The sequence below is a fragment of the Cenococcum geophilum genome (genome assembly GCF_001692895.1).
Source record: "Cenococcum geophilum 1.58 unplaced genomic scaffold K441scaffold_8, whole genome shotgun sequence".
In the NCBI taxonomy this organism is placed as follows: Eukaryota; Fungi; Ascomycota; class Dothideomycetes; order Gloniales; family Gloniaceae; genus Cenococcum; species Cenococcum geophilum.
In genome coordinates, this window is record NW_027137566.1 from 3,176,942 (window position 1) to 3,246,378 (window position 69,437).

Genomic DNA, 69,437 nt, shown 5'->3' on the forward strand with positions numbered 1-69,437 from the left:
TAGCTTACCAATTCATTCCTTAACTTAAAAGGGACCTAGGTATCTTATATTAAGCTTCTTTAATAGTCAATAGGTCTTAATATTCGTTAAATATAATAGAACCTCATCGCCTACTCTGAAATGCTTATCCTAGTACTTATAGTTATACTAAAGTCTCTGCTACTCTTAGGCATTTTATAGGCTCTACTTTGTATACTTCTATTACTCCTCCCATTTCTAGAGGTATCCTTATACTCTCTAATAGATGTCCTTGGACTTCCTAGTAGGATCCTATAACTAATTATGCGGCCTTAGCTAGTGATTATTAGGTATACTATTAAACCCAAATAGTTAAACGCTATAGGTAATCTAGATTAGTATATACTTATATAATATATATTACTTTAAATTATAAGCGTACTCTACGTATAGAAGTAGCTTATACTAGTTATCTTACTAGTAGTTTAAATATATCCATAGGTAAGACTCTAGTTCCTAGTTCTAGCGTTCCATTTACCCATCTATCTGCGGGTAGAAAGCCATACTATACTAATAGTCTATCTTTAAATGGAAGCATAGATCTGACTAGTACTAACTTATAAAGACGCTGCCCCTATTAGTAATAATAGAGTACAGCTAATCTACTTTAAGAAAGCATTTCTCCTTAATTAGGTTAGCGAGCTCTTATATATTAATCGTCTTATTAACGGGAAGGTATTAGATATACTTTAAAAACCTATTAATAAGTATAAGGACTAAATTGTATATTCATCCTTAGCTATCTTTAAATAGTAGGAGATCCGTAATAAAGTCTATAGCATAATATCACCATAGCTTACTAGCGGGGGGAACTAATTTAAGTAGACCCTATAGCTTATGCCTGCGGATCTTATATACTTAACACTTTTCGCAATAGCTAATATACTCCTTTGCTTCCTAATTAAGCCTTAGCCAATAGTATTTGCGCTAAAGTAATTCTACTATTTTTGCTTAACTATAGTGGCCGCCTAGAGGATTATTATAATTCTTTATAAGAATCTTCTATCGTAGATTTACTTCTTATAGCACCTAAACCTTACTACCTCTACATAGTAGGCCTATTGGGTCTAGTTCCTAATAGTAGCGCCTAGTAGCTTCCTTTCTATTACATTTCTAATCTACTTCTATATTAAAAATAGCATAGGAAGCGTCCCTCTATTATACCTTACGGATAAGATCCGTTAACCCTTCGGATAGTTCCTAAGTAAAAGCTGTTTTGTCCTATACTACTCTAAGTATAAGACTAGATAGTACTATAGATCTTATAACTCTTTAATACGCGTATATCAGGAAGGCCGCTATAAGGTTAAAGTCCTTTAGTTATTATAGGGCTCCAAGTTCCAATTGCTCTATAGCTTCGCTATTTATTTAAGGGGATAGCTTAGTAATTAGAGATGGTGTATTACTAGGTTCCAAGAATATATTAGGGACGTCCTATCTAGGTATATTTAGATCCTTATTAGTAACGGACCAGGTACTAGCTAAAATGTTAGTAAAAACCAATAGGGCTTATACCGCCTAAGACTTAGTGTATAAAGCTATAGGTACTTAAGCATCCTATACCCGGAGCTTGTTCTACAATATAGGGAGTAAGATATCTATTATCTATTTTCCTTCTCCCGTTTTAAAGCCTTTAGTATAGTCTAGCCGTCATAACAGTCCATTAGTAGGGTTGTTTTCTCCTAGCTTATATTTAATCTTAAAATTAAATCGCGCAAGCTCTTCTGCCTATTTAGCTTATTAAGGTATAAGCTTTTTTATAGTTATAAAGTAGCGTAGATTATAGTAATCTAAGAGTATATAAGTAGTATGGCTCACATACTTAAGGTAATATTGCCACTATTTAAAGTAGTTAACTATAGCTAGCAGTTCCTTATTATAGGTATAATACCTAACTTTAGGTCCCTAGAATTTTCTACTATAAAATACTATTGGTCTTTAATAGAGCTAGGTAGTATCCAGATGCCTATTAGGTTGCAGCAGGATACTAATAAAGGCAAAATTTAATACATTAGTTATTATTATTAATAGCTAATCTAGGTTAAAATGCCGCAGTAATAAAGCTTTTATAAACTTTGTGCAAAGTTTTTAGAAGGCCTTTTAAACCTTTCTAGGCTATAACCATAGCTTGTACTATTTAGTTAGTCCCTTCTTAGTTTTCTTCCTTACCGCCTTTAAGCTTTTTACTCCTTAGGTTAGGTCTTAAAAAGCTTCCGTAATATAGTTGGATAGGTATTAGGTAATATCTAAATAGTTATAGATAAAGCGCCTATAGAAATTAGTAAAGCCTAGAAACACTTAAACATCCTAGTAGCTCTCTAGCTCCGGCCACTCCTAGATTGTCTACACCCATACTAGGTCTATAACTATACTTATAGGCGTCACAATATAACCTAGAAACTTAACCTACTTGGTGTTAAAGACACACTTTAACGCTTTAGCATAGAGGCCCTAATTATCTAAACATTCTAGCACTTCGCGGATATATTACTTATATTAATCCTTATCTTCTAAGTAGATTAAGATATTATCTAAATAAATAACGCATATGCGGTTAACTAGTCCCCCTAAGGCTTTATAAATATACAATTGGAATATCACAGGCATATTAGCTAGCCTAAAAGGCATCACTAGATACTTAAAGTGGCCGTATTAAGTCTTAAAAGCGGTCTTCTACTTATCCCCTTCTTTAATACGGAGCCTATAATAGGCGTCTTATAGATCTAACTTTGTAAAGATCTTCGCCCTAAATAGTCGATCCAGCATTTCACTAACTAATAGTAGTGGGTAACAGTTCTTAATTATAATCTTATTAAGACCGCGATAGTTTATATATAGCCTTATAGTTCTATCTAGTTTTAGGACAAAAAAAATCAGCGTGCCTAACGGCGACTTACTAGGCTAGATCCATCCCTTTTTTAATAAGCCATTAAGGTACTCCCATAGGATCTTAAGCTCTTTACGCAAGAGGTTGTAAATAGAAAGGTTTAGCAGTTATTTACCTTCTTCCAGATTAATTATATAATCATACTCCAAGTTCTATAGTAGGACTTTAGCTCTCCTACCCGAAAATACCCTTAGTAAGTCCCTTAGGCCTACTAGAATATTTAATAAATTAGGGTTGTGTTTGTCCTCCGCGTTATCATTAGGTAAGTCCTAGAGCTCCCTCAGGATACTCATAGGCAGCGTCGTGCGTTATGGTGGTTACTTATATATAGTTACTACTATACATTAAACCGTTTCATACGGTAGCTAATAAAGGGTAGGGAACTCCTTAACGCAGCGTTTAAGGTGCTATAGTATACTTTCTATATATTACTTAAGCCAGAGTAACCCGTGGCGGTTAAAGTATCTTATAAGATCCTTAAGATCGCCGCCTCCCTATAATATCTCCGCGACCTATTTAACAGTTCCCTATAGGGTCTCCGTTATAGAGGGGTTATTACCTATACTAAGCTTTATACCCATCTTGCTATTAAATAGGGGTTAGATCCAATACTCCTTTAGGTATAGAGCGTACACTATTTTACCTAGGGCTATATTCTCTAGGATGTCCTTTAGGCTTATTAGTAATATACGCCCTTCTAAATCTTCATCGTTCTACTATTTAAAGGCTCCTATCTTAAAGCGTATCTTAAAATCTACTTCCGCAAGCTAAGGGTATTTAAAAATAAGGTTATAACCTATAAAGTTAGCCGCCTAGAAGGGTTGCGGGCTAACCGCCTTAGTACGGTTATATATATCGGCTACTAATACTATAAGCTTATAGGCACTATATAGCTTAATCTAATACTTATTTAGAAAGCCTGCGATAGGTTTCCGCTACCTTTATAATAGAATAAGTTTATACTCTTTTACTAAATTATATTATATAAGATTGATTTCGGCGCCGCTATTATATAGTGCTTAGAACTATTATACCTTACCTATAGGGAGTGTTATTTCTAGCTTAATAGCAATATAAAGAGTTTTTCCTTCCATATCTTACCCTAGTTACAGCTAGGAGAGGTCCGCGACTAGGGCTTTTCTTTTTTTAGATCGTTAGTGCGGTTATTACCCTACTTATTTTTCTAATAAAATCTGCCTTTAGAGTTTTCTCTTAACTTCTTAGAGTGTTCCCGTAAAGGTGCTAGATAGGTATTAGGTTGGCCCTAGGAGTCTTTCCTATTATTTAAGGTTCCTAACTTTAACCCTTTTAAAGTTCTCTTTAAGAACGGCTTCTTTAAAGGTTAGGTCTACCCTACATTACTACTAGAGTGCCCGCGCTTCTAGTAACCCCCTAGCTTCCTACTAGAAGAGGTCTAGTTCCTTACCGCGTCTTTAGCGTTTAGAACTACTTATTTAAAATCCGTATATATAATAATCCGCAATAGGGCTCCCACGCGCTTCATTTTGTTATAAATTGCTAGCTTAATTCTAGCCCAGATAAACCTAATCTTCTCCTTCTTATAGATACTACCGTCTTTATTTTTAAAGGGCTTTAGATCTATCTATTAAGCATAAGTTTCCACAAAGTTTATAAACTGGCAGAAGTTATAGCGGTCTAGCTATGTCCTATTCTAGAATAGCTCTGTATTATTATATTATACAACATACAGATCTTAAGTCCATTTCTTTAGAAAGGTTTACAGCTATGGCTATATAGTAATTTGCTCTTTATTAAGCTAATTAAGTGCGATCTGGTTTAGCGATTAGTCTTTAATCTTACTAATAATCTAGCGTATACGCTCTTTAGTATTATCTCGTATTATTAGCATCTTAAAGAAGTTATCTACCTTACAAACCCAATCGTCTAACTATTAGGCGTTGGGTTTGTGGCGGAGTTTTAGACTACCAGAGGCCTTAGCCAGTTAGTCTATATCCTTTTTCTATTTATAGCGTAGATAACTCTCTAAGTCTTCTATACCTCCTTAGGTAGGTACTAAGTAGCTCCTAGGAAGCCCTTAGCCTTAACTAGGTTATAAAAAAATTTGCCTAGCTTAAATTAGACCCTACTAGATCTAGATTTGCCCTTAGAGGGTTCTAATATATTTATTAGTAGCTTCCTCCCACATGACTTTTAAGAGCCTTACAATAGCTTCCCAATATCCATCTTAAAGAAGATTAGTGTGGGGCTCTTAACCTTCCAAACTTGGGCTTAGGGAGGCTCCTACTATAGAGGTAGTATTAGTACTAGTAGCTAGTATAGGCTTCCCAACGAGGCTTAGGTCCTAAGTTAGTAATTAGCTTAAATTACCTAAAGGGGTAGGCCTACTTAGCTTATAAGCAGTCTATATACCACTACTATACCGATTATAGGCTAGTAGTCTTCCAGGAGGGTTCCGGTTGGTTCCCTGGTTAGACATATTAGTATATTCCTCTAGCATTTCTAGCTTAGGGGAAGATCTTAGAGTTGCCTCTAGCGCTTAATCTTCTAATTAGCTTAGATAGGGCCAGAGGGGTTCCGGTTGCTTTCCGGCAGCGTTATAACCGTTATAGAGGGTGTCTACGTTTTCCTTAGCGGTAACCGTAGGTGTACAAGAGTCTTCAAGCTCCTAGAGTATCTAAATATTAAGGCTCGTTCGGCCGTCTTGCCTAAAAGGTTGTATTGTCGTAATCTCTTACTATCGGAGGGACCTTCCTGCCTTTACGCGACGGCTTTCTATAAGGTATCCGTGGAGTTTCCATTTAGGTTGTCGCGAGATTTTAAGGGAGAATAGTAGTTATAAATAAATGATATAAATAAACAATCTGGTCCTTAAAGCCGACTGCCCTTTTAAAAAAGAGTAGGAAGGATTTAAATATAAGGGGATCTTGTAAATAGGGGGCTATAAAAACACGATTAGAATAGGATAGATTAGTAAGAGAGACGAATCTTTAAGGAGGTAAGGCCTTTAGGATTGTAGAGACTATATACTACAGGCACGTGCCTTCGGTACGTAACTAGCGACTATCTAAGGGGCGTCCGGGGGTTGTCCTAAGGGCAACCCGAGGTGTCCGCAATAATATCCCTTATAGTTATAACCGCGCTAGAGAAGAAGGACTTTTAAGCTCTTTACTTTACTATTACTACTACTTTAGTATATTTGTATACTACTAGTAATAGTAACTAAAGAAAAGGCAAGTAATTAAGAAGCCGCTTAATATCCGTATAGCAGACATACCGCCAATAGTTTAATTAACTTTAGCTAATTCTAAAGACAATTATCTTCTTTAATTCTAAGGAGTGGATAGCTGCCTATTATAATACTATTCGCAGCTAGTTAATTTATTGCGGCTATAATACTACTATTACTAGAGAAGTGGTGTAGAGCTACTATATAATACTTACGTATATTAATAAAGACCGCTTATACGCCAAATACGCGCGCCTAACATCTTAAATTTAATTTTTTGTTATATTAGATGCAGTAGTATACAGTATAGATGTCTTAAATATCTACTATTTAATCTAATATAGAATGCCTCGCTATAAATCCTATAATATACTAGCATAGTAGTTTAGCTAAGCAGGCCAAGGAAAAGGCCTCTTAGGTAAAGCAATCTTTATAGTTAAGAGCCGCTGGCGGGGTCCTTATAATAAATTAGGTGGTTTTAAGTATACACAACCTTAGTATATAAGCGATTTTCGCGTAAGCGCGCTACGTAATAATATCCGCGGGCGATAAAATATAGAGACTGTGGATATTACGGGCAATGCTTTATCTATAGCGTTAGTTAGTACTAAGTAGTTAGTAGATATAAGAAGCGAGTATAGGTTAAGCCCTAGTGGTTCTATAGTACGCCTACCTAAAGAGCTTATTATACCGACCCTACGCCTAAAGAAGCGGTTAACTAATACGCAGTTACGTAGTAAACTGCCGTTTACCCTATAGCGGCTAGTTAATAAGGATTAGGTATGCTTATAAGTAATATAACTTATACACTATAGAGACCTACAGTCTACTATTAGTAAAGACTTATATTATAGTAACTATAACCTAGTAATATTTATAGATTATAAGTATAATATCTATACTAGCTATAGTGCGGATATTACAAAAACCCACTAGGAGCCTATATTAAGCAATATATAAAAGTAGTTTACGTAATAGGCGGAGGCTAGGTATTAGGATATATTATAAACGCCTATAGTTAATTATATTATACCAAATAAGTAGCTTTATTACCTCTATAATATAGGGTAGGTTCTAAATACGGTATTATTAAGGTAAGTAATACCTAAGTAGGATCCTAATATTCTTAGTAAGGAGCTTCCATCCCTTATTAAGCTTTTAGTAAATAAGGAATAAAAATAGAAACAGAAAAAAATAGGGCAACTCTTAGGTTCTTCTAGGTTAATTATGCAGATATTAGAGCGGTTTTCCTAAGCGTTAAAGCAGCACGCTATTGTGGATAAGCGCTTATTATAGGCTCTTATATAGGCTTCGCAGGTTTTAGATAAAAGATTTAAAATATTAGCGCCATAGCAATTAGCGCCTTACTATAGCGCTAATATATTATAGGCTAGTTAATAGTTAGCCATAAACCTCTTACTAATAACTTAAGAAGAGGATATACCTATACCTTTACTAACTCTTAGGTCTCCAGCTCCTACTCCTCTATTATTACCCTTATACTAGCCGTTAGATATATCTATACCGCCAGTAACCTACCAGTTAGATATATCTTTATTAATACCACAAAGGCGGTTAGCGTAATTAAATAGAGGCAAACATATATAAAGAGCACTATAGGAAATTAATGGCAATATTAATTAGTATATAGCGGGCTAATATTAGGCGAGGTTAGTTAATATTAGGCGGGGTTAGCTAATACTAGGTAAGTTTACCTTATATCCGCTAAGCGGATATTATAACTATAGTAGCTAATATCTATTAGGATAACGCCCCCCCTTCCCCTTATACCCTATACCCCTAGTAAGCGCGGCCTAGAAACTAAATAGATTAATTAATTAATAATATTAATTACTTAGGAATATATACTAGTGCTACTAACTATAGCGGATATTAAACGGTTATAGTAATAGCTTATAGCTAATATCTTATATTACTTATTAAGCAACTTATACACAGGTTAAAGCTAGGTTTAAGTAAAGTTAGTAGGGAGTATAAAGCTATCTAGCTTATTATTATTATTATGGAGATTAAGCTCATTAAATATGGTGGAAAGATTACCGCCTAGCCGTAAATTAAACTTATTAAGGGCAGATTAATTAAGTCGTTTAATACCTAGTTATAGTAGAGGCGGCGCTTTTATCTTTACTCGCTATACCTAATAGCAGATAATAAAACCTTTGGTAATCGTATTAGTAAGCAATTAAATATCCACTATAGGAGATTTAATAGTATATTAAGTAAACATCCGTTCACCAAATATAATCTTAAACTTTATATATAGTAGCCCTATATAATTAGTTATATAAATACTTCAGCGGAAGAGTAAGTCTAGGTTAAATATTAAATTACCACAAGTATACATAAGCTGCTTTAGCTCCCTATTAAGTAGCTCGTTATTAAGATCTATAGGGTAGTAACTATCCTATTTACCACAGATATTTACTAGACTATTTACTAGGATAGCTTGCTAGAGCTTAGGGGAACAAGCATCTATTAAAGTTAACTAAAAGAAACGTAATATCTCTAGTAGATAGTTCTTATTTTAACTACTTACGAAATAGATATAAATACGGGGGAGTACGTGGCTAAGTAGGCCAATATCCGCAAGCTTAATAGCGTGTTTAAGGACCTTATATATCTCTACTAGTTATAAAAAGCGGACATGCGTTAGAAACTCTATATTAGTAGGCTTAGGAAGTATTTATAAGGATATAGCACTACTAGCCTACTTAAGGTAACCCTTTTACCGTAGTTCTATAGGCTAGCTAGCATAGTTAGCCGCCTAAGAGACTTTTTAACCGAAAACCACTGTGTAAATATCCTTAACTACTACTAATAGATGTTGCGGAGATAGGCTTTTAAGGTACCGCTTAATATTTATAGGCAACTTAGTATTATAAGACTCCTTAATCTAAGTATAGAGTAACGCTATAATATAAGCGTCAAAGCTATAGAGAATTAGCTCCTCTATATAATGAAACAGTATACACTCGGCTAGGATATTTCTTTAACTTAGGTAGTTTATATAGGTATACAGCGTAGAGTACTCTTAGGCTAATTACTTACTACTATAGTAATACCGTATAACCATATATAGGTAGTTTAGCTTTAGGTACTAAAGAGCTAGAATAGGTAGAGCTTAACATAGGCTATTATAGGCGGATATTAACTTAGTATATTCTCCCTAATATAACCAAATAAGCTTTATAGTCTTTTAATTACTATAGATTAGAAACAGTTGCTCCTTAAATACTTTATTAGTACATTATAGATTTATTTAATAGAGAAAAATATTATCTAGTACCTTATAGGTTTTAGATATAAAAGCCTTTTTAGTTATAATAGGTCCTAGGTTAAACCTAGACGTCTATATAGCGGGTATTACATTAATAGAAGGCATACATAGATATTTAAACCATGGGTTTTTACTAAGTAATATATTAAGGCCTAGGTACGCCTCTATAATAGCTTTATAGATTAAAGCTATTAAAATCTACTTTTATATCTTATCTTATAAATTACCTAAAGCCTCTATAATATTTAAGAACTTAATTAGAATATCCGCACAAAGCATGCTCTATTAAAGCCTACTATTAGGTATACTTACACTAAAGATAAGCTTACTAGTTATGCATAAATAGAACGTCCTAGTATCCCTAAGTGTTTAATACTAAACTTATTAGAGGTAGTTAAAGTTATTATAGACAATAATAGTATTAGAAGCTGTACCTATTAAGCGGATTTTCACCTATATATAGGTTAGTATATACCTATACCGCGGAGATTATAGGCTAAACCTTAATTCCTAGGCTATCCGCTCCTTCTACCAGTTTAAAGTAGTATAACTATTAATTAATCTAAGCCTATAGAGCACAGAAAGCACGCGGCGCTTAACACTATTAGCTTAAAGATATATCCCTAGTAGCCGTAGGATATAGTTTACGGAGTTTTATAAAAGGCTAAATATAAGCGTAAAAGCTATTAGAACCGCATAGCCTTTATATAAAGAATATTTGCATTAACCCTTTTAATATTCTATAATTATATGCTCTAGTATAGGTACGTAAGTCTTTACGGCTTAATAGCACTGCCTAAGGTTAAGCTGCTTAATATCCGTATATTAGTTAAAACTGCTAAATAGTAACTCTTTCTCCCTTAGCTCTTTAAGCTCTCCCTAGATAGTAAGAGTAATACTAGCACCTACTATACCGCGCTTCTCTATCTCTTTAGTATAGATATCTAGGATATTAGTATCCTCTAGGAGTTTGTTAAGGAGCTCCCTTACTCTTTTTTTCTTTAGTGCCTTATATAAACCTTTAGCCATTATAATCTATTTAAGCGCTAGGTCTCCTATAGACATCCGCTATAGCCTAAGACGGTTAATAATTACCCAAACCTTCTCTATAGCGGATATCTTCTTAGCAGATATTACGGATATTGCGGGTATTTTATTAACTCCTACTTCTTTATCCTCTTGGGGATCTATATAGTTTAGTAATAGTAAGTAGGCTATTAAGGACCGCTATTAAGCTATAGATAGCGATGGGGGAGACGACGGGGGAGACGATAGGGGAGACGATAAGGGTAGAATAAGACGGCTGATGCCCTTAGGTACTATATCCGCTATATCTTTTAATCCTCTAGCGGTATTAGTTAATAGAGAGGGTAGTTTATTATTAAAAGCTTAAGAAGACTGGCTCCTGCTAGACGAAATAGAGGGGTTTCTTTAACGCCTTTTAGATGCGCCTATAGCTGGTAGTTAGTTCTAGAAAATCCATTAATTAGAGAGCTAATTAAGGCAATTCTAATGTAGGTATTAATAGGATAATAGACGTGGCGGTTGCTTACATTAATTTTGTTAAAGTTAATGGTTTACCTTATATAAATAGACCAGCTTGGCTTCTAAAAGCTTGCTAAAGTGGCTTAGACTAAGAAACAGATAGATCGATCGAATAGGTTAGCTTGCAGATATTTGATTATCCGCGCAGCGGATATTCATCGGTTTCTTAGTCTGAGCATGCTGAGTCAAACAATATAGCCTATGTAATGTCACGTCACGTGCACACCGCTGAGCTTAAAGAGACTGCCTAAGTCGTACCAACAAGTTTTATTCTATTAATAGTAAAAGTTTTTTAATAATTGGTATTAAAACTTAGTAGGTATAGATACTAGGGGCTAAAGTTTATCTAGTGTAAGTTCATCAAACGTGGCGTATTTGAACACTAGCCGGGCTTTCGCCCACTCTCGAAAGTTCGGACTCGGAGCAAGAGATGTCGGTTTGAAACTGCCACACCAGCCACTTCAACGGAACAGCACAGGCAGCACGTTACGGCACTCCAACAACACCACCGAATCACATGAATCCCTAGATCGAGCTACAAGGTATCTATTTCTCACCCCCCCGTCCTCCTCACACCAAACCACATGTCCAAAAACATTCACGAAAAGAACACCTCCTCGCCTCTCCCATCTGCTCCCCCGCCTAATTTACCAAAAGAATGTCCCACGCACCACCTCAAAAACTCCTGCCAAACAAAAAGCATCGCTCGAAAAGTCACAATCGTAAAAAGGAGCCCGCCTCGCCCGCCATCCCACCTCTCCTCCAGTAGTAGTGGGGAGGGAAGGCAAGGGGTGGGGGCTGGGGGTCGCCGTTGATGCACCAGATCTATGCTACGCCGGCTGCTGGCTAAAACAGGAGGTGGGGATGTTATGGTGTATGATGATGAAGGGGTAGTGTAGTGTAGTGCAGCGCAGTATAATCGTTTGCTCGCTCGCTCGCTCGTGATTTCGTGTATGTTTCGCTCGCTAAAAAAAAAACAAAGAAAAGAAAAGCAAAAGTAGAAGACCAGAAGCAAGAACAAGAATGAAAGGGGATCTAACCAACCCACCCCCAGCACCACCCAACTCCCCGAACAGCCCTTCATCCCTCCCGCACTGCACTCTGCACCACCCTCCAAGCTCCGCTCAGCTGACATAAAAAAGCTTCATAGCGCTCAGCACCCTCTTCCTACAAACCGGACACACATCCACGCGGCGCGCACACCCAAGACACGCAACCACATGGCCACAATCATAGAACGCAGCCTCCGCCCCCTCCTCCCAGCAAATCCTGCACAGCCTCTCCGTCTCCTGCGCAACCTTCCAATGCGTAACCCCCTCCCCAAACCGCTTATCCTGCTTCCAACCCCCAACATACGTATTCCCCGTGCTCGCCTCCACAAACGTGCCCGTGCCATGCTGCTGGCCCGCCACCCACTCGCCATCGTACGTGTCGCCGTTCTGGTACGTGTACAGCCCGTGGCCGTGGCGCAAGCTGAGGCGGAACTGGCCCGCATACGTGGCGCCGGTGTGGTAGATGCGGGTGCCGTGGCCGTGCTTGTGCCCGTGCTGCATCTCGCCCTTGTAGTACTGCGCGCTGAAGTAGTTGCTGGTGAAGTGGCCGGAGGTGAGGGCGGGGAAGTTGCGCGCGTGCGCGCGGAACGCGAGGTAGGGCTGCGGGTCGGCGAAGGCGGCGCGCGCGGCGAGCGCGCTGCGCTGCTCTTCTGTCAGCGGCCTTGTCGCGATGATCACGGTTGTGTTGTGCAGGTCGTTTTGCGAGAAGGAGCGCCGCAGCCGGACCGGGTGTGTTGTTGTTAGGTCTTCCTCTTCGTGCAGCTCGAGCGCTGTGTCTGGGGGGAGGGACAGCAGGGCGCAGACGGTGGTGTCGACGCGCGCGGATTTCGGCGCGATGTGCGAGCCGCGCGATGTGAGCGTCTGGGCTTCGGCGTCGAAGAATTTGAGGAAGAAGTAGATTTCGTCGGGGATAACAGGGGTAGCTGCTGGAGGCGGCGGTGGCGGGACGGCTTGGATTTCCGCCGCAGGGGGTGGAGGTGGGAGGTCGGCCGTCCCGCTCATCTCAGTGTCCGCTGGCGGTGGTGGGACGGGGATCACAACCTCGACGGCTGGTGGATTAACCGGGGGTACTTCTGTTACCACTTCCGCTTCAACCATGACTTGGTCCGACTGGTCTGGAGTTGGTTCTTGTACTATAGGCCTGAGCTCGGGTTCGTCAGGTTCGCTCATGGGGGTATCTTCAGAGGCGGGAACATTCTCTGGCACTGGCGGTTCAGGAGCAGGAACATTTTCGATGACAGGTGGCGGAACAGTCTGTGATGCTGGTGGAGAAGCAGCCTCTAGATTCTGGGGTGCAGGCGCAGGCGCAGGCTCTGGTTCTGGCTCTTTTGGCACTTCTTTCGGCAACTCAGGTAGGTCTGCGAAATCAATCACATGAACCCAGATGCGATAATATGGCCAGTGTTCCTCAATCTCGCTGAGAGACCACGAATCGCTCTGATCTTCGTAATTGTCGATGCTGCCGGAAGAATATTCGATCTTGCCGGTCGAGAGTAGGTTGGGACGGAACGCAGTTCCTCTAAGGGCGTCTAGGAACCAGAATTTAATCTGCCTCGGGTCCTTGATATCCTTCACAACTTTGGCTAGCTTGTTCCTGACTTCTTTGCAGCCGTCGCATGACGTAAGCTTAACGCTGTAGACGAGGCCTGAGTTTCCAGGAGCCCATTTTGGATCGTAGGCATCGATTGTTCCTGGGCCTTCATGCTGGAGGAATGCCCTCGAGTCAATGACTTGGAATTCATAAGACCTGGCATTGGCAATCTTCTCCTTCTCTTCGGCCTCCTTCTCGGCATCCGTCTTCGGTGGTGCTGGGGACTCAACCTGGAAAGGCGATGGAGGCGTACGTGCTGCTTGGGATTTTCTCATTTCATCGAGAAGCCACTCCGGAACCTCCCATGTCTCAGTCTCAGGCTGGTGACTGAACGCGGGGCCGGCGACATCGCTCCGCACATACATGGCAATGTATGCTACTGGATCCCTGCCTGCCACTTTATCAGACCCTGCCTTTCCTTCATGCGCCTCCACAGCTTGCCGCTTTGTCAGACAGACAACTTTGTTTTCGTCTTTGCTGTCCGTATAGCTATACCACTTGCCGCTGGGACCCTCTGGCCGAAGAACCGGGTGATAAAGGTATGATTGTAAGTTCTCTTTATGGACAACGAAGCCGAAAAGAGTGTAATCTACGTCCTTAACTTTGATGTTGTCGTCCAAGGTGACTTTGTTGATTAACTTAATCCAAGTGCGGGTTGTGGTGTCGAATTCTTGACGATCAAGCTCCACAGTTAATAATTGCGGCAGGGACTGTGTTGGATGCAGCAGATCTGTCGGTTTCTTTACCGCTTCCTGCATAGACGATACTCCCTTTACTGATGCCCGATAGCTTGGAGTGCCAGTCATGTAGTTCTTCTTTACTCCGAAAAGCTCGTCAAGAATCGAAGCATATGGGGTTCCCTGCAGTTCGTCCTCTATCTTATATCTCAGGGTTTCCCAAACCTCAATAACGTCCATCTTGTCAAAGTTCTCTTGAATACCATACCACTCAAGAGCGTCAATAACATCTTCCAAGCCAACTGAGCTAGCCCCGGTTTTTACTTGAGTCCGCAGCATATACAGGACTTTCTGGAGTGCGGCGATGAGAGGCTTTGGTCGTGCGAAAGGCTCTTTTAGGAAATCTGGGACTTTAAACTCATATAAAAATTGCCTAAAGGGTTTGAAAAGCATCCAGGATGCAATCGCTGAGATGACATTGCCTCCCGGACTGCTCTGGCCTTCGCCTAATGTTAATGATTGCAGACCAGTCATTGCAAAGCTGTCCCACGGATTATCCCGACTGTGATGTTCCCATAGGCAGCTAGTCTCATCATCCACTATTCGAATATATCCTGTGAAAGCAAGGCTATCATTCCGCAAAAGCGCTTGCCGTTGACCGCGGTGCCTGTGTTGAATCTCGTAGTATGGACCGTGATATCGGGTCCACCCCCAATCGGGGGAGCCAGAGCAAAAGCGATGTAGACATGTTCGCACATAATTTACTCGTGGCTCTCCAGGGTTGTAGAGGACTACGGAAACTTGCGCAGCGACGCTTCGACGCTTAGGCATCTGCTTATTACCAAGAAGTGGGAGAGGTGCATGTTGTGATTCTGTGGCAATTTCTGGAGCAGTTTGTGGTGTATTCTCTCGCACCTTCTGTACAATATTCTCAGGAGCATTCTCAGTACGCATAGCATCCTCCGCGATAGCCATCGCATCATCTGGCTTTGGCGCATTCTCATCAGCCGGGGCAGCATCCTTCTTCTCTTCTTTTGTAGTGACGCTAAGACACTCGACATAGATACTTAGATAGTCAGAGTCGTTGCCTTTGGGGTAGAACTTAATCTGCCAGTCATAACCCCCAATGTTCACAATCTGAGACTTCATGACAAGCTCCTTGTTCGGCTTTTCCTTCGTGCCATTGTAGTTATTGATGATCCATTCAATACGCCCGCTCGCTCCAGCAACATACTCGGCCTCGTCGAGAGGTAAGAAAGTCTTCTGTTCCCAATGTTCATCTAAGCGATTTGTAAGCGCTGCTCCTCTCACCGTGCTAGTTAAAACTTACGATCAAGAGCACTGGTTTCCCCGGCCTCTTCAATTTCCTTAAGCTCCCGCTCGTCAGGTGCTGAAGTGTCTTCTTGGATTGGATTCCAAGGGTGGCCGGAATCATCGTCGTCGGAAGAATCAGAATCAGACCTTGGAGGTTCCGTTGGGGCTGGTGGCTGCTCTGCGGCTGGAGAGGCAGGCACGGCTGGAGCTGGAGTCTCCGCTGGGGGTTCGCCAACTGGTGGTGGTTGGGGAGGATCACTCATAGTGTTAACGGGGCTGCCATTCGAATCCAGCCGTACAAGGTTCTCATTAGCGACAGGAGGAGACGATTCGCGATTCTGAGCAGCTGGCACATCCTGGCCGCTCTCATTCGGTGCAGGTGTTGGAGTAGATGCCGGAGTTTCGAGCGTGCCATTAGGCAGAGCCTCAACCTGGCTGGAATCAGGCGTAGTGTCCATAGCATCCGCATCTTCACCACTAGGCTCCACAGCGATATCCGGGGCTGGAGTACCACTATGAGTTATTTCGTTCTCAATATGCCCATTTGGCAAAACCTCGGCGTCGTCCATCATGGCATCGTCCCGGTCGTGATTTTGGCCTCCCGGCGGCTGTAAGGTTGTAGAGGTGCTCATGTCGACGTCTTCATTGATTTGCGGAGGAGGAGAAGCCACAGGAGTCTGCGGATGATGTACATGATTCGGGGAGTGAGGCGGTGAGGAGAAAGAAGGTGGCGAGGGTGATCGTTGGCCGAAGAGGAGAGGCGGTGGTTCGACGCTGGCTGAGCTAGTCGTGACACTCATGGTGGCTAGTGAGTCAATGTAGGGTGGAGATTCACATGTATGAGTCAGGAGAGAAGGCAAGCAGGTGATGAATGAAGTGCCGAATTGGGACAGTAGAAGGTAGGGTGGAATAGAAATGAATATGTCGGTGAGTTGTTGGCGTGGGGCTGCAGATGACGGGATGTTGCGGCTTATCGTTCGGCTAGAGCTCAGCTCCGATTATTGTAGCTTCTGGGGTAGCTTGGTGGAGGAGAACGATCGGTTTGGATTTACAGTAGAATACAGACCGTATAGAGGACGGGTGGAGGAAGCGAGTTGCGTGCAGACAGCAGCTACTGCGGCCAGGACGTGGCGCCGTTTAAGAAGCTTGGAGAGCTGCTGTGGCCTAATCCAAAGGTCCCACGTTCAAACCTGTCCAGCCTCATTTTGGCTACGCTTGTCAAGGCACCAAACTCCGCTGGTCGCGCTAACACCGATCCCCACACTGCACCGTTACGTGCCTAACCAAGAGGGGATGCGACGATTGAAACAATGCGCAAGGCTGGCCTTAGCATAACAGTCCGCCCAATGGCAGCCAGTCAGTGTCCGTCATAAATTCAACAATACAGGAGCTCGGGCGCTGTGTCTCGGCTTCTCGTGCTCGGTTAGCGTCCTTCCAGCCGCATTTCACATATATTCCTCTGATATCGAGACGCAGGAGAGCGTACCGGGTCTCCGGGAGCCACACCGAGACGGGTAAAGTGGATGGGGTCGAAAACGCAGGTAGACTTCAAACAAGACGCTGGCAAAAAGCAAATTCATCACATGTGTTGAGATAAGATGGCCACTCCAGCATTCCTGTATACGCACAGCGCTATTCTCTGCAGAATACGGCGTTTTCTTTTTCTACTCTCCATTCCCGATGATGCAGTACAGTACCTTGAGTAGCTTCATGAAGCCGAGACAATTATTGAATAGGCATTACCTTGCATTTCCATCATCGTTTAGATTCTTTCGTGCTTTGGCGAAAGTCGCCGCTACAATCAGTGGAAACACTACTGTGGCCTCCGCATACACCTTTACACTGTCCCCGTCCGCCTTGATTTTCCCCCAGCTCACCGCCTCATCCGGCCTCGCTCCCGCATCGCTCCCATCGAACTCCTGCGCTGTGTTGATGTAAACCGCGCTCTCCGCTCCGTTGCGCATCAAACACGCATTGGCGATGTGATGCTTGACCACCCCACCCCCCAGAATGATCATCCCTGCCCTCTTTGCCCTCACAGCAATCGTATTGATTTTCCGGATATCCTCGACGATGTCAATTCTAAGCTGCTCCGGCGACGACTTGAATGTGTGGAAATAGAGCATGTCGCCCAGACTCCCGTCGGTCAGCGCAGGACTGAAGACGGGGATGTCGTTTTTCCACGCCCAGTAGTATACCGAGCGTTCATCGTTGATTTCTTTCCCGAGTCGGTTGATGACTTTGCTTGGAGTCCAGTGAAGCGGCACGTCGGTTTTCTTGCTGGCTTCTTGCTCCTCCAGCATTTTGTCAAGAATCGGTACAACCCAGTCTTCAAAGGCGCAGTAGTTGCTATTCGGCACGACGAGGTTACCGATGCGGTTCATGCCTTTGGCGCGCAGTGATGCGCCTGGAGAGGAGAAGGAACCGAGGTAGGTTGGTGCAAGACATTTGATGAAGTCTTCTTCGACGCCACCTGCTGTGGTGACAATGGCGGAGACGTGTTGGTGCTGGACGAGGTAACGCAGGGTTTCTCGCAAGCCAGAGGAGATCAAGTTCGAGGTGTATCCTAGGAATATCGTCGTCTTTTCTGACGTCTCAGGGTCCTTCCATGATCGCTAATAAATGATTAGCGCTCAATAATAGCATTAGAATAAGATAGCAGATTCAGTGCACGGAAGAATTCGCCAACGCGGCATTCAGCCTTAATTAAATATGCCCTTGAGGCTAGAAGGTGAGCTGAAGAGCTTTCCAAGAGATGCACCAGAAAGCAAAGTCCCAAACCGTCTTGGTGTTTTATCAGAAGCCTTTGATGGTAGGAAGTCTTAACCCACCATTCCTTCGATGATGCGCACAGCCTCTCCAACGGAAGTTGCCTGGAAACCCATGCTGGCCATGCCAGCCACTAGCTCGTCGACAGTGATGCTGCGATCGGCGAAATTATCGAAATCTATGCCTTGCACCTCCGTCGCACCGTCCGGAACGGGCTCGGAGGGCTTGAGTACGGCATCAGTGGCACCAGATGGCGCTTTCAACTCACGAGCTCCATTGGTAATGGACGACATGATTGCGACTTCGGTAACGGACCCAGAAGGAGATTTTGGATCAGCAACTTCTCTTCGAGCGGGGATCCTTGTCACATTCCAAGGCAGAGAGCTGTAATGATCAGCACTATGGGCGGAGATATTTCATATCAAAGCTGCCTGTCACGAGACTTGGCAGTTTTGAACTTTCTCTCACCCCATGCGTTCGGTGGGACTGGTTGGAAGAGTTTCTGGCTGCCTCGACTCAAATTTGACACTGCAGCCGGTATTTACTCGGGCTACCGTAGTTAAGCGAACGCACAACTGCAGGTAAGCGTGAGAAAGTGGCGGCCAAGAGCGCCACTGCCAGGGTCGAGCGGTCAAAGTCTGGGACTGGGAGGATCTTGAGTGGCTTGCAGCCTGGAGAGGTTGGCCCATGGGCTGAGGGCGAGATTGGGGGTTTATTTCCGAGGCACGCAATCATGCCAGGCGTTGGTCGGCGGAGAACGCGGCCACCAGCGCCATGACGATGAAGTTCATCAGATGAAAGGACGATGCAGACGATGCAGCTTGCAGGTGTCTTTGATGAAGAGTCCAGTCGGCGGCATTCAGTCCAGGCAAATCTGACACAGGCGCAACGTTTCAGCGGCAGGTGTGGGCCCGCGGGCTATGCATGGAAGCGCCTCGCCGAGGGGTCCGCTTCTGACGGGGATGGGCGACATATGGGCGGACATGGGAGACATGGGGGGTCGGGACATGGGCTTGCAACCCCTGTCGAGAAAACCATGTTGAACACAAGGCCCATCTTGAAACGCCAGCCAATGAGAAATTGACTGTCAGCGACGGAATGGGAACAATCTGCGGGTCAGTCCTCCATCTAAACCGCATGCAGCGGGCAAGGCACCCAGGCCGACGCACCGCGTAGCCGTTGCTGGAATTCCCGGCTAGAGAGGGGCGTGAAATGGGACTGTGCGTTGCCGACCACTTTCGTTCTCGTGTCCTTCTCTCCCTCTTCAACAACTTGCGACAACGACGAAAACATGACGCGAACGGGCTCACACCACGGCCGGCACTGAACCAGCGACATCCGTCAGTCTTTTCCACCTCGCCGCAGCGCCGCCTCACGTGCAGCCGGCTTTCGGAAAGTAACGGCAGCGCTACATCAACCAGGGCCGGAGAATCGAGTTCCCTGAACCGGTTTGGCTCCGCACGACACGGCAGTCAAGCACGTCAGGTACCGTCACAGAGCATCGACGCGGGGACGTCGCAGCAGTAACTGGTTGCTGGCTGCTGGCTGCTTGGAGAAGTCGGGCGGGAGCTGGGCGGGAGTATTTGCGACCGGTCGTCTCTTGCGGGCTTTTGAGAGTGTGGGCAGTCTTCAGTCAGCAATCGTAGTGAATCTCAGCTGGCGGGCCTCGGCGGCTAGTTCCACCAAAAGGATCGGAGTGGTTTGATGCGGCTGCACCCCAAGGCTACTCCCCTCGCTCGTTAGTCCCCTCATCCAACTTCTGCCGGGCTAGCTCGTGCTTGTGCTCGCCCCACGCTAAAGATTAAGATCCATGCTAAGCCCAACCAATCCTTGGCGCGATCTCGAACCTTAAACTTGTTGCGCCAGAAATCACAATCTGTCCCATCACCACGTTCAGTCGCGTCCATCACCGCCAGGACCAACACCACCTTTTCAATCCCTCGCTCTTTAGCTACGCACGCCAGGCACGAGTCTTGTATGCCTTGCGCCCGTCACTCCTTTCGCTTCAGTTGCGCTGTAACCAACACGAACGCCGCGCCAAGACTCGACAATCCCATTCTTTGATCCTCCAGGACAAGCCACAATTGCCCTCAACGACACACGACCCTCACAGTTTCGTTACCATTTCCCCGCTTCTCAATCCATCTCCTTCATCTCCTCCCATGTACATCTTAGTCTCGTCTTCTGCACGCCCACTCACTCCCACACGCAGCAATGGCTTCCAGATTTCCTGACAGCAGAGACCCCCGGTTTTCACGTGATCGCTCGCCGCCTCGATACGCGGAAAGGCGACCCTCCGGACCCTATGGAGGTGGCTACCCGCCAAGGAACAGTGATTCTGGAGGAAGGCCCCATGTTGACCCTGGAGGTGGCTTCCAACCTTCGCCTAGAGATGTTCCCCGTGGTCCCAAAGCACTAGTTGAACAGCCTCGTGGGCCCAGCGCTGGCAGTCCGTCAATTGTGCCCTCTGGCCCCCGTGAAAGCCGTGGAAGGGGATTTCCCGGCCGTGGAGAAGGGAGAGAAGGGAGAGAATTGAGAGATCAACCGCCACTGTCGGATGGCCGTGAGCGATGGCGTGCCGATCGCGAACGCGAATTCGATCGGAGAGACAGGAGACCGTCGCCACGTGGCCGCTCGCCTGTGAGGGACTTGAGAGACTCGAGGGATTACGTGCCGAGAGACATAGACATCAATCGAGCTAGGAGAAATTCCAGAGACGGCCCTCCTTCAGCAGGTTCTAACTACTCCGACCCACCGCCCGGGAGTGCCACATCCTATCGCGGTGGTTATGGCAGAGGGCGCGGACGGCCTGAGTGGGGGGACTTTCGCGGCCGCGGACGAGGCCATTTTCATGATGAGCGCGATCAGAGAGATTTTAGGCCAAGGAGTAGATCGCGTGGACCGCCGCTACGGAGAGATCGAGATCCGATACGCGATGAACGAGAACCCGACCGTCGAGATGATCGAAGATTTGAACGACGAGAGGAGGAGAGACGGCCTTACGATAGCTATAAAGGCCAAGCGAGGCCTTTGGACTCGAGAAACTCGGACCCGCGCCACGCTAGCGGAGCTACCGACCCCAGACACTCTTCGACAGGCGGAACATCAACTGGGCCGTCCACGCCGCATGTCTACTCAGGGCCGTCAACTCATCCATCCGTTAGCGAACGCCTGGCACCAGAACCCGTCCGAGAAGATTCCTACTCCCGAAGATCCTCAATCGCGACAGACTCAATCGGCTCAAAAGACATCAGACGCGAACCGGACAAACCTGACTTTCTTGCAAACCGCGCCGAATCCTCTCGAGACCGCTATGCTGCTCGTCCCGCTTCTCCGCCACCACAGGCACCACAAGTCCCTGCTTTTGGATCTGTTTCAGCGAGGCCCGCGACCTTCACTAGCCCAGCATCGAATGTCTGGAAGAATCCTCATCTTGACACGAAACCTACTGCGCAGCCGCCAATCTCCAAGCCCGCTCCATCAATCCCAACCGCTCCATCAGCCACATTAACTTCATCAGTTCCATCAGTCCCACCGGCTCAATCGGCTCAATCGGCTCCATTACCTCCATCAGCTCCATCAGCTTCCGTCACCGTCACCATCCCCGTTCCGCCGACCGCGCCAAAAGCTCAACCCACAGTGCCGACGGGGCTCTCTACACTTCCCCCGACAGGCCCCAAGGCGACTCGCACACTAGAGAGGGCAGTCGCAGAAACCCAAGATGTTAGATCTTCTCTTATTGAACAGCCGAGGAACGATGCTCCTCCTTCAAGGCCTGCTGCTGCTCCAATAAGCCACCCCAGTCTGCAAGTTGCTGAGAGCATCGAGCAGAAACCTCCTATGCTTCCGACTGCAGCTTCACCACCTCTGGGTCCTTCGCCAAAACCTCGTGCTCCTCCTACGGGCCCGCAGGCAAGTCTGAGGCCGAATATGTCCCCGTCCCAGGTCTTTGGACGAACTCCTCAAGTCCCTTTTCCTGCAAGAGACGTTTCCCCGAATGCAATTCCGATTGGACCGAGAGCATCCACATCAATTATTACGTCACCCAAAAGTGTGGGCACAAATATTCCGACGGGACCAAAAGCTGAGAGAGGTCAGACGATGGGAGCCAGACCGTCAATGTTTGGCGGACCTGATCGCTCCCCATTCCCTGCCCCTAGAGCACCCATGGCCGGAGGACCTCCGAAAAACCCACAGTGGATACGGCCTGGCGCAACACCGTCATACCGACCACCTGTGATACCTACCAAGCGCGAATTTATCAGCGATGATAAGGATCGTATAATCGGCAGCGCTCCTAAAGCTCCTAAAATCGAAGTGGCGGCTGGAAATACTGAGGTCCGGCTGTGGGATGTTCCCAGGCCTGAACCAGCTCCAATGGATCAGCTCAAGCGGGACGTAGAGCGACATAATGAAAATGCGCCAGGTACACGGTCGACACAATCTTCGCCAAGAATAGCAAAACTCGACACCAGACGCTTCTCGGATGTGTCAATGGCTGAAGCCTCTCCGCAGATTGAGAAGCCACCAATCTCAGCTACATCTTCCGCTCCTGAAGTGATGGAAGACTCTGACGAAGATCTTGATTTGGATGAAACTGACTTTGCCGAATCGGAAGCTAAATTCAAAAGGGAGAAGACTATTTTGGAAGCTAAATTAGTGGATCTAAGTGCACGAAACTTACGTGCCACTACGCCGCTCGTAGAAATAATTCTACTGGCTAGCATCACAACCGAAGATTTAGATCTCCCAGAAACCGAGGATGTAGAAGAGAAAACAGTTTCCCCAAGCACTCATCAACGCCCGGCTGATCTGCTTCCTGCGGAGCTACTTACGCCAAAAGCAGAGGAGCCGGAAGATGTCGTCATGGAAGACGCGCAAATCCTTCGGACAAAGCGTGAAGTCTCCGTCGATAGAGAGTCTACGCCGGACCTTAGCTCTCTGCCTTACCTAGGGAAAGGCCCACCGACCCCACTTTCTGATCCCGACCAGGAACGCTCAACACCACCCGAGGACACCATACATGCTGTACGCGAAGCTCTGCTCAAAGAGCGTGCAGCTGAGGAAGAGTCTCAAGATATGCTGGAGGAGAAATATTATTTCGCCTACAAAGAATGGAGGCTGCATGTGCAAGAGCTAGATGATAAGAGGGAGCAAGAAGAGAAGGAACTGAGGCAATTGTCCGCAGAGCCCGGACCTAAAGCTACTACACCAGACATCACCACCGCTGCTATGCCAACAATCCCTGAACTCGGCAGACGTGCTCATAAATTCAGCAGCGAGTATGAAATTCAATTGGTCCTCAAGGAATCGATGAAGGATGCAGAGGAAGCTCAGGCCAGAAAAGAGCGCGAGGCAAAGAGATCGAATGCAGATCCAGAGAGAGAAGCACGTATTCTGGAAGAAATAACTGAGTATGAGGCCCAGCGGCGGAGATTTATTGACACAAACTTCCAGCGACAGCCCGGACAAGGCATCTTCGTCTTCCACTACGAGCCTCCCGAGGACGACTTCACCCCTGAAGAACACAAAATTATGGTGCAACACTACAAGGATCAGTACGCAAAGAAGTGGGGCAAGTTAGCAGAGGCCTTATCGGAAAAGCTGCAGTCGAACCGGACGTACAAGGATTGTATCAATCACTACTATGCAACTAAATGGGCGAAAGAATACAAGGGTAGGGCAAGAAAGCTCAAAGGGGTTAGGAGACCTAGAGGAGGCGGAGGAGCAGGTCGCGGTCGTGCGTCCGCTACAGCTACCGAGCGGCCCGATCTTTATGATAACGATATGCCAACTCCCCTTTCTTCAAGTGTCACTGACAGTGGGCGGCCCCGCCGTGCCGCCGCGCCGACCTTTGGGGCTGAATCTGAGATCGAGGCTGTGACTCCTGCACCAACGCCTGGAAGGCTTCGTGGTCGGCAAGAGAATGTTGCAGATGGCGCTGCAGAAAAGGCTGGTAAGCGGCAGAAAATGCAGAAGGAAAAGGTGGGGAGGAAACCGAGGAATCAACCTCTTGCAGCCGCATCTGTTGGTTCTCCTGTTAAGATTGATAAGAAAGAAAAGTTACCGGGAGTCAAGACAGAAGAAGCCTACGGTAGAGCACGATCAATGGAAGAGGCCCGACCGCTTTCTAACCTACAACCAGGCCAGTGCTTAGAAGAATCAAAGGCATATTCTGAAGATATACTTGCACAGACTGGCACCAACGTTGCCATGGCTGAAAGACCTAAATCGCAAGCACCGCAAAGAGTAGGTCCGTCGAGCTATTGGTCCGTGACGGAACAAACCGACTTCCGAAGATATATTGCCCACTTTGGTACCGATTTTACCGCGATTGCTAACCATATGAGAACTAAGACGCAGACGATGGTAAATCACGACTTTCTATTTAGTTATCCACGCCCAGACCCGTTCTATATACCCTCCCCTAACACTACATCTCCAGGTTAAAAATCAGTATCAGCGCCTGGTCGAGAATACTCCCGAACTCCTTCAGGCAGCTCAGGAAGCAGATACTCGGAGGAATGCGAGGGAGGATCTTGGCGAACCTCCAACTCCTACGCCTATTTCTAAGAAACGATATGATGCCTCTCAAACGACCGTTCCTAGGAATATTGCGCCCACTCCTGAGGTTGTAGACCTAAGTAATTCTCCAGTTTCGCAGCCGGCTATGCCCACTCAAGCCTCTCCGCCTAGTCTCCACACTAATAGATATCCCACCATTGCTCAAGCAGCTCCGGCGCAGACAAAACAAATCGCTACTACTCAGCCTCCTGTCTCGGCAGTTCCGGAACAGGCCGCCCAGCCCGTCTCATCTTTATCACATCAGCCTCATGCCCCACCTCAGGCCCAACCTCAGGCCCAACCTCAGGCCCAATCTCCACCGCAGCCACCAACGCAACCGCCAAGTCAGCCAAGTCAGACTCCGACTCAGCACCAGCATCATCATCATCATCACCATCAGCACCAAAAGCCGAATCTTCAGGGTCCTCGTGCTGGGTATTTCTCTGGCCGTACCGACAGTCGGCCGACATCGCAACCTTCATCTATCCAACAGCCCACACGGCCGACGCAACAGCTTCAAACACAAATGCACGGGCCGCAGCAAGTTCAAGAATCCCTATTTCGACAAACTCATGCTCAGGATCGGGAAATGCAAGACAGATATGAGCAACCACCAGAGCGCGAGGCTCAGTCGAGGTATCAGCAGCAGCAACAGCAGCAGCAACAGCAGCAGCAACAGCAGCAACCATCGCAACAAACACGACGAATCTCACAAGAACGCGCTCAACGCCCATACCAAGCGAACCATATACCTCAAATGATCTCGCAGATGCAGAAAAGTGCACCTAGCGCTGGCTCTCCCGAAACACTCCAGAAGCCCCCCATGCATCCACCTCAACCACAACCAGTCTTGCAACACCAGACTGAACCCCCGAGCCAAACTGGAAATTCTATGGCTACTCAACACGCTGCCGCAAGGCCATCAGTGCTGACCCCTCCCCCGAGAGAAGACACCCGCCAACTTTCGACGCCACCACAACAGCCCCCGCGCCAACCTCCAAGTCAACCACCCAGCCAGCCACCCAACCAGCCATCCAGCCAGCCACCCAGTCAACCTCCAAGCCAACCTCCCAATCAACCGCAGCCAGCCGTCTCAAGGCCTCCGCCTGAGCCTCGAAAATCAAATCTGCTGTCGTTGTTGAATCCAGAACAATCTGAACCTGAGGAGCCCCGACCACGCAAGAGAATTAGCGAGCAAGGCGTTCCATCCCACACACCTACCCCACAACAACACACTCCGATCGCACCACCTCCGCCTATTTCCCAAGTACCCAGACGAGATGTATACAATGACAGTCCAGGACCGCAACCTTCCTATCCACGCCCTCCATATGCCCAACAGCAGCAGCAGCAGCAGCAGCAACAGCAGCATCAACAGCAACAGCAACCACCTCAATCCCAAATACCTCCTAATAGCCAAGTCATCGATCTTACTAGCCGCGATCCTACCCCTAACGCTCACTCCAACGACAGCTGGCCTCCCCACAAATCTTACCGTCCTCCCCATCAATCACACACACAATCCCAACTACCACCTCAAGCCAGCTCCCCGCACCCAACCCATGCACAACCTATTCTCACAGACCCGAGAGCCCTCTACGGCATCGGCGGCGCCTTCGGGCTGCACAGCATCGTACGACACGCCCCGCCCCCACCACCTCACGCGCCATTCTCCCACGCGCACCCGCCGCACTCGCGCGCCCCGAGCTTCACGCACCAACCCCAACAACCCCGCCACCAACTCACACCCACGCCTCTCCAACAAACCCAACCTCCAGCCACCGCCGCCCAGATCCTGCAGCCGAACCCCTACACACTGGTCGATCCCCCAGGCTCCACGTCCCAACCCCATGGCCCTGGCGGCATGCGCCCCAGCCCGCATACCAAGACTCAACCCGCCGGCTCCCAGCAACAGCAGCAGCAACAAGCTCGCGCCGATCCCCCGCCACAACAGCCGCCGCCACAGCCACAACAGCCACACGCCGCTGCTGCTCTTGGTTACACGTCATCGACGCCCCAGACGCCCAGCGGGATGCATCCGCATCCGCACCCGCACCCGCAGCTGCGCGACATGCGCGAGCGCGAGCGCGAGTTCGCGCGCGACAGGGCAGACGTGCTGATGCACGATCGGAGCGCGCCGAGGGAGATTAGGTACTCACAGCCGCCGCCGTCGTCACAACAACAGCAGCAGCAGCAGGATGGGCTGACACAACGCGGAGGTGTGAGCGTGGGAGTCGGGGGGTTCCCACCACAGAGAACGCACACGCCGCTCGGGAGGCGCGAGCACGCGCTCAGCGCGCCGCAGCATCCACACGGGATCGAGGGCATGCAGGTCCTAAGACATGCGCCGGCACAGAGCCATCATGGACACACGCACGGGAATGGACAGAGTCGTGGACATGGGCTGCCGCATAGCCAAGCTCACCATGCCCACGCCCACGTCTTCCAGGGCCAGCGCGGCGTCGAGGAGCAGCGTATGCGCGAGGAGCAGCACGCGCAGGCGCAGCAACGGCTGCGGGATGAGAGCCGCCGCGGGCGGGACGACGCGCGCGAGCAGGAGCGTCGCTTGCGTGACGAGCAGCTGTCGCGCGAGGATAAGATTCGCCGAGAGCGTGAGCGCGATCCGCGGTTCCGTGATGGGATAATTAGGGCTGGGGAGAGGGAGAGGGGGGCGCCGCCGCCGCCGGGGGGTCCAGGACAGGGACAGCAGGGAGGGCAGGGAGGCCAGGGAGGCCAGGGCCAGGGCCAGGGCCAGAGCCAGGGTGGGGTGATGGATTGGACGAGGCGTTGAGGGAGAGGTGATGGTAAATTTGACGATGGTGGTGGCGGATGGCGCAGGGAGATGGGATACCACTACACATGGCTATCGACATGACCCGCGCTTGTACATCTTTTCCGCACGCACACTCCCTCGCTCGCTCCCCTCTCCTCGACTCGGTTTCCCGCTCATATCTTCTTTCGCAGCGCGATTCTGTTCCTCGTATATTTTGGGAGCGTCTGGCGTTTGGCGTTTTTCTTTTTTTCTTTTTTTTCCACAGCGCAGGATGGATTCTACGGTCCAGGCGTTTTCGTCCCACCCACCTAATTTTTATTTCTTTTCTATTTCCAGGATCTGATGTTCAAGATATATATGATATCCAAGGGGAATGCTAGCAGGAGCATGTGGTGTTGAGGATATGGCGGTGTTTGCGGATGGGCATGATGTTGTCTTTTTTTTTTCATAACGCGCACGCATATTAGAGACGCTCATGTCTGCAGGATGCATCCGGCGTTTTTCCTTTTTATTATTACTCGTGCAAATGTTTACTTTTTTCTTTTGTATTTTCGTATCTTTTTTTATTCTTTGGTCTGTCCCTGGAGGAAAGGCTTTTTGGAAAATAGGCTGCTGGGTGGGGGAAGGCTTTTTGAAAGGTGGGGATTTCTGAACTGTCGGTATGAAGAGGGGGTTGGGGGTTTTGTACATGTTGTGGGTTCTGTAGGTACGATGGGTGAGGTGATTATGTGTACAAATGTAAGATGAATTTTCTGACGTCCTGGGTGAAGGTGGGTGAAAAGAAGGGTGAAGGTGTTTCGGTGAACTTTAGATATGTTTGTCACGACCTGGCAGCATGCTGGTGACATGTAGGTGAGTTACAATTGCTTCAAGTCCTCCTGACGGCCGTATCGTCCTTACACTTGCGGGTGCTAACTCCAATAGAGCCACTCGCTTCGGAAATACGCTGCGAGGCTGTCCCGGCTGCGCAGAGTCGGCCCTCCAAGCCCGGCTGTTAATAAAGCAATAAGCTCGTGTGAGCTGTGGCGCTGCGTCCCAATACTGCTCAAGTGCCAGAAAATACCGCAATGAAAGAAAGAGAGCACCAACCCAGACGCTTAAGCCCCTGCTCCCATATCCCCTAGACCCGTCATGCCAGTCATGCCACCCACAACCCATCCATCACAAACCCCAGCTAACAATCTCCCCCCGCCGCACCCGGCCGGCTACCCAGACCCACTATACCACCTCTCCACCCAGCACTCCCCTCTAAACCACCTCCCTCGCCCCATCGTACTCCAACAGCGCCCGGTCCTCCTCGTCATCATACAAGCCCTCAAACTCCGCCGACGGCTCGCGCTTAACCCACTTCCGCTCCTCCCGCTCCTCCGCCCCGCTCCCGTACAGCTGATCATACCTCAACCCGTCCTCGTACGCAGCGAGCGTCTCCTCAACCGGCGTGCTGCTCCGGCGCGCGCGCTTGGCGGCGCCGCTAGCATTGGCGTTGGCATTGGCATTGGCACCAGCACTTCCGTTCGCAGCGCGCTTCCTAGATCCCTTGGGCGTGATGGGAGCGGCTTCGTCGTCGTCGGGGGGGCTGCGGGTGCTGGCTGCGGGCGCTGCGGTGCTGGAGCGGGGCTTGCGGCTTCGGGGGCTGGGTTTGGGTTTGGGTGCTGCTGCGGCGGCGGCGGTGGTGCCTTTGGTGGGGGAGGTGGAGGTAGGGTTTGAGGATTTTGGAGCGCGCTTTTTGACGCTGTCGATGCGGTGGCGGATCGCTTTGGGAGTGCATTCTAGGTGGGGTGTTAGATGGAGTCAGGTGGATGGGGAGGGAGGGAGAGGAGGGGAGTGGGTGATGGAGGAGAGGGGGGGAGGTTGGAGAGCGGATGTGGACGGCTGGAGGAGTTGGGGAGGCTGGATGGGGGATGCGTACCGGGACCCATGACTTTGGCGAGTCGGTCGAGTAGGTCTTGGGAGAACTTGATGTCTGCGGCTTCGATGATTGCGGCGAAGAGCTGGAGTGGTGTTAGTTGAGGTGCATGAAGATATGAATGTTGGATTGAGGGAGGGTAGATCCAGTCATAATGACTGAGTAACAAGTTGGAGAAATACACAAGGAGGCCGCATCGGGCAGGAGTATAGTTCCATGCGAGTCGCGCATTGCGAAGAGAGAATAGTCATACCTTGGCCTCAGCCTCAGCAGTCCAGTTCATCGGCATGATGACTGATGGCGGTTTGAAGGTCCTTCGTTAGAGGACGTTAGCAAAAGAAAGAGGCTATGAGGTGACGTCGAGGGTGATGTCAGCGGCAGATTGAGCAAGGAGGCTCCGACTGGACGAAGAGAGTTCCTGGTGAAGAAATGCTGGATTGGGAGTGGAGTACGCAATATACTGGACATACTATCAAAACCCTATTGAACTAAAGGGAAGGACGTAAAGACACAATACAAAGTAGCATTGACCAACCGTCAATGTCAGGACAAGAGGAAGCAAAATTAGTATCGCCGGACTCACCTTGAATAGAGATTAAATGTGCGGATAGAATTAGCGCAAGTATGCGAGCTGCTCAGGGCGAAGCGGTCGCAGAAAGATGGCGGACGGGCTGGAAAGTAGTCAAGAAGAGGAGTGGTGAATCAAGCGGATACAAGACGTGAAGAGTTGACGGGTTAATGCCAGTCCGAAATGAGAGGTCCACGAGGTATCCTTTTATGGGACGGCGGCGTCACGAGGCTTGGATTGGGATTTGATTACGTAGCTTGACTTGAAGTAAACAGAGATACCGAAGGGCCCAATTCAGACACGGCTAATTTTACGAAGAAATTCTCAAGCTGTAGGAGAGCTAATGTGATTTTATATTCACACAAAAGCCATTCCTAAGGATAAATCAGCGTTTCAAGCAATATTTCATGGAAAGACGGAACAATTCTGAAGTAGCACATGGCATTTTAATTACTGGGACACACAATCTGATTAGCAGACTGCTCCACGACCTCAAAATTAAACATGCGGGATGACATTGGATTTGCGAGATTCTTTCAAAACATACCGAAAGACACTTTCAAACATATCGTCAGATTCAACTCATACCCGGTATGACAACGGTAGAGATGCGGAGTTAAGAAAGCCATTCTTCAAAGAGGGCGACGGCTATTATGTACGAAATACGTAAGGTACGCCTGAGAAGCACAAATCTAGGATCAATATTCACTGCAAATAGAATCCTAAAATTATATATAAAAAAAGAATCTTGTTGGATTCAGCGCCAGTATCTAGAAACCCCAAAAAAGGTTTGGCCAGGCTTGAAGATGAGCCACGCTACACTTAGCGATAGATATTTCTTCCCTTGCAGGATACGGCGCCACACATTGCTAGACCTGGATGACCATCTCTGCTATCTACCTTTCACGAAATACTATTAACTTTAAGTAGTATCTATAGGAATATAATTGATCTGGAGGCTTGGCGGTGTGTATTCCAATGAATAACTGAAATGGATTCTGGCTTTCGGGCGGAAGGCTTTTCTTCAGTACTCACTGCTCTCAAAAACGCCCTAACGGCGCCGTCTTTCAAGAGACAATCCGATGGTATTACCACAGTAACTCTATGCGTAGGAATCACTGCGCCCACACTCCGACGGTCATGCCTCTATTTTGCTAATGCGGGGTGTTTGGGCTTATCGAAACTCGCGTGTAACTAAATGAACATTCAGGTAGCCAGCGACTAGCTCACACTCCGCTTTACTTCAACAGACCGTTGCCTCCGCCTCTTATATGGGCCTGATTGAGTAAACGCTGTTGCGTAGGTTTGGGCTTCTGCGGCCAAGTTTTAGGATGAAGTTAGGGAACTTGCGAGGAAAGCGGAAAGTACCAAAAGCGGTCGCCATGTTGCAGTCACTCGGATAGAGAGATGGCATATGCGGATTTAAGTAGCCCGGGTGGCGTAAGAGAAAATCCATTAGTATTCGTGGGCTGCTTGATCTTGACGATATACTGCCCGTTGGTATAAAATTACGAACGAACAAACCAAGCAAGCCTGAGATAATGCAGATATATGTACATATATGTATAACCGAGGACTCCGAAGCAGGGGTTTCAAAGCAGGTGATTTCAAAGCAGAGGATTTCAAAGCAGAGGATTTCAGAGCATATATAATAAACCCGACGAGAGTGGAGGTGGCTGGGGAGGTGGCTGAAAGCTATAAGTTTCCTCTCTTAAAACACAAAACTGATATAGAACCAGACTCGTGCCCTAATAAAAGTAAATTATTCCAGAAAGCCACACATGTAACTCGATAATCATGAGGAAGCCAAAGTAGTGTTTCCTTGTTTCGAATCAACCGATCTCCGAATGAAACCGTCACAAGCTTACAGTCCGACGAAAATGCTACGGCGCAGATCTGATCCGAATGGCCCTCGACTTTGCCGCGCTTCGCTCCCGTCGCAGCGTCCCAGAGCCTGGCCGTCATATCGTCCGATCCCGACGCCACCAGCTTGCCGTCCGGCGAGAATGCTACGGCCCTGACCCAATCTAAATGGCCCTCGAGCGTGCCGCGATTTACTCCCGTTACAGCGTCCCAAAGCTTAATCGTCTTATCGCCCGATCCCGACGCCACTAGCTTGCCGTCCGGTGAGAATGCTACGGCACAGACCGAATCTGAATGGCCCTTGAGCGTGCCGCGCTCCGCTCCCGTCGCAGCGTCCCAGAGCATGACCGTCTTGTCGTCCGATCCTGACGCCACTAGCTTGCCGTCCGGCGAGAATGCTACGGCTGTGACCCAATACGAATGGCCCTTGAGCGTGCCGCGCTTTGCTCCCGTCGCAGCGTCCCAGAGCCTAACCGTCATATCGAACGATCCCGACGCCACCAGCTTGCCGTCCGGCGAGAATGCTAGGGCGCGGACCGAATCCGAACGGCCCTTAAGCGTACCGCGCTTCGCTCCCGTCGCAGCGTCCCAGAGCCTAACCGTCCTTTCGGCCGATCCCGACGCCACCAGCTTGCCGTCCGGCGAGAATGCTACGGCGCGGACCGAATATGAACGGTCCTCGAGCGTGCCGCGCTTCGCTCCCGCCGCAGCGTCCCAGAGCCTGACGTCTTGTCCGCCGATCCCGACGCACCCAGCTTGCCGTCCGCGAGAATGCTACGGCTGTGACCCAATACGAATGGCCTTGAGCGTGCCGCGCTTTGCTCCCGTCGCAGCGTCCCAGAGCCTGACCGTCTTGTCGCCCGATCCCGACGCCACCAGCTTGCCGTCCGGCGAGAATGCTACGGCTGTGACCCAATACGAATGGCCCTTGAGCGTGCCGCGATTTACTCCCGTTACAGCGTCCCAGAGCCTAACTGTTTTATCGCCCGATCCCGACGCCACCAGCTTACCGTCCGGCGAGAATGCTACGGCGCCGACCGAATTTAAATGGCCCTCGAGCGTGCCGCGATTTACTCCCGTTACAGCGTCCCAGAGTCTAACCGTCGTGTCGCCCGATCCCGACACCACCAGCTTGCCGTCCGGCGAGAATGCTACGGCATAGACCCAATCTAAATGGCCCTCAAGCATGCCGCGCTTCGCTCCCGTCGCAGCGTCCCAGAGTCTAACCGTCATGTCGCCCGATCCCGACACCACCAGCTTGCCGTCCGGCGAGAATGCTACGGCATGGACCCGGCCTAAATGGCCCTCGAGCATGCCGCGCTTCGCTCCCGTCGCAGCGTCCCAGAGCATGACCGTCATGTCGTCCGATCCTGACGCCACCAGCTTGCCGTCCGGTGAGAATGCTACGGCCCTGACCCAATCTAAATGGCCACTAAGTGATTGTAAATAAGGATTCCAGTCTCTCTGGACGTTTGGACTGAACTTGACCCACTCTGGGACCTGATCCCAAAAGATATCCCTAATAATGCTTGCCCTAGGACTGAATATTAAGGCTGAACAGTATGCTTGCAGAGGTGCCTCTTCAATAATTGATCCATTGCTGAAGATAAAACGCTTTGCGTCGTGAACAAACGCATCCAAGGTTGAAGAATGTACTTTAGCTTTAGGCATTCTTTGCCAAGGTGAACTTTCCTTTGATATAAGACTTGGCAGGAAAGCTGATTTTACGGTAGATGTAAGCTTAGATAGTAAAGTGGGTTGTACTCTGCGCTTAGCCTTTTGTTGTTTAGTTATAAATACTACTCTATACAGTCCCACAAGACCACTTACTGTGAATATAGAATCTAATATATCAACCATAATAATCCCGTCTGACATACACCCCATTAATGCAAGCGCTTCAAGCCAAAAGAGAAAATATTTTTGGAGGAACATATGGACGTCGATATGGTCAGAAGGGTTAATATTGCTTTGACGAAGATGATGGACCCAGTATCGGCAGGCGTACTGAACGTGAAAAGGAATGTATTTGTCCACTTCACACCTTTTAACCTCAGTGGCAAGCGCCCCTAAAACTTGAAGATGACACATATCCCGCTGCAGGTGACCCGACAGGACACTAAGACATTGTATGAATAAGTTGTGATGTACCTGTCTCTCGTCAATTAGGAACAATGGATTTGAGCATCTTTCTGTGCTGAGGAGGAAATCGCGGAAGGAGGGGTGAAGAAGCCGGATAGAGCCATCTTCGCTCTCTGGAACATCTAAAACAGAGTGTAGGTTCCTTAATGTCTGAAGGATTTTCTCTTTTGGTGTTTCGAGCAGCCCAGCTAGACTGGTAGTAGACAGTGTGTCAAATAGGACGACTATAGATCCTACAATTTGGCTGAATAAGTTGTGTAGGTCCTTGCTCTCCCGCTCATCGTACAGTCCGCGGAGTGAATGGGTTAAAACAGTGGTATAAATCTCATCGAGATCTCTCTCTGGTGACGAAGTAGAGTTGCCATGCTGAAGAATAAGAGACAGCCGACTTTCAACAAGTTGCCCTTCCTGACGAATAAAACGACATACAGTCGCAGCGTAAATAAAGAGCCCTCCAGCCTTTTGAATAAGAAGCTTAATAGTATTCTCATCAAGAAAGCCTGTAGCTAGACCATGCTCTTGCCTAATAAGCTCTAGGTTATGCTTCAAGAAAATAGAAATATCATGCTCAATAGCAGACACCGATATCCTGTGGAGGATGAAATCTTGATGTGCAGCTTCCGGGATATCATTAATCCCATGTCGGATTGGTATTTCAGGTCTGCTCGTGATGAAGATTCGAAGCCGGACGCTTTGTAGAGACCTAGCTGTGGCAAGGAGTTGAAGCATCAATTGAACATCATTTTCACCCTTACACTCGTCCAAGGCGTCTATTACCAGAACTAACGGTAACGGAATTGAACTCTTCCCTAGTCGGGAGAGTGGCTTGAGGATAAGCGTTTCCCACTGATTATATAGGCCCAGGCTACTAATATTGGTGTTCTCAGCGACAGTCTCGCATATAAAGTGTTTAAGAGCAGGTGACTTATTCGCTAGCTGCCTGGCAAGCGTTGTGAAGATCTTGCTGGCATTTCCCAGATCTCCTCCGCCTCTGGAGAAGAAAAAACTTGCTGCAAGCCGTCTGTCACCTGCAAGGTCGTGAGCAACTGTGCGAGCAATTGTCGACTTGCCGGTACCGGCCATGCCATTCAACCAGAAGATACAAGCCGCGCCAGGGTCTTTGCTCCACGCCACAATCTGCTTACGAAGTTCGACTCGGGTATCTGGCAGGCATCGATCTTTATGCTCCCAAATTCGAGAGTTATAAGAAGCGCCTTCAGCATAAGGGAGTTTATCTAGTAATCGATCCTGCTCTAGATTTATTTACCTCAGCACTGTTTGCCTCCCGCGCAGCTACTGCGGATACGTGTAGGCATTATATAAGTGTGTAGGTATCTCTAGGCGTGGCTAGCGATATTAGGGTATTTTAGGTGACGTGCAATGACATTGGGATCTGAGCTGGTTTGTAGGAAAATGTACTGCCTGGAAATCATAGCAAAAGAGCCAATACTAAGCACTAGACGCACCTCTCGAGATTTGAAAAGCCTCCAATGCTTCTTTTGTCGCATCTATTTCCTGTGTTGGAATGATGGAGAGCAGTTCCTTAGCATATGCAGCGGCCGTAGCAGCTGCGTACGGCTGCCATCGCTTGTTCTTGTGTGAGTCTGCATAGTCACAGATCCCTCGTATAACAAGGCATGGGAAATTGTCCATAAGGCCAGCCGCCTCCATTTCGAAGCAAATGACGCCAAGCTCCTTTCTAAGGCGATCCCTGGTAACACCATGTTTTATCACTTGATTACCAGACGCAATGATACCGTAGTGAATGAACGGATCACTAGTGTTTCTGTCAGGTCGACGCGTGACCTTGTTGACGTCACATGATTCACACATGTCGTCGTCCTTGTCTTCGTGTTCATAGTCGGCTTCATATAAACGGTCATTCGATACACCCTGATGTGAATAGTCGGCTTGCATCTTTTTATGCTTGAGCAACATCTCCGAGAGGAACTGGGGAATCTTGCTGTCTTCTACCTCATGTTCTGCTTGAAGTTTAGCAATAGCATTAAGTAATACCAAGGGCGGCTTGTTCAGTGACCCGGTGCGTGTAAATTGGCCCTCTGCGCCTGTTTTCCCGAAATCGTATTGCGCTACCCCTCCAAAGGCTTTATCTGGCTTGCTAACCACGACATCACCAAGTCGAATATCACAATCTTTACTAGGAATCCCGCCACCGATACCGACCATTAAACCGATTCTTATTGATTTGAAACTCGAGAGCATATGGGCCGCCACAGTGGCCGCGGAGGTCGTACCGTAGATGCCGGCTGGGAGACAAGCGATGACAATACTGTGTGGCCCAATACTGCCTAAAAGGTAGTTGTTCTGATCGGAAGGATGCTGCTCTACCGGCTTCCCGTGAATTTCATCTAACATAACGCGCGCGGCAGCCATTTCTGCAGGAAGCGCGCAGATCCATCCGACCGTGTATTCTTGGTTTCTAAGAGGCGGCATAGCGTTATAGAAGTGGTAGTATGCTACTGTTAAACTCGATGCGAGAGGCTATTAGCAGAGTCTCATGGCTATTGGACTTGAGACGTACTTTTAATTAACTGATATATTGCGAAACCTAGGGACCGAAAGGACAATGCAGGGGGGTATACAGTCGCGGCTACGCCGAACAGATCGACGCTGAGGGCGGCGATGGGCAGATCTAAGACGCAAAGTTTATGCGAGAAGGTGGTGATAGAAGCTCTAAAAGCGTCATCGGCTCTTAGCTTCACGTTGAATCAGCTGGAGTGTTCAGTCGTTACCTACAGACGCCCTTCTCAATTCGCAAGGGGAGCTGCGATGACTTGAACATATATGAATGCTGATTTCCCTTTCAGGGAGGTGTGGGTGACTGAACACCTTCCAAGAGCCTCGTCGGCACATAAGTTGCTTATGAGGCAGGGTAACGTAATGTTACTGTTAACGAGTTTTAGCGTTGAGAGCGTCCTGCACAGCCCTTATTCTCCTTGGCAAGCCCATTGCAATAACTTTACTGGCCAAAAATACAGTCACAGGTCACGTGGATGGCATGGACATATGTTGAGCACAGCCACATTTTGCTCCTGTCGAAGTCGTGAACACGTGGCCCCACCATTGACTCCCAACGCAAGCCATAGTTGAAATAGAGAGGAATAAGATAATATCCTGGGAGCGGAGCAAATCACGTCGTGCTGCGAGGCAGCAAGGTTCAGCGCTATGCGGCTGAAGACAAAAGGCCACGAGTTTAATTATTCTCAGACATAAAGCTTTTAAAAAGGACAGCAAGGCCGATTCAGGTGCCATAATTGGGCACCCGACGCTTAACCAAATTTGGTTTAGCAGAAAGAAGAACTCCAGTCGAGAAGCGAGGGAAAGCTTCCAACTGCTGCGCGCGAGGCGGAAGTTGTTTTGCATTGATCTTTTTAACCACTCCGTTAGTTCTGGCCTACTACGTCACTAGCGATTCTCGCATACAATTGAAAGGAATGTAATTTAGCCACTTCAACTTTGGAAGGATTACCTGGTATAAGGTGAGGTCTGAACAAGAACGCAAGGTAGGATATCCCAAAGCATGAACTGAGTTCGACATAATTGTGAAGGGTGAGTGCTTTGGGGAACGCTGGTGAACCTGTGAGGAACGTGCGACAACGAAAGATAAAATGCCCCCAGACTGCTAAGAAAACTTCTGATAAGAGGCGGTGAGAAAAAATAGCCACAGATGAGACTTATATCCATGGTTCAATTCCGTTTTTTGGAAGTAGAGGTAGCTGTGAGGGTTGCGGGGCGTCACTTGGTACAAGTTGAGGGGTATCAATATTCACTTACTTTTCCTTTTTGGGCTGAGCACTTAGCCAGAAGCCACCAAGTTGCAACGTGATTGCTGTACCTCGGAATATTTTCAAGTACCTCATAAGGATGTAGCGACATAAGAATGTTGGCAGCTCTCGCATTGGATGTCTAGCTCGCTGTTTAGCGTCGCCCCTACAGTCTAAGGCAGAATATCGAATCCTGAAGTGTATGCGCATACAAATCCACAGTCATGGGTCTCCGGGGGATTCACAGTTCCATGGTTTAAGGACACAGGGAAATTTCTAAAAAGGACAAGTTCTAGTTCATTAAGACAGGCCCAGATTCCGCACCACAAAAACCCCGGTGCAAAATTCAAGTAGTCAACGGTGTTTTATACGGTATAAACGCTCTTAGCGTGCTGCAGTATATTGATGAGAGTGAGAACATTTCTGCTGAGGTTTATGGATGGGCCGGAGGGCCTGCTTGTGAAATGGGACTGCCAGGCTGCAGCTTGGAGGCTTGAAGATTACGAGCCCGGCGAGTTAATTGGGGAAACCAGCTGATCAATATTGGGTTTCCATCCATCCGGAGTTGCATATGACTAGGTTCGATAGGTGGTTGCAGTTAATGGCCTGTTTTGATGAAGAGACTGGCTTGTTCAGGGTTATTTCGAGTAGGGAGGAGCTTAGGTCGGCCTAGGGGCGATTTAAATAGCTGTGCGGCGACCCAGAAAAGTTGAAAAACCTCGAAGCCCTCTAGTCATTAGAGGACCATTGCCCCCTGGCGATTAAGTTTTGTAAAAGCATATCCGGATAGTTGTGTTCCGATGATACTACGACATTTCTGTGGTTACCTAAAATGTTAGACGAAGATAAGACGGATCTCACTGAAGATGTGATAGAGGTAGCAAGGAATGAAGGACGTGCAAAGGAACGGAGGAGGTGGTGGATTCATCTAGTAAGGAGGCTTAGGAGGTGAAGAAACGGGAAGAAGCCGCCGGAGAGGATGCTCTGTGATGTGCTGCTGATGGCTGTAACATACCAAGTTGTTGTGTTGGAATTTCTAGGTCTGGGTATCTTTATGTTACGGCGAAGACGTAAACCAAAGCATCTTCCCTTATGAACTCCATGTCTAACCCAATCACCTCTATCCAACATGCATGATATTCGCATTCCCATTGCCTCTGATTCCCCAAACCAAAGTCATGTACTCAAAATTCCTCGTTTCTGGGTTCATGGTGACGGTTCTTTCGCTCATATATTCCAAAGCCTTCAACTCCTCAACTCCTCATCACCTACTTTTTCCTTCATCTTTCTCCTTAAAATACTTCTCCATTTGATCTTGCATCTCATACCACCTCTTCCTCAACTCTCCAACCCCTCCTGCATCGCCCAAATCCTCATTCCACAACTTCTCATGCAACGCCACCACGCCTCCATCCACATCCGCCTGATTAGGCCACGTAGCAGACCACTTCGGCTCCAGCTCACCCCACGGCATAGTACCCTCGCGCCTAAAAGCATAATTCAGCAGCGACTGCTCCATCGTATGGGGATCAAACCGGCGATAGGCGTTCATAGTGGAAAGCAGGTACCGAAACAGCTCCCTCGACGGCGCCGCAACCCAGAAGCCCGCCGAAATGGCATGATGGGCCGGCGGCGGAAACGCATGGTCGCGACAGCCAGAAAACGCATTATCGGGACGGGCCGCAAAGACGTACTCGGCAGGCACGGGCGCCTCGTCGGCCTTGAGCTGCGCGACGCGGCTGAAGTTTGTGCGTGCGGGCGCGCGAACGGCCGCAGCGTCGAAGATCGCGTCGACGGAGCCAGTGAGTAGGTGGTCGGCGTCCAGGAATAGGATCCGCGAGTATTGCGTCATTTCGAGCAGTCGCAGCTTCGTGAATTGGTCTGCCCACCGTGTCACGCCGGTGTGGACCCACCAGCGCAGCTTTATGTCTTCAGCGACGACGATGGTGGCGCCGTCTTCCTTGAGCCGTGCTTTTTTAGCTTCGGATACGGTTTTGGTGCACAAGACGAGAAAGGGTATTGGGCGTGAATTGTGTGTTTCCGGCGCGTGTAGTAATTGGTAAGTGAGTATGCGCGCAGAGGCAAAGTATGCATCTGTATCGTAGGGCAGGCCGCCGGACAGAAATGTTGCGATGGCATAATTGGAGGAACTGGCATTGGTGGCGTTGAGGAGGCCATAGGTTGGGTCGATAATTGGTGGGTTGGATTTGGTGTGCCAGCACCAAAGGCTAATAAGGAAGAGGAGAGCCGAAACAAGGTATAGGCGGCGAGCTCGACGCGGCGAGGGCGGAACGTACATAACTCAACGCCTTCGGCTAGCAACGGGGCTTCCTAGGCTATGGGACATTTTCGAATAGAAAGCTTTGTGTTGAAACCTTTAGACTTTATCGTAGGAAATTAGAATGACAGAGAGAAAGTAAAAACGAGTGACCCATAGAGACAAATTGAAACGTTCAAACAAAGACTTATTAGAGAAAAGGTTCTAACGCTGGAATCCTTCGCTGTTTAAAGTTTTTGAACCTTCCTAATTAGGAAGCTTTGCCTACCACCCGGTAGAAATATTATATATTTTATTATTAAAGACTTAAAACTCGCATTTAAAGCTGGAAATAATGGGCAATATAGAGGGAATTAATTGATTAATTAATAAGCCAGTTAGTTTTGAGGTTGCGAGGTCTGCACGACCGTAGGTTCCTGCCCTATTCTGGCTCCGCCACCGACTCTATCGGTTGAGTCAGGGTTACCGATAAGGAAATTGCCCGTGCATACAACACTAAGAATCTATGCCTCCTGATTGGCCAAATCCTTAGCGTAGGACGATAATTGACGGTTCAAGGGATAAGGTCCTCTGGTTAAGAGGTAACATCTCGTCGCTGCCTTCTTCCTACTTTCTTAGTAATTGTTTATTTAGATATTTAGTATTTCAAATATGAGTTTTAAGCCTCTAGTAATAAAATATATAATATTCTACCGGGTGGTAGGTTAAACTTCCTAATTAGGAAGGTGCAAAAACTTTAGACAGTGACCTCCGTATGAAGGATTGCTCATCGCTATTCTCACAGTTAAGGCTTTAATTGAAGCTAATGATCGACACACCCCCATGCCGCCCTGAGCTCTGCCAGGGCTGGCGGAGCGTATCTGCAGCCATTCTGAAAAAGCGAACAGACCCAGTATGTTAGACGTTGATTTGCTGAAGCAAGGGAAGTGCCTAAAACGCAAGGCGGTTATAAGGATGGTATAGTTAAAACGAGGGACACTGCGAGTGTGTTATAATAGCTCCAAAATAGAAATGATACGACATCGTACATGTATTACCCTGTAATACCGTCGAGACTATCCAGTGAATCTGTATTTAGGCTGGTTTTTTTTTTTCAAACCCGGTCACACCTCACAAACATAGCTTTGGGGAAACGTTTCGAGCAGTAGGATTAATGCGATGGAAATTTGGAGGGATTTGACATTCAGATCGTCGTTTAGTCTAATAGAGGGAATGAGCATCTCCACTAAAGTCAAACATGAGCCCATCCATTCTCAGCCAAGACCTGCATCTCGTTCACTAGGCATTGACTTCCCTCTTCTGTATTCTTTTGCCCATCTGTACCCTTCTTACTTTGCCAGCCGCTCAATCTCCAATGCACTACCATGCTTTCCAAGAAGCGCTGAGGTCGGCCAACTACCCTAGCTCCACGGTTGATCCAAAGCCCAAAAAATTTGTCTCGAGGACTAGGCCAGTCAAGAGGGCCATGAAGACCTTTCGGATTGACAGTAGCATAGGCATCACCATTGTATCCAACCCTGACGGAAGGATTCAGCCACACGCCTTTCTCGGCACTGAGATAGTTGTCAGCATGCACGAGACAACACTCCGATCCCTCTAAATGCGTGCTAGCTAAAGAGCCATCAACGCCTCTAAAAACAAGTGGTGTTAACTTCTGCTTGGACTGTGTCCCTGCAACGACGTTCGCGTAGAAAGGCTCTGCATCGAAAACCACCATGCCATTCCAGCAGGACTGGACCGGTACGGGAGAGTTCGTCATCAGTGCGCGCCGCGACTTTAAAGAGAGGAAGTATGGCCAGGTATCAGTTATTGGTTTCACGCCGGAGGAATCGCGGAGTGCAAAAGTATCGTAGTAATTTGGAGGCTTGGAGAAGTCGAGAGAGCAGGCTGCTGCATAGCTAGAGTTGTGTGTTGCGAGAAGGGCGAGCACATCAGAGGTCTGGAAGATTCATAGTAATCTTAGCATTTGTAATGCGAGCAGTTGATTGATAGATGGAGTATTGATTACCTGGAATACAACGTCGTTCAGCCATAGAACTCTATCAAACCGTCTTGGGTTTTTCTCACGCTGGCCAATTTCTTTTAAATGCTCCATAACAGTATTTCGCAGCCCCGCTAGATATGGAATCCTCCTCATCTCTTTCTTTCCCCGAGATGTCCGTATCCAGCCAGCGCCTCCTGGGCTGGGACCTTGCTTGATCATGTCTTCGTGGGACAAATCCCGCAATTCAACATTTCGCTCAACGCCAGCGTTTCTGAGCTCGACGTCCAACTCCTTTAGCGCGCCCTTTGTATCATCCCAGCTCCCGCCCTCTAAGATGGAGACGTAAACATTGTCGGCCCCATATTCGCTGATAAAATCGAGCAGTGCCTTGCTCCAGTGAGAGCGTATGATTTGTTCGTTGTTCCAGTGTATACTAGCGATGAAGATGCTCGGTCGCTTGGACGCTGCGGACAGGGTGAGAATCTCTCGATGGCTATCATTCCTGGGGAAAGCAATGCAGAAGATATCAAGCGTGAAGAGGATGACGAAAGCTAGGATTATAACCCGGTAAAAGCTCCTCCGCCATCGTCGTGAGCGTAGGGAAGGTTTCAGAAAATACGACAGAGAAGTCATACTAAGTAATCATGGTGTTGTTTGGCTCCATGCGGGGTTGACATGAGGCTGAAGAGACTGTTCAAGGTGTAGAATAAGGCTTTGCTAGGATGCGATACTGGCAGCCTCAGGTTTTGAGTAGGAGCTCCATGAGAGCAGTCAGTTTCCTGCAGGGTTCAGGTGGACGTCGGCGCAGCAGCAGCCTAGAAGCACGTGCACAGGTGGCGCGGGCTCAGGTCGCTTTCCTTAGCGTGGTGGGGCTCAAGGCAGAGAGCGGCCTGAACCCCCAACAACAATGACACGACTGACGCCCGTCATAGCCATTTATGCCATCCAATAAATCACCTTTCGTATCCTCTGCGAGCTCCTGAGCCCCCTTATTCTTAAGCCGGATGAGGACTTCGACAACAGCCTACACGTGCTAACACCACCCAGCGATGCCATATCAAGACACGGCTTCGACTCAGCCTTGCTTAGGCGTTTGAAGCCGATGCCTAATGGCAGATCCCGACGTCGCAAGGTAAAAGAATTTGGCTGCCTCACCGGGTCACTAAGACACGTATATGCAGCCCGCGCTACTTCAAGCATCCTTCCGTTGTCTTATTACTACATCTTTATCAAATCTCCTTTTCCCGTCGCATTGCGTTTGCCGCAACCATGAGTTGCTTGGTGGGCTGTGGGAGGTGCAAGTTGAGCAAAATGCCAAAGGGTGATGAGAAGGCAACTGTTGGCTGCATTCTCTTCCTTCGCTTTTGTCAGGTCATTACCACGGCCTGTCTGGCATTCGCCGCAAAGAGTCTCTATCAACTAGTAAGAGACCACAAGGAACTTCAAAGCCCGCCATACAATAAGCATATCTTGCTCGCGCAGCATATAGTCTACGCTACGGTATGTCTAGCATGTTTTCTTCCAGCAGAGCTAGACCGAGAAATTATCAAACCGTCTCAACTTAGAAATAGACCTCCAGTTCGATACAATTATACCAGTTGACTAAACCACTTTTAGGGCATGACCTCTTTTGTTTGGTTATTTGTCGGCTTCGCCCTTATTCTAGTATTCAAAGGCCCTTCAATCTTCGTGTATGGTATCATCGATCTTACCATTGCTATCGCTCTCTGTGTTGGCGTTGGACTTCAAGCTGTCTATCTTCCTGCAGCGCATTCAGTATGTGGACATGCCGAAACTTGGCAAGTCGTAGGCGACCACCCAAGCTTATTTCATCTTGCTGCATCCTTTCAAGTTAAGAAGACCGCTGTGGACAGCTGCCATCAATTTGTCTCTTCATGGGTGCTCGCGGTTGCCGTTATGTACGCACTACCCCAGGACAAGGCTGTGTTCGCTTCACTAATGCCAAGATCAGCGTTTTTGAAATGATTACAGCATATATTGGGATATTCTCCGACACACGAGAGTTTAGCGTTCTAAATCCGTATAGGCCCTTCGCCTGGTTCGTCATAATCATATTCGGATTACCATACTGGCTCATCGCCTTCGTTACCCCTCGAGCCCGCTTTACATATCGCTTTGTCAAGAAAGTGGTACGAAGCGTTCGTGGCCTCGAAGAAATTGAATTCGAGGAGATACCTAAATATAATCCTAACTATGCTAGCATGACAGTATCCAACCCGAGCTTGCAGCGAATATTGAATATCGAGCACTTGCTACTCCCTATCGCCAGCGGCCTTGACTACGTCGATCTTATCAACCTAAGTCTGACATCCAAGAGCATACGCGAATGTGTATTTCCCGCCGGCGATTTAGTGTATCGCACACGAAAGCTCAAGGAGTATTCCTGCAACTTGGAAACGAAAGTGAATTGCTTGTACTGCAACAAGCAAGTATGCGAGGTAAGAATTATTTCTCGTCCTCACGAAAACCTTACGGCGTTCCATTTTTGAAGCATTATTTCGTTTGCATCTGACCATATTCCGATTTAGGATTGTACCATTACCCGTAACCTCCCTGGCTTACCGGGCGCTCGCCATCTCTCACTTTGCAGGCCATACTGCTCACGCTGCTACTTCAAAACAATTGCACCTGGTGTACGGCGCCGCGGGATAGACAAAACCGGTTGTCGTTGTTTTATTGCCGATGCCTCTATTCAGGACCAAAAAATGTGCCGTGGATGTAGTGATGTAGACTGGCAGGAACTACAGGCGGCAAGGAATAAGCGGTATACACAACAATTGAGGGATTTGGCAGTGGGTATTGGGTTACCGGAAGGTGAAAACTTCGAATGTGCGAAGTGTAAAGGCGAGATAAAAGCCGGAGCCAGGTGGTGGATTTGTACAAAGTGTAAGGGAGAGTGTATCAGCAACATGCATCCCGCGTGGGCCGGTAGGCCCAAAGGACAGAATAAGGAAAAAGATAAGGAAAAAGAGTCCGGGGACAACAATGTATGAAGGATTGCGGTCCGAATCAACATGCCGTAGTTCTGTGCGCCCCACCTGGAACTCCGCACCGGGCTATAACATCCTCCAGAAGCTCACCTCGAGGCTCTTCGATTAATCCACCGTTGATTCCTAGAGGACATGCTATCAATAATGTCCTCGAAAAGCTATTGAATGGCTGGCGATTCACCATTTATTCGTCGTCGCCCCACTCCCCTTCGAGCCACCCTTCGCGTCTCAGATTCCGACTTCGAGGATAAGTGCGATGGCTCTTAGCGGAGAGAAGGCATATACAATTAAGATGCTTTGCTCTGGGAAGGATATACTAAATAAGTTTGTGGAAGGGCATCATTGTAAGAAATTGGCACCTGACTATCCAGTTCATACGATTTTTTTTCCCAATCTTCTATGAATAAGCATACAGCATTTGCTCGGATATCTTGGAATACCCCTGGGAGTAAAATCTGCATAGATTTCTTTGTGTTCTCATATCTGATGACAATCATAATATACTCTCTATGTTACGAAATTCTCCACGGCTTCGCAGGCCGCATTGTCCACCGACTATCTTTCCTTCCAAATGACATTTTCTTGCTTCACTGAGGTTGATTTTCCGTTGTCATATTACGTAATAAAGCTCAAAAGTCATTCTCCCCGATTCCAACCGTAGAAACGCGAAAAGAGTCAGGCAGTCTTGTAGCACACCGCCATTGCCTTACTGCTTCAATGCTTCATATTAAGTATCATGGCCACCTTTCTTTCAGGTCTGTACAAACCTAAGATTTCCATGAACTTAAGTCTTCACCGACTCCCAGTCCGAATGCTGTCAGAGGACTCCTCAATCTTAACAGTACTCTTTCATGCATATGCGCTTTTCTACCTATATTCAGCAACGGCTTCGAGTGTGGTTGTCCCTCACTGCTAACCGTCTTGCTATCCGGAAACTACAATGTTTTCATCTCTTCATGTCTACATTGGGAGCGTATAACTTCAAGTCTACTATTCCAGTTGGAGCAAGCAGAAGCTCGGGAAGCTAGAGAAGAAGAGAGGAATACTATGATTAGGTTGTGACGCTGCTGGCTAATACATCATATCTCTTTTTGCTTTGGAGAAGTCAAGCTGCTCTACGATTCTTGCAGGACGTTCAACGGGTAAATATTTCCCTCCCTGCATGCATAGACCTTCCCCGAGCATCGAGATATTCCAAGGAACGCAGATGCGAACAGGGTGAAAGCTTTCTCGGCACTCAATGCAGCAAGGCTCATTCCAAACGAAGCACTGGGCTAGCTTTCGAAGTTCAAATACGCGCGTCGTCTTACATATTGCCAGTTCCAGACAGCCGCTGTAATATACATCGCTTGGACTACAAAAATATTCCGTCGGGCTTAGAAATCTAGTGGAAGTTCCGGTCCACCGTCTTACACATCTTACTGTTTAGTAAAAAAAAAAAATCTGCGGAGTTTAAAAGATAATACAATGATGTGCACGACCAGCTTCCCTCCCTCCCCTTTGGCGAGCGCTGCGAGATTTCAATTTCGGTGCGCGCATCCAATCTCGCTTGGTTGCCACCAACTGCACATAGTAATTGTAGCGAAGCCGTATGCTTGACTGCAAGAACCTTGCTTCTGGCGGACTTGAAGCTATTCGTGATCAGCCTTCCTCCGCAGTGTCGTGATCTTTGTCAAATATCATGAAGTTTCCACCCGTCCGATATTGCCAAATCTCATCGGCAATCGTAGAGACAGTGTTGTGTTCGCGTTTTGGCGGAGGCATGGGTAAAAGAGAGAAAGAGGAAGCGTACGTCAGGCAAGTTCTGAGTTGCTTCGATTTGATTATCCTGGCCAACCAGAATAATTCTCCATGGCAACTGGTTTACCAGCCTCCCTATTATTGTATTATATAGCTACCAAAATCCCCTGATAGATGAATCAAGTCAAGCATTACATTTCAACAAGCAGCATGTGGTCCATGAGGCCAGCGCCTCGACCCGCGGCGCGATCCCGTGCTTCTCGAGTACAGCCTTGGGCCCGATCCTGGACAGCATCAGCAGCTACGGCGTGCGGTACGCTCCCGCTGCTAGGAGCACCTCATGGGGTGCGTACAGCTTCGTGCCGTTAGAGAGCTGGACCCCGGTGGCGGTTAGCGCGTCGTTGATTTTCGACAAGAAGACGCTGGCGACCAGCGTGTTGGGCAGGACAGCCACGCCTGAGAGCGGATACGCCGACGACGCCAGCTGCCGTAGCCCGTCCCGCCGGTTCTCATTCAGCTCGCCTAGCCCCGGCGGATTCCCGCGTTCGCGTCGGCGTTGAAGTCCTCCCCTACGTCTGCCCTCGCGGCCTTGATCGTCGAGCGGAGCGGGTAGGCGCGTCCGGCTGAGCTGGCGGAGACGAAGCGCATGGCCGCTGAAGCTGTGTTGGAGCGGGTCCGTGGTCGCGTTGAAGGTGTGCCCCATTTTGCGGAAGTAGGGGAGTTGCCCGCCGTAGCCCCACCAGGCGTCGTTGACGAGGCGGACCCATTCGTCGAAGTCGGATGAGGAGCCGCGGATCCAGCCGCCTGGGGGAGGGTTAGGATAGAGTTTTGGTTGGGTTTGATGGAGTAAGGGTAGGAGAATGGGGACTGAGAGTACGGGGAATGGGAGGAGAGGTGTGGCTTACATGAATTGATGATAGTCCTCCACCCAGGCCTTTGCCGGCTGGGCTGAAGATGGAGCGGTGGTGTCATCCCAGTCCCAGGGCGAGTTCAGAAGCAGGCCCCAGTTAGTGGCATACGGGGTGATTGTGTTGTTAGAGACGTCCGGCCCGGCTTCGATGACGAGGATGTTGAGCGCGCTGTTGTTCTGATGCAGCCGGTTCGAAATCACCGAGCCTGCCAGCCCGCCGACGACGACGATGACGTCCCAGATATTGGACAGCATTATTCGCTACCGTGTAGAGATATCCCCTTCTTGCTAGATTGACTGGGAAGGACGGGTAGGTAACGATCGTCCAGCAAGGCGGTTAGGGCTGTTTATGTAGCTTCTTGTGCCTGCTTGCTCCACATAGTCCCGGGAGACTAAGCTAGAACAGCTGCATGGGCCAGCTCTAGATATAAGTTAACTAACATGACAGGCGCTTTGATAGTTTGAATAAAGATAATGAGTCATGCGGACTTGGGACTTTCCATTCGCAAGCTGCGGCTAATGTGGTGCTTTGGGCAAATTAAATAATTCTTCGCATGCTCCCACGCGGGACCCATGCGGAGATGCGAATTGTACGTGGAGCATGGAGAGGGGGCAGGAGCTAAGGGGGTGTTCGGTTGCAATCTGGAGCTTTTTCAATCTGACGTTGATCCGTGCTTTCACCGGCGTCAATTAGTAGATAATTAGTGGCGCTTAATCTGGTGGTTGTACTCAATCTGAAATAAAGCCGACTGTTCAGTTGATCACTCTAAACATGCGAAACGTTGATCCCCCAACGTAAATTTTAACCCGAGTTTATAAGTAATAAGCCAATTAATTTTAGAGCTTTATTATATAGACTTTAATTAATATATATAGAGATAAGGTTTTCTAGGGGGAGACCCCCTGGGACCCCCCTATATAGAGCTTTTGCTTAATTTAGAAGTAGTAGTAAGATTAAGGCGCCTTAGTTACTACTAGGTAAGGATCTACTACAGTAACTAAGGCGCCCTACTTAAGCTAGGCTTAAGGATTATATTGGTTATAAATCTAGTATATATTTGGACTACAGAGCTTTAATATAGAGCCCTCTACGTAGGATCTAATATAGTAGATTATAATTCCAATTTAAAGCTTTATATACTAAATATTTTTAATACCTAATAACTAAATCGCCGTATAGCCGGAATTAAAGTAAGTCTACTACCCTAACTTAATTAAATACGCGTATAGGAAGAGATATAACTATATATAGAAACGTCTAATATAATTAAGTAACTACGTTATTACCTACCTAGTTTAGACGTATAATGACGCGATAGCTTAGCGATAACGTAATAGCTCAGCGCCGAGTAATAGGAGGGGGGGGAGGGGGAGGAGATTAGGGGTGGCTTAGCCACTGCAAGAAGGTTATAATATTAGTATAGTATTAAACTTTAAAAATCGTGTCCCGGGAGCTTAATTAACGACCCCTATATAAAATATTAATAATATTTAATTATAGAGCTTTAAACCGGTAGATCTCCTAGGAATACCTATTATAAGTAGCTCTAAGTATAAAATCTAGAATATTTAGTAGTGGTGTAAGTATAGGACGGGGTATATATTTGTGTTCCCAAATATTATTATATAACGTAATTTTTAGGTAACAAAAACCGCCGTTAATATTACTCAACTAATACCTACCGGAGGTTCCTCCGTCCTTCCTATCTCCTCTCTTACCCATCTCCTTATCCGATACTATTTATATTACTATATTAACTAATAAATCCCTTAGTAGAGACTAGGGAGGGGTATTAAAACGCCTCTAGCTCTTATAAGGAAGAAGAAAGAAAAAGAGAGGAAGGTATAGAGGAGGGAGTATTTATAGATGGGAGGAGGCCTATAAACGGGAGATTAGGCAGCTATAATATAGATATTAACGTTACTTAACTAACACCTACCGGACGCCCCTCCGTCCTTCCTATCTCTTCTTTTACCCGTCTCCTTATTAGATGCTATTTATATCGCTATATTAACTAATAAATCCCTTAATAGGGACTAGGGAGGGGTATTAGAGCACCTTTAGCTCTTATAAAGAAGAAGAAAAAAGAAGAGAGGAAGGTATAAAGGAGGGAGTATTTATAAACGGGAGGAGGCCTACGTATAGGAGATTAGGCAGCCATAATATAGCTATTAATGTTGCTCGACTGACACCTACCGGACGCCCCTCTATCCTTCCTATCTCCTCTCTTACCCGTCTCCTTATTAGATGCTATCTATATCACCACATTAACTAATAGATCCCTTAGTGGGGACTAGGGAGGAGTATTAGAGCACCTCTAGCTCTTATAAGGAAGAAGAAAGAAGAAGAGAGGAAGGTATAAAGGAGGGAGTATTTATAGACGGGAGGAGGCCTACGAGTATGGGAGATTAAGCAGCCATAATATAGCCAGTAATATTGCTTGACTAATACCTACTAGACGCCCCTCTGTCCTTCCTATCTCCTCTCTTACCCGTCTCCTTATTAGATACTATCTATATCGCTATATTAACTAATAGATCCCTTAGTAGGGACTAAAAAGGGGTATTAGAGCACCTTTAGCTCTTATAAGGAAGAAGAAAAAAAAAGAGGAAGTATTTATAGATAGGAGGAGGCCCTACGAGTACGTAATTTAGTAAGTACTAATAGCATGAGATTCTCGTATAAGATAGGCTTAATTACTTACTAAAATACGGGGTGTCTCTGTTACTATAGTAGCTACTACAGTAGTAGAGACGCCTTAAATATTTAATATAATTAACTACTAAGGCTATTAATAAGTAAAAAGTAGGCTACCAATATGGTGTAAATAATATAGTTATTAATATCGTTTATAGCCTATTTTTGCTTCTAGTATACGCGTAAATCGTCCTTATATTTAGCGTAGAGCTAGTTATAGGTAATAAGCTAGTTTGGGTCTAGCTTTACTATTAATATAGCCGTAGGTAGTATATCCCTTAGTATAGGCCGACTTAGTAGTTCTAGCTTTAGAAGATCGTCTTTATTCTTAGATAGGTCGATATACTACTATACCTCGTTAGTTTTAGCTATATCTTAAATAATAAAGAACTATTAAATCCAATTAGATAGCTTATTAAGGATAAGGTTAATTTTTAATTTAATAGAGGTCGTTATTTTTAGAATTTAATAGGTTAGAAAGGGTCTAGGTTAGGGTCCAGCTAGCGTCTTAGCAGAACCTTATTTAGACATTCCAAACTTTTAATTTAATTTATTAGTTTAGTGTTAGGAATAAAGGCAAATGGTCACTATATAAGGCATATTGCCGTCACGTATAGCAAGTTGCCATCACGTACTGCCGCGGCACTAGCGTGGTAAGGAACCTTAAGTTCCTTACCCCTTTCTTTAAGAATAAAAAAGAACAACAACTATTATACTACCTACGATCCGTAGCTACGTGATATTACCTTGTGTATCTAACACTAATCAGTGGTTAACTTTATAGTTATACCATAGAATAGCTAGGTATTCACCAAGAAGAGATAAGCTACTATACTAGTGCTACTTGTGCTAAGGGAAGCTGTCTTTTAAGGTTAGAACTGGTCCTAAACCTTAAATAGAACTCTTCCATAAATCTAAGGATCTAAAGGCCAGAACTAGTCCTAAGCCTTCCCTAGATTATAGATTCTTGCGTCTATTACGTAGAATAATACGCTTTATAAGTCTTTATAATTTAAGGCTAGAACTAGTCCTAAGCCCTATAATCGCAAATATATGTCACGAACGCGTACTAAACGATAATCCCTATACTACTAATATTCCCTTCCTCCGAAGATATAACTATGGCCACTCCAAACAACTAGAGAGACTCCTTACTACTAGGGGTAGCTATATACGCGAAACTCATTAATAAAGATTAGGACGCATTTACCTTTAATATAATAACCTGTACCGTAAAACAAGTTAATAGCTTTTTCCTACACCATATTCTATTCTACTGAGATAGCTACTACGCCGATTTACAGTTATGGGAATACTTTAGGGAGGATTTTATAGGATAGACCGCTGACACCTAGGTACTTAGTAATGTTAATATTATTTAGGATTTTCAAGACTCCCTCTAAAGGAATAGGGTATATGTTGCTAAGGACGGTAACCTAATTGCTAGTAATATTTACGCCGTTTTTACTAGTATAGAAGAACTAGTATAGACGGAAGCTAAGATTATATATTAACTACGGAAACCTAAAACTAACCTATATTCTTCGGAAGGTAACTTTAATTTGGAATAAAACCCCTAGAACGCTACTCTCCTACTTAGAGGTGCTCTCCTACTTAGAGGTGCTCTTCCTCTACCTCTACTATCTCTAACTCCTCTATTTTAGCTAACCGATAAGCCTTTATCTTAAGAAGTTACGAATCTAATAAAGGTATATTTAGATGAAGAGAAAAAGTTTAGAGGAGAATTGTATAATATACTCGGAGTAAAACTATAGGTCTTTTATAACTGCTGTAATAAGGTTAGAATTTAACGCCACTAGTTCCATTATGCTTTCTCTATTATATTAAAGGGACGGGCGGTAATGTTCTATTACGACTATATCGTAGGTAAAAACTATAGCTTTAATATAATGCTTTAGCTTACTAGAGCCCACTTTAAAACTAATAAGAACTGCTAACTCTATATATCTAAATAGCGGGAGACTATATTTTAGAGAGTTATCGCTTCTAACCTAATAACGACTTGCCTAGAGTGTCTTTAACTACTTTTTAATAAACTCTAGAAAATCTAATGTGGTTTTACCGAAACCTACTAAAATAAGAATAATCTAAGGGACTAGGTTATCTTAGCATGCCATAGCGTTCCTAAGTATAATTTGGCGCTATATAAACCTATAGATATATTTAAAGGAGTATATGCCAAACTACGCTCTACTGTAGGTACTATAATGCGAATATAAAAACCCCAATAATTCTATACTAAAAACCCTATTTAAACCGGGATTCCAAACTAATATAATTATAACTAGACTGATTGAATATATGGCGGCTGGAGTAGGGGATACGGCAGAGGGTATAATTAACGTTAACTATGAAGTAATCGTGGAGGTCCTTGTAGAGGTTCATTTCGGAACAACCGTTAAAAGAAGTGCTACGTTTGTAAGAAGCCAAATTGCTAGTTAAATAGACACTCTCTTAATAAGTGAAAGGAGGCATATAATAAGTTCCGATAGAGTGTAAGAAATGTTAGAAATTATAAGGTTACTGTGGCCTACTTTTAAAGCTTTCTGGTCTAATATAAAGGCATAGAAGACCTTAAGGATAAGGTTAATAAGGCCAAACAGCTCCTTATGGATATGGACATTAAGGACTACTCTCCCGACTAATACTTTACTAAGTATAGTAAGGTAAATGGTATATAAACCGTTGCTATCCTTAATAACCAATCTACGTTCTATTCTATTATAAAGTTAGATATCTTTAACGAGCCAAAGGAAAGTTCCGCGTTCTCCTTTAATAATAGATACTCGGCGAATGTCTTCTATGGTATTATGCTAGATACTAGAGCCGTAGGAGTATCTACAGTAGGAGAACCTTAAGTTTGAGCCCTTTAGTAGCTTAATAACTCTGTTTAGATTGACTATTTAACGGCAGGCCAATATACGATTCGTTTTAGCAAGGGTACTGCGATCTCTCTCGGCACAATTAGGGTCTAAACCCCCTTAGGATATATTACTTTCTATATTATTCCTACGAACACTCCGTTTCTATTTTGCATAAAAGATATAGATAAATTAGGCGTTAGGCTTAATAACCTTAAGAATATACTTATTTAGGGAGATAATTGGGTGCCCGTTATGCGCAAGTGGGGTTACCCCTAGTTGCTCCTTTATTAACTAGAAAAGAGTATTGCTTAAAGCCACTTAACTAAGTTAGAGCTATGTTAACTACACCATCGTTTTAGCCACCTATCTATTTACTAACTGCTTAGGGTTCTTTAACAAGTAGGTTATAAAGTTAAGGTTAAGGCAATTAAGTATTTTATAAAGTACTACTATCACTGCTAAATAAACTAGAAGTCCCCTAGCCGATTTAAGTTTACCCTTAAAGATAACTACGACTTTAACTTCTGTATTATTATTAATATTATATATCTTAACGGTAAGCTAGTCCTCTAAGCTATTAACTTATTAACCTCCTTCTAAGCCGCATGTTTCTTAAGGGATATATTAGCTAGGAATACATAGAATACCCTTTGGTTGTGCTAGATCGATATCTACCTAGGACCCCCTAATTAAATTATTTATAACGTAGAAAAGAACTTCTTATCTGCGGAGTTTTAACAATAGGTAAAAGTAATGGTAATTAAGGTTAAGGAAGTCCCTATTAAGGCACATAACAGTATTAAAAAAGTAGAGCGATACTATACGCTATTGCGCCGAGTATATAAGATTATTTCTTTAGAACTAAAGGATGATAGTAAAGAAATTATCTTACAGATGGCTGTTAAGGCTGTTAACAATTCCGCTGGCCCAGATAGGCTCGTACTTATATTGCTAGTCTTTAGCGCCTACCCTTAAATGACTAATAATTCTCTACTATCTCCCTCTATTATGCAATAAGCTAAGGCTATTCGCAAAGTAATAAAGGAGGTACGACGTCTATACGCTACGCGCCAGGTTAATAACGTACTAGGAATAAGAAATGGCCTAAATACCTTAACTACGCTTAATCTGCCACTCCAATCTAAAGTACGGGTATGGCGTAAAAAGGGAGGATAGTTAGGCCTATATAAACTTATTATAATTAATAGTTAAACTTATACTCTCTAGATGTCCTATAGACCTACTTAATTCCGTTTAACCGTTGTTAAGCCCTACTATAGGAATAATAGTTCCGAGCCTTTATAGGATGCCCTAAAGGATGCCCCGGAGGATACCCCGGAGGAGAACTATAATTAATATGCTCTAGAAGGAGACTATAATTCTAATATAGTTGTAGCAGATGTGCTGCAACTATGACGCGGTAGAGGTCGCCTAAAAGGATCACGAAATTACCAATACCTCGTTGATCTTAAAGAGTAATTCGTTGCTGCCATTAAGAATAGAGTTGAGTTGTTGATGGCCTTTATAACAGCTAAAGAGAAGGCTAACTTTAAGCTCGTAAAACAGCTCTAAAAGGAAGGTCGTATTATAACTCCAGGAGCTCCTTTTTAAGTATCTGATAAGTAGGAGATTGACGGTCTTATTATAAGAGGAGTCTTTAAATTTAAGAAGTATAACCCTACTAAGCTTAATGGAGTCCGCATCTTTAAGTTAAGAATAGTTAATAAGATTAAGGGCAAAGCTACTAATACCCTATTTGAGAAATTAAGGCTTATTATCTAGGGCTATAATAATAATGGTAAGGAGATAATTTTTATGCAATCTCCTATAATTTAACGAGCGAGTTAACGAGTTATTATCGCACTAGCTCCCTCCTTAATAAAGAATGGAATAGTAGTTTATTTGCGAGATATTACTTAGGCCTATACCTAATTAGAGACGCGCCTTTAGCGCTTAATACTGGTATACCTTCCAGAGCAAATTCGCCACCAATATCCCGAAGATACGATTATGGTTGTGCTTAAGCCACTATATGGAATTGCAGAGGTAGGAACCCATTGGTAGGCTACCTATAGTAAGCACCATAAAGAGAAGCTTTTGATAACTACTTCTATATTTAACCTATGCTTCCTTATTATAACTACAGGAACTCCGTTTGGAATTATTAGTATATAAATTGACGATATAATTATCTTGGGGGACGACTAATTCTTAGCTCTTAAAGAAGATGAGCTAGTAAAGGCAAATCTTATAGTAAAGCTAAAAGAAAAGCTTAATTTAATAACACTATTACTCTTTAATAGATGTATCCTCTCCCTAAATAAGGATTCTATTACTTTGCGCTAGAAGGGTTAAGGTAAGAAGATTAATATTATTAACGTTAATTCCCTAAAGCAAGGATACGTAGAGCAACGCGCTTGCGGAGCTTATGTTACTTCTATCTGTTAACCCGAGGCTTTATTTAATCTCTCTATTGCCGCCTAACACCAGGAACTAACTAAGGATAACGTTCTTGCCCTAAATAAACGTCTTTTCTGGCAAATAAACCATCTTAATTGGGGACTACTCTACGTGCCTATTAATCTTCCTACCGCTAAGCTCTTTGTATTTATTAATAGATCATTTGTAAATAATAAAGATTTTAGCTCCTAGTTAGGATATAAGATTATTATTATAAACAAATTTACTGGAGAGAATGACTTTATAATTTATAGTAATCTTATCTATTAGAGCTTAACTAAGAGTAAGCGCGTTACCTAAAGTGTTTTGGCGTTAGAGATATATAAAATGGTTGGCGGAGTTAATATAGCAATTGCAATTGGAACTACCCTAAAGATAATTATAGATTGACTCGAACTTCCCGTTATCCCTATAATCGTATACACCGATTCATTTTCCCTTTATAAGTATTTAGTTAAGCTTAGTACTATAAAGGAGAAGCGCCTTATAATTAATATTATGGCACTTCGGCAATCCTATAAGCGTTAAGAACTCTTTAAGATTTAATAGATTAATGGCTAAGATAACCTAGTAGATGCGATAATGAAGGCGAACCTAAACAAGGCACTAGAGATGTTTGTTAATACAAATACTCTGCGTGTACGAGTTAAAGGTTGGGTTAAAAGGGAGTCCCTAGAAATTTCTTAGTCACGTGAGGTCTTAAGATATTTAGGAACTTCGACCGGCGGTTAAAGTTGTCTGATTGGTTAGATTCTGCGGACCCTAACTTAAACCAGCTAATTAGGATTTTCCATCCCCGGGATGGAAAATCGCTATTGGCTCGCTTACCGCTAGCGCCTTGGCGGCCCTACTGACAAGATACCTACCCATAACTTATAAGCAAGAAAGCACCATATGCTAAGAGGCAAATTTTGGGATAGCGAGACTTATATTGCAATGGCAATAGTAAGTAAGGAGAATTAATTTTTGTTCCGCTAGTTAAGCGGTATATATATATAGATAGTAACTATAAAAGAAGAGTTGCCAGTGTTGGGAATAAAGGCAAATGGTCACTATATGAGGTATATTACCGTCACGTGTGGCAAGTTGCCATCACGTGCCGCCGCGGCACTAGCGTAGTAAGGAACCTTAAGTTCCTTACCCCTTTCTTCAAGAATAAAAAAGAACAACAACCATCATACTACCTACGATCCGTAGCTACGTGATATTACCTTATGTATCCAACATTTAGATTACTAAAATCCAAAATTTTGTTACGGGGAGCGCGATTAATAACCTGTTAGCGACTCAGTCAATCGAGGCACGAGCACGGCAAGAGGGACGCGCAAGCCTATACGATTGGTAGTCTATAAACGAGGATCTAAAGCTAGAGAAAGGAAAGGAGAAAAAGAGCAGCGCCGGTTGAAGTAGGGTTCTTTTATGCGGTCCTCTAGTTACGTAACCGCGAAGTTCTACTAAGTTCTGCCAGTGCCGTAATATTACCCCCCCCTCTGTAAAAGCCTGCCCTTAGGCTTTATAGTCCGTATTATGCTTATAGGGCGTTCTTATCTTTATATTCTTTTAGTAGCTTATCGTTTTTACTATACTAGCACTCTATTTACTCGTCTAGGTACTTTAGGGGTCCTAGTTTATTAGGGTAGCAGTTATAGAATTCTTAAAGCTTATAGGGACTACTAATAAAGTTCTATATAGGGTACTAGGTAGGATCTAGGTTATAGCCTTTCTAACTAACGCGGTACTTTAGCGTTTTCCTTACTAGTTTATAGGCCAGTACTTCTTTAATTTCCTATTTGTTATCGCCATTAACTTAAATTAGTAGGGGAGGTTTGTTCTTTTATCTAGGCAATAGGTTATTTATAGCTTTCCGTAGCTTATCCGGTAAGAAAATAGGGTAAACCTTAATTAAATCCGGGAGCTTTACTTTATATAAGTTACCTATCTTCTTAAGGACCTTATACGGTCCTGCTATCTAATAGTCTAGCTTACGGCTAGGCCGTTTTATCTTTTAGTTCTTTATTATAACCTAGATTATATCGCCTACGGTAAAGTCGGGTTTACGCCTATACTTATTTACCTGCTATTTTATTAATTTCTAGGCCTTTTCTAGATTTATACGGGCTACCGTCTAGGCTTCCTCTAAGCGCTTAGCGTACTGCTAGGCTTCCTTATAAAATAGTTTCTTGCGTATAGTCCGTAGTCCTTCTAGTCTATCCTAGTTAAAGCTTATTTAGGGTAAATACCCTATTTCTAGTTAGATAGGTGCAAATCCCGTAGAGTTATAGGGTAGGGTCGCCTGGGCGTAGTCTATTAGGAGTAGTAGTTCGCCCTAGTTATCCTAGAAGTAGTTAATAAAAGGCCAAAGTCTCTAATTTAAATATTAATTTATAATCTTTGTCTAGCTGTCTATCTAGGGGTAGTATGCTATAGAGAGCTTTAGCCTAATACCTAGGATCTAGGTAAACTTGTTCTAAAAGGCCGATATAAATTGCGGGCCGTGATTAGATATAATAGTATTTAGTAGTCTATAAATACGGTAGACGTAGTGGATATATAGTTAGGCCGCCTCCTTAGCATTAATATTCTTATAATAAGGAATTAAAAATGGGCGCTTGCTAAAGCGGTTAACTAGAATTATAACTATATTATATCCGTTATGGTTTATTAATAGCTTATAAAAGTCTATAGAGATATACTACTAGGGGCGGTTAGGTATTGGGAGAGGTTTCAATAGTCTTAGGGTCTTATCTCGTGGAATTATAGATCTATGGCAGCTATTGCAGTTTTGTATATAACGGTTAATATCTATAACTATTCTAGGCTAGTAGTAGCGGTTACTAATAATCTTATAGGTCTTATTTTTTTTAGGGTAGGCCGTAGAGACCTAGGTATAAGCTTTAGTAATAAGCTAGGTCCGTAAGTTTTGTTTCTTAACTACTACTAGCTATTTCTAGTGCTTAAGTAGTCCATTTTTAAGGGACTATAGGCTGATAATATTCTTTGCCTTTTTACGGTATTCCTATAAAGAGGGGGTTATTTGGTTGGCCTATAGTAGTTTATTAATAAGGTTAAGTTTAAAGGAGTTAATAGGATATATCTCGGCGCCTAAGGAGTCTATGCTTAGTTCTACCCATATTTAGGGATTAAGGTATTCTGGTTATAGTAGCGTTTAGGTTTATAGTAAGATCTTTATAGCTATCTGGTTATCTAGGTCTTGCTTACGCCTTATAAAAGCGTCCGCACGGTTTATAGCGCCTGGTCTATATATAATTAAGAAGTTAAACTAAGATAGGGTATCCGCCTAGCGTACCTGCCGGGCCGTAAGGGCCTTAGTTATTATAAAGTATTCTAGGGCCTTATAATCTAAAACTACCTTAATTGGCTTAGGGGTCCCCTCTAGCTGTGTACGCTAGTGCTAAAAGCTAGAGATAATAGCCAGCATTTCTTTGTTATAGATGTGGTAATTTAGCTTAGCATTTATTATAGTCTTTAAATAGTATATAATAGGGTGCCACTCTCCGTCCGGTTACTTTTAGGAAAAAATACTAGCTATTACGCTATTTAAGGTGTTAGTTTCTAGTATTAAGGGCTATTCTAGGTTAAAATAGGCAAGTAGGGGAGCTGATACTAGCCGTTTTTTAAGCTTATTAAAGGCCTGCCTATATATAGCGTTAAAGTAGAAGGGCTGGTCTTTTTTAGTAAGACGGTTAAAAGGCTAGGTAATCCTGCTATAGTTCTTAATAAAGCGTTAGTAGAAGTTATAAAACCCTAAAAAGAATTATACCCCCTTTACGGTCCGTGGGGGTGCCTACTAGTTAATTACGGCCGTTTTCTCTAGGTTAGTTTTAATTCCGTTTATACTAATAATAAAACCTAGGTACTTTATATACTTAACACTAAACTCTAACTTCTTAATATTAACCTAGAGACTAGCCTTGCGGAGCTATTATAGGACTTTATAAACATACTCCTCGTATTCTAGCTTATTTTTAAAGTAGATTATAATATTATCTAAATAGGCCGTATAGAAATCGTTAAGGTAGTTAAAGAGTATATTATTTATATACCGCTAGTATATAGCTAGTCCTTTAATCAGTTTAAAAGGGAGCACTTTATATTTATATATTCCGTAATAGGTCTAAAATATAGTAAGATCTTTAGACCTAGGGTTTATTCTAATTTAGTAGAAGGCCTAGTAGATATTAAGCTTTATAAAGACCTTAGGTCTACTTATTTAGGCTAAAGTTTTATTAAGTAGGGGTAGCAGATAGCGATCCTTACGGGTTATATTATTTAGCTTATAATAGTTAATATAGAAGCGGAGTCCTCTATTTAGCTTTTTAATAAAGAGAATAGGTAAGGTAAAAGGGGCTTAGCTAGGCTTAATAAAGCCCTTATTTAGGTTATTAATGAGATACTGCTTTATAGCCTATAATTCGGTAATAGACTGCTTATAGAGGGGGCTAAAGCTAAGGGTGTTTTCTTTGCCCTGCTTAATCTTAATCTTATAGTTATATAGTTAGTGAGGTAGAAGTATATTAAACGCTACTTTAGAGAATACGTCCTTAAATTTCTAGTGTTAATAAGGTAGCTTTTATTCTACTAGTTCCTTATCTATAAGCTTACTTTCTTATCTACTAAGCTTATTTCCCTTTTCCTTAATTATTTAATTAATTTCGTATAAGCTTGTTATAAAGGCGATAGTATTAGGCTAAACTAAGTTTTAGTAGAATCCTACGGCACTAATATAGCAGATATTAACTAGTAGGAGGTCCGCTAGTTTCCTTATAGCCGTTTCTAGACCGTATTTTATAGTCTAGGGTTTATAATCTTTCTTAGCTCCTATTCTATCTTCCATAGGTTATTCCTCTAATCTATTAGTTTAGTATAACGTCCAATATCCCTTACTATTCTTTGTGGCTGTATAGGGCCTAAGCTCTCTATAGGGGGCTTTTTTAGGTCACTATTAACTTCCTAGGTCTTTAATGCGGGTAGCGTAACATAGGTAGTCTAAGGGCGATATAGTATACGGATCCGTTGCAAATTAAGCTATATATCTTTCTTAAAGGCCTAGTCCCTACGCATAGTATTGGCCTAGTAAATAGTATTAATCTAGGGCCGTATAAGGTTTTCTATTATAATGCTAATTTCTTTTATAAAGGAAGGGGTTAGGGGTAAAGTTTTAGGCTAGGTAAGCCGTTTACTCCGTATGTTAAGCTATAAGCCTAAATAGGCTAGCTATTTTCGCCTTAAGATTATATTATAGCTACCTAGGTCCGTAATAAGGAAGGGGGCGTTATATTGCCTTTATCCGTCGACATAGAGGTAAATCCGCAAGATAGTTGTAATAGGTAGTCCTATCCGCCCATTATACCCACGGATAGGAATTAGTTTAGGCAGTTCTTTAATAGGTATATTTAAAAAGTTAGCCAGCTTTATAGTATACTAGGTGTCTATTAAGGCAAAGGTATTTACTTTAGAGTTAGCTAAAGTAGAGGTTAAAACTTAGTATCTATTGCGGAATAAAGTACAAGGGATAGTACAGCTTCTTTTATTAACTAGCTGACCTTGATTAATATCTAATATATTAATCCCTTTTAACCCTAGAGAGAAGTCTTCCTCTAGGGTTCCTTTTTTTCTAACTCCGCGCTATTCTCCTAGATTAATAGAACCTTATTCGCTTTCGCATTTATTAGGTAATCCTTTATACGGTAACCTTTCTATCTATAAAAGAAGTAAGCTCCTTAATTACTAAGGGCCTATATATAGGGGTTGCTATATATAGGCCGAGCATTTACTAAACCTATAGTAGGGCTAGCCGCACGGCTAGCTGCTAAATTGGCGGTAGGCTATACGGGTGGTACTACGGGGGTTATTAATTATGCTAGAGTATTGCGGGCCGTTCTTATATTACTTATAGTCTAATTTAAAGGGTTTCTAGCTTTATACCATTTAGCGCGTACCTTAATTTAGTGGAGGCCTTAGTTAATAGCCAAGCACTAGTCTATAAGTTCCTTTAGCGTCTATATAGTAGTAAAAACTAATAGTATGGCTTGCTACAGGTTTAGGGTAAGCTTATTAAATAGGTCTAGCATTAGATCTTCCTAGGGAATTTAAGCTTAGCCAGCTAGGTGCAGAAAGCAGGTCTAAAAGGCTAAGAAGGTCTCNNTNNTTTTTATATTTAGGCTTTTATAATTAAGTTAGGCGTTCTATACTTTAAAGGGGTCCTTATAAATAGAAGACAGGTAGACGATTATCTCTTCTTTAGAGAGGAAGGGCTCTACTAAGTCCTATACGTACTGCGGACGTAGGTACGTCTATACGTCCCCATTGGTACGGCCGAAGACGTAGGCCATTTTAGCCTAAGTAGTAGGGAAGTAGTCCGCATTAACTTTGAGCTTGTCCTATAATTAAAGCTTCTAATTATTAAATATAGGGTTGGTTCCGTCTGTAAGTAATAGGGGGTCCGCAACCTTTACGGACCGCGACGATGCTAATGCTATACGTTAGGCTAGAGCCTTAAGGACTATAGCAAGTCGGGTATCTAATGATTTCTCGCTAGGCGTAGGGGGTTCTCTAGCTTTAAGTAGCTCTTAAAGTTATTTAATTTCGGCATTAGCTGCTACGAGCTCCACTTAGGAGTTTAAGTTAGTTGCTATTTCACTATTAGAGGTATTTAAGGGTCCTACAGCTGCTTTGCCGGCTGCTATATTTCTTAGCATTGTGGTATAGTTATTAGGGTAACCTTTAGTAGGATTCTACAGGGGTTCTAGTCTGTACGTATTCTATAGGTCTTATTATTCTTTTCTATTCTTCTAGTTCTAGTAATATTCTTTAGGTCTAATTCTATATTCTGTTCTGGTTCGTGGTCTATAGATATATTTAAGTTCCTTCTTAAGAAGAAAGGGTAGTTAAGCTTTAGATAATATTAGCGACTTAGTTAATTAAGGCACGAGCACGGTAAGAGGGACGCGTAAGCCTATACGATTGGTAGTCTATAAATGAGGATCTAAAGCTAGAGAAAGGAAAGGAGAAGAAGAGCAGCGCTGGTCGAAGTAGGGTTCTTTTATACGGTCCTTTAGTCACGTGACCGCGAAGTTCTACTAAGTTCTACCAGTGCCGTAATATAACCCCTACTAATAGCTCTAACTACGTCTAATTTTTAATTTATAAATCGGCAGATCTATAGGTAATAGTTATTATAAGTAGCTTTAGGTGCAGTATATATAAAATCTTAACTATATGTAAGAGTATATATATTAGGTCCCGCCGCGCTTGCGACAAGTTCGCAAGCACTCTTAGTCTTTTTGGCCGTATGGCGACGTGGAGGCGGGCCACGTTACACTATAGTATAAAGAAGTTATAGCTGCTAATATGCGGTCCTAAGTATTCTTAAAGGTTACGTAACTTCTTATATAAGCGACATTTCCACCCTTTAAAAAAATTAAAAAATTCCAAAAATTAATTAAGGTTATAGACAGCAGTAATATTAATCTAGCAGTACTGCTAATTTTCCCTATATACCATTATATGTATATCTAACAGTTCTAGAAATAGTAAGAAGGTAGGACGGATAGGGGGATTAAAATTTAGAAAATTGGATTTTGTGGTTAAGCTATTTAAAAGTTAGGAAACTAAGACAAATATTATATTCTCCGCTTACCTCTAAGCCAGTATATAATTTCCTAATTAGGAAAACTCGTTTACGAGTAGTTACTGCTACCTCCGTATAAAATCTTCTTATTATACCTCTTTAGTCTTACTTATAAATAACTAAAATTATTTTATATTAAACCTACGTTTAAACATAAGCCCTAAAAGCTTCTTAACTTGGGAGATTACTATATAGGTTAGCCTAGCTGTTTTATCCTTTTCCTTAATATCTAGAACCACCCGGTTAAGTATTAGGCCCTAGCTTTTATGCATAGTAAGAGTAAAAGCTAGAGTAATTGGAAATTAACGCCGTAAGCAAGAGCCTTTTATACCCTCCTATTTATAAAGCACGGAAAATATAAGGATAACTTTCTTACTATCCTACCGAGTAAATAGGGCAGGTTCGTTGTTACGGACGCTTTAAGTACAATATTATAACTACTTAGAGAAGAGATAAAAGAAGCTAGTTAGTTAATATAAGCACGGTCTAGAATGGAGCCGATAGAACTATATAACAAGGAATAGTAACCAAGGTTATATAACGTGCTATATATTAAATAAGAGGTATAGGAGGAACTTATATACTTTATATACCTTACGTATATTATATATAAGGAGGATTTTATAGGAGTACGGTTGTGTATTTAAGGACCCTTAGTCCCTACCTAGATAGTTCCTTCCTTATAGTAATTCTTAGAATATAATTAAAGTTAATCTATTAGGCAACTACTCCACTAGTTATTATTACGTTGTTAACTACTATCTTTACATTTCCTATACACCTAGCCTATTAACAGAACCTATCGTAGTTACTGCTACAAGGTTTCGTTATATAATTACTACCTAGTTACAGTATTAAATATAGGAAGTCAAACAACATGCCACTAAAAGCAGCCACTATAACGCCATCGACGGCGGCAACTATATTAAGGTCAGGGGGTAACACCAGTATAGTAGACACCGACTCGCAATAACCTATAACAGTAGGACAATTATAAGAAATAGTTAACCAGTTAATAGAAAATAATACAGCACTTAAAAATAGGATTAATGGGATAGGCGCAGCGAAGGTTAAGTTACTATTAATTAAAAGATTCTTAGGAGAGAGATTAAAGCTTAAAGGATTCCTTATATAAATGCACTTTAAGGTAGCACAGGAGGGAGCAAAGCTGGTAACACCTATAGATTAAATAGCGTATGCAGGACTGTTCTTAACAGGAAGAGCACTTAAATAGTTTAAGCCTTACCTTATAGAAATACAAGCAAACGGAATAATAACTACAAACCAAGAGGTACGGTTTATATTTTTAAGCTAAAACGGATTCGTGGAATAACTTATACAAATGTTTAGAGACCTAAAGGCGACAACTATAGCGGAAAGAAAACTCTAAGACATTACACAGCGAACCTTAGCAATTAAGTATATAACGTAGTTTTAAACATTAGCAATATAAGTTAAGCAGAATAATAAGGCGCTTATAGCACAGTATAAGTAGGAACTTAAGGCTAAAGTCTAAGATATAATTATTCTGATAGAAGATACGGACACCCTAAGGGAACTAATAGATTAAGCGATAAAGATTAATAATAGGATCTATTAAAGGGAATAGACTAAGAGAGGTTAGGATAGAGTTCTATAGTCGTATAAGACGCAGAGCACGTAACGACTAAAGCTAAGTTAGAAACTATAGTATAGCGTAAAGCTAATAGACCTAAGTAGTACTAAAGAAGCCTATAAGAGATAAAGTAAGAAACTATAAAAACCTAAAGGTTAAGGATCTAGTAATTACAGGACTAAGGAGTAGAGGCTAAACCAGGGATTTTAGCAGCAGAAGACATTTAGGCGGACTCTATAGTAAAGTTAATAGTTTAGAGACGGAGTTTATATAAATTACGGAAAATAAGGTTACTTCGCGAGGGATTATAAAGATGGTTAGAGTTACTATATAATAAAGGGAACTAGACTAGTGGCAAAAGACACATACATATAGAGAGATAATAGTATACTACAAGGAATAAAGGAATGTTTAATTAGAAGTTTTGCGTTTTGTTATAACAACACATACCAAATTTATAAAGACGCTAAGTATAGCGTAAGCTATTAGCTATAGGAGCCAAAATCTATAGAGTATAGAGGGACTAATAAACTAGTTCGTAGACCGGATATTAAAGACAATAAGTTTAATATAGGCGAAATATTTTATAATAATAAGGTAATAGAGGCGGCTTACTAGGAGCACGTAGACCTTAGAGATGTTATACTAGAGGTAGAGAATAATTCCACTATAGAATAAGGAACATTAGTAGGGATTAAAACCCCACTAGACATAATGTCTATCGCTTTATAAGACGTAAGAGAAGTAGGACAGCGAACCACTTCGGCACTCGATAAAGGCAAAAGGCTAAAGGCTTAAGATTCTTATAACGAGATAAGAGACGACTAAGACTCTTAAGACGAGATAAGGTATACCTAAGGACCCATAACGGACGAAAACCGATAGAGTAGGGCAGTAGCTTAGTTTAAAGATATACAAATAAGCTCGGAATAAGAATTCCCAACGGTATAAGATTCTTAAGACGAGATAAGTGAGATTTAAGACTCTTAAGACGAGATAAGGCATACCTAAGGACCTATAATAGACGAAAACCGATAGAGCAGGGCAGTAGCTTAGTTTAAAGATATATGAATAAGCTTAGAATAAGAATTCCTAACGGCATAAGATTCTTAAGACGAGATAAGTGAGATTTAAAACTCTTAAGACGAGATGAGAACACTACGGACGCCTAGTTAAACTAAGGCGGGAGCTAAACTTAAGTTAGAAGTAAGCTTAGGATTAAAGAATCTAAGGGACCGAGAATTTGGAGCACGAATTAGGACACCCACAAGTAAGAGGCAAGTGGCTTCTTTATAGATTAGAGAATCTGCGATATAAACAGCAGTTAGACTAGGAGACAGATATATAGACCTAGAGGACTTACTAGGAAACTATAGAGTTTAGCCTAAAGATTAAAAAGTTAATACTAAGATTAAGAAGTAAGGAGACTTTAAAGATCTACTCGTAAGACGCGACATAAAAGAAACTATAGAGGAATTTAGAGTAAAAATTACCTTACGGTAAGAATAGAAACTAGACAAAAGATCTAGCACATTAGGACGTATAAAGGATAGAGCGCTAATATAAAGAGTTACTAATAGGCCGAGAATAGGCACACTAAGAGCTAAGTGGCTTACTAAACTAGAATAAGAAGAGGATCTAGGGATTCCTACTAGGTTTAAGAAACAACACACTAAAGGCTGTTACGATATAGTAATAAAGAGATATTTCCTTATAGATAAGCCGTATATACTTAAACAGCTATACTAAAAGTAGTATAGGCAGCGACATAATAACGAGTGGGAAGATTTCTACATATGGTTAGATAAAAAAGTTATTTAAAACTACCTAATTATAAAGAAGGCTATAACTTATATTAAGGGAGCCTTAATTATAATGTTAAAAGATCTAGAGGAGCAATTAGAGGACTAGAGAAGTAAAAGATAAATTTTAGTACCTATAAATAAAGTCGCAACGCTTAGATTAATATAAGAAAGGTTTAAACTTAAGAATAAAGATAAACCAAGAGTTAACCTAAGATACTAAACACATTACACACTATTGTGGATAGCATGTGTAGATAATGCGTATAATATATATAGAGCACTAAAAGATAAAAATCGAAAGTATCTAATAAGGATATATTGGATAATAGATAAGGCGAAATATTAAAACGCTAAGTATATGCATAGTTAGCACCTAGTAGAAGTTTAAGAATAAGGGGACTTAACGCTTTAACCAAGAAGATTCCTAACAGAAGAATGCCTAGATAAATAACAATGGTAGAAATATCTAGAGAATACCTGTCTATGGCATATTAAAGATAAAAAGCGAACTAAGTATTGGCCTAAGTTAGACTAAGTATAAATAGGATCTAGTAGCTAACAGTTAGGAAAAGTAGAGGCCTATAGGACTAGAGGGAGCCAGTAATAGAGCCTTAGACCCTTAAAGGAATTCAAGGACGATACCTAAATTTACGAGTTAAATGGCAAGATTAACAGTTTAAGGCATTGATAGATAGTAGAGCAATAAGGAACTATATCTCGCTAGCAGTAGTTAAAAGAATAGGGTTACTATACAGACAGAAGGAACGTCCTTACCTATTAGTGACAATTTTAGGAGATCTAATAGCCTATAGAGGAGGTATTATTAATCTTAAAACAGGACCTATTTAGCTAACTATTAAGGGAAGATAAATTGAGATGTCTTTTAATATATTACCATTAGGGAATAATAAGGCAGTACTAGGAATGCCTTGGTTATAGGAATATAATCTAAAGATCAATTAGATTATAGGTTAGGTTAATATTAGGGATACTTAACGCCGTAAGATACGATAATAAGCTAAGTTAGTATAGTACTAAGTAGGAGCGACCTATAAAGAAATAGAAAAAGGGCTAAGCTATATACCTAAGAGATACTATAAGTATAGTAAGAAACTATAGTTACTAGAGAGTAAAAAGCTGTTAAAATATATAGCATAGGACTATAAAATAGAATTAGAACTAGGAATAAGTTTAAGGTTCTTTCCAATCTATAAGCTTACTAAAGAAGAAGGTAGAGCACTTAAAGAGTTTATTTAGGAGAACTTATATAAGGGATACATTAGACCATTGCAATTATTAGCAGGTTATCTAGTATTATTTATACTAAAGAAAAATGGCAAGCTAAGGCTGTGTATCGACTATAGATAGTTAAACAGTATCACTAGAAAGGATAGGTATCCTTTACCCTTAATTAGCGAAATCTAAAATAGGATAGGCAATGCGTAAATCTTTATAAAGATAGATCTGAGATAGGCGTACCATTAGATCAGAATTAAGGAAGGTAATAAATAGAAGGCAGCCTTTAGGTTAAAGGAAGGACTATATAAGCCATTAGTTATACAATTTGGGCTTATAAACGTATTAATAACGTTTTAAAAGCGAATTAACAACGTGTTAGAAGAATACTTAGATGAATTTGTTATAGTATATCTTAACAATATTATTATCTACTTAATAACTAAAGAAGAACATAGAGAACACGTTAAATAGGTTTTAAAGAGACTACAAGAAGAATAGATGCTAGTAGCAATTAAAAAATGTAAGTTCTTTACCAGAAAGACCAATTTCGTTAGATTTATTATTAAACTAGGCCAACTTAGCATAGATCTAAAAAAGATTAAGGCTATAGTGAATTAGTAAAAACTAGAGAATATTACGCAACTAAGATTATTTTTAGGGTTTTATAATTACTACAGAAGGTTTATAGCGCAATAGTTAAAGGATATTAAGCTATTTACGCAATTAATAAAGAAAGAAGAATTATAGGTATAGGGAGAGAAGTAATAAGAACTATTTAAGGAAGTTAAGAGGTTATTTACCTAAGAGCTAGTTCTTAAAATCTATTAACTAGGACTAGAGACGGTTATAAAAATAAATATATTAGACTTTATACTAGGGACATACTTTATATAAAAGCATCTAAATAGATAGCACCTAGTGGCATATTATAGTTAAAAGATAATATTACTAGAGTTAAACTATAACATTTACAATAAGGAGTTGTTAGGTATAGTTATAGTACTAAAGAAATAGAGAGCATTCTTATAAGGTATAGAAAAACTATTTATAGTTAAAACGGATTATAAAAACCTAATAGAATTTCTAACAATAAAGGAACTTAACTAAAGGTAGGTTAAATGGGCAGAGATGCTTACAGAATACTATTTTAAGATTTAGTATACTAAAGGAACAAATAACACGTGAGTTAATGCGTTAAGTT

The 69,437-nt window shown here is 44.1% G+C and overlaps 9 protein-coding genes across 9 annotated transcripts; 2 read left to right on the top strand and 7 right to left on the bottom strand.

The window, feature by feature from the left end:
- Positions 1–11,925: 11,925 nt before the first annotated feature.
- Positions 11,926–16,480, bottom strand: K441DRAFT_345032 (uncharacterized protein). Its single transcript, XM_067641287.1, has 2 exons — positions 15,607–16,480; positions 11,926–15,556 (listed from the first exon to the last, which is right to left on the bottom strand). The coding sequence occupies exons 1-2, from the start codon at positions 16,388–16,390 to the stop codon at positions 12,081–12,083; spliced, it is 4,260 nt and encodes a 1,419-aa protein (XP_067507669.1). The 5' UTR covers positions 16,391–16,480; the 3' UTR covers positions 11,926–12,080.
- Positions 16,481–17,167: 687 nt separating this feature from the next.
- On the bottom strand, positions 17,168–18,934 carry K441DRAFT_630167 (Deoxyhypusine synthase). Its single transcript, XM_067646260.1, has 2 exons — positions 18,422–18,934; positions 17,168–18,205 (listed from the first exon to the last, which is right to left on the bottom strand). Exons 1-2 carry the CDS (start codon positions 18,650–18,652, stop codon positions 17,330–17,332), a joined length of 1,107 nt encoding a protein of 368 aa, XP_067507670.1. The 5' UTR covers positions 18,653–18,934; the 3' UTR covers positions 17,168–17,329.
- A 3,919-nt stretch (positions 18,935–22,853) lies between these two features.
- Positions 22,854–25,116, top strand: K441DRAFT_546033 (uncharacterized protein; the record flags this gene model as incomplete). Its single annotated transcript, XM_067642842.1, has 2 exons — positions 22,854–24,728; positions 24,805–25,116. Coding segments are annotated over 2 exons (2,187 nt in total), but the record flags the coding sequence as incomplete, so codon positions are not given.
- A 2,746-nt stretch (positions 25,117–27,862) lies between these two features.
- On the bottom strand, positions 27,863–28,552 carry K441DRAFT_345083 (uncharacterized protein). The gene has a single exon (XM_067641288.1). The coding sequence runs from the start codon at positions 28,384–28,386 to the stop codon at positions 28,012–28,014; it is 375 nt and encodes a 124-aa protein (XP_067507672.1). The 5' UTR covers positions 28,387–28,552; the 3' UTR covers positions 27,863–28,011.
- Positions 28,553–31,745: 3,193 nt separating this feature from the next.
- Positions 31,746–37,003, bottom strand: K441DRAFT_345094 (Pfs, NACHT and WD domain protein). The gene is made up of 6 exons (XM_067641289.1): positions 36,933–37,003; positions 36,718–36,869; positions 35,642–36,655; positions 33,864–35,428; positions 32,910–33,809; positions 31,746–32,537 (listed from the first exon to the last, which is right to left on the bottom strand). Exons 3-6 carry the CDS (start codon positions 36,627–36,629, stop codon positions 31,866–31,868), a joined length of 4,125 nt encoding a protein of 1,374 aa, XP_067507673.1. The 5' UTR covers positions 36,630–36,655; positions 36,718–36,869; positions 36,933–37,003; the 3' UTR covers positions 31,746–31,865.
- A 2,221-nt stretch (positions 37,004–39,224) lies between these two features.
- K441DRAFT_545958 (glycosyltransferase family 8 protein) lies at positions 39,225–40,259 on the bottom strand (the record flags this gene model as incomplete). The annotated part of the gene is made up of 1 exon (XM_067642840.1): positions 39,225–40,259. One exon carries the CDS (start codon positions 40,257–40,259, stop codon positions 39,225–39,227), a length of 1,035 nt encoding a protein of 344 aa, XP_067507674.1.
- A 727-nt stretch (positions 40,260–40,986) lies between these two features.
- On the bottom strand, positions 40,987–42,973 carry K441DRAFT_655133 (glycosyltransferase family 69 protein). Its single transcript, XM_067647797.1, has 2 exons — positions 42,247–42,973; positions 40,987–42,177 (listed from the first exon to the last, which is right to left on the bottom strand). Exons 1-2 carry the CDS (start codon positions 42,853–42,855, stop codon positions 41,470–41,472), a joined length of 1,317 nt encoding a protein of 438 aa, XP_067507675.1. The 5' UTR covers positions 42,856–42,973; the 3' UTR covers positions 40,987–41,469.
- A 659-nt stretch (positions 42,974–43,632) lies between these two features.
- On the top strand, positions 43,633–45,378 carry K441DRAFT_345256 (uncharacterized protein). Its single transcript, XM_067641290.1, has 3 exons — positions 43,633–44,141; positions 44,195–44,681; positions 44,772–45,378. Exons 1-3 carry the CDS (start codon positions 43,843–43,845, stop codon positions 45,234–45,236), a joined length of 1,251 nt encoding a protein of 416 aa, XP_067507676.1. The 5' UTR covers positions 43,633–43,842; the 3' UTR covers positions 45,237–45,378.
- Positions 45,379–47,274: 1,896 nt separating this feature from the next.
- Positions 47,275–48,138, bottom strand: K441DRAFT_674801 (GMC oxidoreductase; the record flags this gene model as incomplete). Its single annotated transcript, XM_067650794.1, has 3 exons — positions 47,275–47,777; positions 47,879–47,916; positions 47,993–48,138. The coding sequence occupies 3 exons, from the start codon at positions 48,136–48,138 to the stop codon at positions 47,275–47,277; spliced, it is 687 nt and encodes a 228-aa protein (XP_067507677.1).
- Between the last annotated feature and the right edge of the window lie 21,299 nt (positions 48,139–69,437).

What these genes read in the sequence shown, in the direction of transcription:
- K441DRAFT_345032 (XM_067641287.1), bottom strand. Translation starts at nt 16,390, where the DNA reads ATGAGTGTCACGACTAGCTCAGCCAGCGTCGAACCACCGCCTCTCCTC. An exon ending in GGAAACCAGTGCTCTTGATC is followed by an intron (nt 15,557 to 15,606) that starts GTAAGTTTTAAC and finishes CAAATCGCTTAG; the next exon opens with ATGAACATTGGGAACAGAAG.
- K441DRAFT_630167 (XM_067646260.1), bottom strand. Translation starts at nt 18,652, where the DNA reads ATGTCGTCCATTACCAATGGAGCTCGTGAGTTGAAAGCGCCATCTGGT. An exon ending in TGCGCATCATCGAAGGAATG is followed by an intron (nt 18,206 to 18,421) that starts GTGGGTTAAGAC and finishes ATCATTTATTAG; the next exon opens with CGATCATGGAAGGACCCTGA.
- K441DRAFT_345083 (XM_067641288.1), bottom strand. Translation starts at nt 28,386, where the DNA reads ATGTACAAAACCCCCAACCCCCTCTTCATACCGACAGTTCAGAAATCC.
- K441DRAFT_345094 (XM_067641289.1), bottom strand. Translation starts at nt 36,629, where the DNA reads ATGCCGCCTCTTAGAAACCAAGAATACACGGTCGGATGGATCTGCGCG. An exon ending in GGCTTTTCAAATCTCGAGAG is followed by an intron (nt 35,429 to 35,641) that starts GTGCGTCTAGTG and finishes AAATAAATCTAG; the next exon opens with AGCAGGATCGATTACTAGAT. An exon ending in TCTCGCCGGACGGCAAGCTG is followed by an intron (nt 32,538 to 32,909) that starts GTGGCGTCGGGA and finishes CCGGACGGCAAG; the next exon opens with CTGGTGGCGTCGGGATCGTT.
- K441DRAFT_655133 (XM_067647797.1), bottom strand. Translation starts at nt 42,855, where the DNA reads ATGACTTCTCTGTCGTATTTTCTGAAACCTTCCCTACGCTCACGACGA. An exon ending in TGAACGACGTTGTATTCCAG is followed by an intron (nt 42,178 to 42,246) that starts GTAATCAATACT and finishes TGAATCTTCCAG; the next exon opens with ACCTCTGATGTGCTCGCCCT.
- K441DRAFT_345256 (XM_067641290.1), top strand. Translation starts at nt 43,843, where the DNA reads ATGACCTCTTTTGTTTGGTTATTTGTCGGCTTCGCCCTTATTCTAGTA. An exon ending in GTGCTCGCGGTTGCCGTTAT is followed by an intron (nt 44,142 to 44,194) that starts GTACGCACTACC and finishes TGCCAAGATCAG; the next exon opens with CGTTTTTGAAATGATTACAG. An exon ending in GCAACAAGCAAGTATGCGAG is followed by an intron (nt 44,682 to 44,771) that starts GTAAGAATTATT and finishes ATTCCGATTTAG; the next exon opens with GATTGTACCATTACCCGTAA.